We start from the raw sequence: 72,089 nt of genomic DNA, 5'->3' as shown, positions 1-72,089 counted from the left end.
CTTCCTCCAGCCATAGGAGTTCGATACGTGCGTGATCACTTGTGTGCCTTTTTTTTTTGAAATCCAAACAAGTACTAGCAGCAAGCAGTACTAGCACTTCCATCCATGCGCATGAAGAAACAGTGGATGGTGCTTTGCCTTTTCCGGATTCTTATGATTCCGCCGGTTGTTGTGTGTTGGCTTCTTCACGTGTAGACTAGTACTTGACTTTGCAAACGATCTGGTCTGGCTTTGCTCCGTACTCCCTTCTTTCCGATTTATAGGACTTATCTCAAAATTTTAATTTTTTTATTTTATAACGCTTAATTTGGTTATTCCCAATCACAAATTCAGATTTCAAGGTGCATTAAATCATTGCATGCAGGTATTAAGAGAAAATTAACCAATGCATGTACTTTATGCTTGCATGCATTGCAATTAATGCATTGGTAAACATATTTTTTGAGATAAATAAGAACATTAATTGGATGCTTTTACAAACTACAAAAAGTATTCCATCACTCACCATAAAGGAGGGAGTATGATTTCGAGAGATTAAGTGCAGCAACTAACCTGAAGAGAGAGAGAGAGGAGGCTGAAACAGTCGTAGGCGTAGGCGTGGTCGCGTGGACGGTACACGGCCTAGTTAATCACACGGAGACCAATTGATTTTATAGTCTGCAGCGGAATCTTCTTCTGGGTCGACAGGGGCGAGTCTTCCGAGATCTGTGACCGGCGGCAAGGGACTTGGAATTATTAATATTCTTGGAGGACACATAATTCTAACATTCTTTTTTCGATGGCAGCGCAGTCGTATTACCGTGGCCTTGGTGTCAGTTAGGAGTCGGATTTGGACGACGATGATATTGGTTGCAGAATGTGAATGACAAAATCGTTCAGCCTAAAAACTGAATTTATAAGTTTGAAAAAACTACTCCAGATTTTACAGAACATACTCAAGGCGTCGGTGATTTCACGAAGTTTTTTTTTCGAGAGTACGCCAATGGCGTACCATATTTTTATAGAAGGTAGAAAGATTAAATACAAGACGCTAGCGTAGAATGCGAACATTCGACCCAGCCAACTCCAACCGAACAGACTAAGGCTACTCTCTCACAAAATGTTGAAGACCTCCTACTCCTATCCCTGCAGTCCAAAGATCCTGCACCTCGTTCCCTATTTGGCCCAACAGTTGCGTAGGGTTCATGAATTGCCACGGCCTGTTAAACACCCGGGCATTTCTCTGCTTCCACAATGCCCAGGTCGTGATAATAACCAGTGTATCAAAACCACGCCGCTCAGCACGCCTGAAGTGGCCCCTCGCCCGAAGCCACCAAACCATCAATGTATCTTGAGGCTCCGGTGCCCTGATTTGGATGTTGAGCTCTTGGAGTCCTAAGTACCAAACCCTCTTGCATATACACATTGGATCAGAATGTGCTCGATATTGTCTTGGTCCTGGAGGCAAATGAAGCAAGGAGAGGGGTGATCTTGTAATGCATGTCTGGCGCGGCGATCCGAGGTCCATAAACGCAGTTGCACGGCCAACCAAGCCAAGATTTTGCACCTAAGGGGTGCCCAGCTCCTCCAAACACACTTCGCAAAGGGGACCTCTCCAAGCCAGCGCACAACCTTTGGTAGGTAGATCTCGCCGTGTACACTCCTGATTTGTCACAGGGCCACGAGAAGGCGTCCAACATCTGTGTGTCTCTCTGCACAGATCCAATCGCGTGCCCAAGATGCATAAGTTGGAGTTGGGCCGTGAAGGAGCCGTTGCCATGGATGTCCTGGAGCCATCTATTGTTAGTCAGAGCCTCCTGAACCGTCCTCCGTGTAAGATTAGGGAAACCACACGTTGTGGTGCCTTGTATTGATCAATATATATAGGATACAAGGCGGAGTTCGTATCGTACAATATACGGACACCTATACAAGGACTACACATATACAACCGTATAACTATACAAAACTAATACGGTTATATATTCTAACACCCTCCCTCAGTCGTAAACGGGCGTCGGCGAATGTTAAGACTGTCCCCAAAATCCAAAAAGAGAGGAGATGGCAATCCTTTGGTGAAAATGTCTGCAAATTGAGAAGAACTCGGAACGTGAAGAACCCGGACCTTGCCTGTGGTGACACGATCTCGCACAAAGTGTAAATCGATCTCCACATTCTTGGTGCGCTGATGATGAACGGGATTCTGTGTCATGTAAACAGAGCTCACATTGTCACAAAACACCACAGTGGCACCAGTCACCGGTCGATGAAGCTCCTGAAGAAGCTGCCGTAACCAACATGTTTCAGCCACGACATTTGCAACTGCCCTGTATTCGGCCTCGACACTGGAGCGAGAGACCGTGTGCTGCCGCTTAGCAGACCATGACACCAAGTTAGTGCCAAGAAATACACAATAGCCTGAGGTAGACCGGCGAGTGTCAGGGCAATCTGCCCAATCAGCGTCAGAATAGGCCAGCAATTTGTTGGAGCTGCGTCAAAACAAAGTGAGGCCATGGCCGGTAGTACCGCGGATATAGCGAAGCACACGCTTCACAAGGAGCAAATGATTAGCCCGAGGATCATGCATATGAAGACAAATCTGTTGCACATCATAAGAGATGTCCGACCGAGTGAACGTGAGGTACTGAAGACCGCCTGTAATACTACGATACTCGGTGGGATCTGCAACTGGATCACTGGACTTGGCTGAAAGTTTGGAGGTAGTATCAAATGGAGTAGAGATGGGTTTGCACTGCAACATGCCAGCTCTGTCAAGAAGATCCAATGCATACTTCTCCTGGGAGAGGAACAAACTGTCCTTGCTGCGTGTGACAGAGATGCCCAGAAAATAATGAAGATCACCCATATCTGTCATACTGAATTCGGTACGAAGAGAGGCAATCAAGCTGTGCAACAATGTCGAGGAAGATGCAGTCAGGATAATGTCATCCACATAGATCAGGAGATAGGCCATGTCAGCACCACGCCGATAGACGAACAATGAGCTGTCGGACTTGGAGCCAATGAAACCAACTGATGCAATGAACGAAGCAAACCGCTGAAACCATGCTCGAGGCGCCTGTTTCAAACCATAGAGTGATTTGTTGAGACGACAAACCTTATCAGGGAAACGAGGATCAGTGAACCCAGAAGGCTGACGAGCATAAACAGTCTCGATGAGAGTGCCATTGAGGAATGCATTCTTGACGTCAAGCTGATGAATGGACCAGTCACTAGAGAGAGCAAGAGAGAGCACTGTTCGAATAGTGGCTGGCTTAACGACCGGGCTGAAAGTTTCATCAAAGTCGATACCTTCCCGCTGAGTAAATCCACAAAGCACCCAACGAGCTTTGTAGCGATCCAAAGAACCATCAGACTTCATCTTGTGACGGTAGATCCACTTACCAGTAACAATGTTAGCATTGCGAGGTGGATCAACGAGGTCCCAAGTGTTGTTGGAGAGAAGAGCACCATACTCCTCAACCATAGCGGAATGCCAATTTGGATCCTTGAGAGCACCACGATAAGTCTTCGGTATTGGAGACAAACCCTCAACATGAAGATCAAATATCTTTTTCGGCTGCACAATGCCCTGTTTAGCACGAGTGGCCATGGCGTGGGATGGTGGCGGTGGAGGGGCCCGCGGTCGGCGGGTCCGGGGTGGATCCACAGCAGCAGGAGCCGGCGACTGCGTTGCCGGCGGTGACGCGGCTGCAGTAGGAGAAGGACTCCCAGCAGGGCCGCCATCGGGACTCCCAGCAGGGCCCTCGGCAGAAGCTCGTGCCCGAGGCGACCGGGGCGAGGTGGGTGGCGGCGACCGAGGCGAGGTCGGTGGCGGCGACCGTGGAGGGGGCCGTGGCGGTGGCGACGGCGACCGTGGCGGCGATCATGGGGCCGCGTCCGGGGTCACCGTGCCTGGCACGGTGAACGGCATCAACGAGACCGGCTGCTCAGTACCCTGCAAAAAATCATAAGTGTGCAGGGAAGGAGTAGGAGTTGACGAAGATGGAGTGGAGGCAAAGGGAAAGGTTGACTCATCAAACACTACATGACGAGAGATGATGATCTTTTGGGTGGAACGATCAAGGCAACGATAGCCATGATGCCGTGATGGGTACCCTAGAAACACGCATGGCACGGAGCGAGGCGCAAGTTTGTGCGGAGCAACGGCTGTGGTGTTGGGGTAACATAGACATCCGAAAACCCGAAGACCAGCATAGGCAGGATCTATGCCAAGTAAGGCACGAAAAGGAATACGATCCGAGATTGCCTTGGAAGGCAGCCGATTATGCAACATAACAGCGGTGTGAAGGGCTTCGACCTAAAAACGAGGTGGCATACTAGCTTGGATAAGGAGTGTACGAGTAATGTCATTAAGAGTACAAATAATGCGTTCGGCTTTGCCATTCTGTTGCGAAGTGTATGGACATGAAAAGCGGAGTGCAATTCCATGGTGCTGGGCAAACGAATGGAGGAGGGAATTATCGAACTCACGACCATTATCACACTGAATAGCCTGCAAGTGTGCACTAAACTGGGTGAGCGCTAAAGCATGAAGGGACGACAAGTGCGAGAAGGCTTCAGACTTAATCCTTAGAGGGTAAACCCATGCATACTGAGTGAAATCATCGAGACAAACGAGATAATACTTAAAGCCAGAAATACTCTCAACAGGAGATGTCCACAAATCACAGTGAATTATTTGAAACGGAGTAGTGGTTACACGATTGGTGGAGGAAAAAGGAAGATGAACATGACGACCTAACTGACAAGCATGACACAAACTACTTTTATTCTTTTCCCTAGGGATGATCGAGGAACGAGCTAATGACTCCATAACGGGCCGCCCAGGGTGCCCAAGCCGATGGTGCCAGAGTGCTGCATCGGCGACGAGGAAGGCGTGTGGCTGACTGGTAGAGGAAGGATGGATGGAGTAAAGAGCTCCGAGGCTATTGCATCTGAGAATCTCGGTCCTGGTTAGAAGATCCTTCATAGGAAAACCGAGAGGGTCAAATTCGACAGATACACGATTATCAATGGTGAATTGACGAACAGACAAAAGGCTTTTGACTATGTTAGGAACTACTAAGACATTACGAAGGTAAAGAGGACGAGAGGTGGTGGAAATAGGAAGACGTGCATGCCCGGTACCGGTTATCGGAAGGGTGGAACCGTTACCGACAACGACAGCACGCCGAGAGGAGGAGGGGGGAGACACGGAGTTGAGCATACCGGGATCGGAGGCGAAGTGGGAGGAGGCGCCGGTGTACATCACCCACTCCCTGGTGGGTGCTTGCAGCCCCATGGTCTGGAACTGATGCATGAGCGCGGCCTGGTCCCACGAAGCAGTTGTTGATGCCGGTGATGACGGAGCCGGACCGGGGAGTCCATAGGAGGACTATCCAGGGGTGTAGTCGTAACCGTAGGGGGCAATGCCGTACGGGCTCTGGGCGTAGAACGCATGCGGCGACGGGGTGTGCTGGGGCGCGTAGCCTGGAGCGGGGCGTAGGCGGGCGGCGCACGGCCGAGCAGGCCCCCCTGGCCATAGGTCCACATCTGGATGGCACCGTTCCAGGGGTGCTGTGGCGAGGGCCAGGAAGGAGTGGCAGCCGGCGGGGTCGCGGGCGCCGGGATGATCTCCTTGGCGACGCCAGCGGCGGCCTTCTTCTTCTTCTTTCCTTTTCCAGAGGCCTTGCCAGGGTTGCCAGTGTTGCCAGGGTTGCCGGCGGTGTTGGTGAAGAGGGCCGTGTCAGAGTTGCGGGCGCGGCGATTTTTGCGCTTCATGTCCTGGAGCGCGAGCAACGAGCGGCACTACGCGAAGGTCATGCCCGGCATGAGGGAAATTAGATCAGCAGCGGCCTCGTACTGCTCGGAGAGGCCGTTGAGGCAGTGGACCACCATCTCAGCATCATCAACGGGGGCGCCAAGATCCGCAAGCCCATCGGAGAGGGATTTGACCTTCTGAAGATAGTCGGCCATGCTCATCTCTCCCATCTTGACATCGCCGAGCTCGGCCGTGAGGTGGAGCTGACGATTGATCTTGTGGTCGTTGAAGAGACCGTTGATGCTGTTCCAGAGATCGACGGCGAGGGGATCGTCACCGGGCGTCATGACGGCGTCGAGGATGCTGAGCGAGACAGACCCATAGAGCCAAGAGACGATGGTGGCGTCGAGGAGAGACCACTCCGGGTTTGGCGCGTCGGGGGCGTCAAAGTCGAGGTGATCCAGGAGGGCGTACTTGCGGCAAGCGGCGCGGAAGAAGGTGCGCCACTGACGGTGAACGCCGGTGTCAAGCGCGAGCTCGACGGGAACGTGTCCCTTGATGGAGTGCAGGCCGACGGCCTGGGCGTGCAGCGAGGTCAGGGAGAAAGACCCCGCGCTCGTCCCAGATCCATCGGGGGCGGTCGTGAGAGGCAGCTTGGCCTTGGCGGCCTCGGCGTCCTGGCGCTCCTTGGCCGCGGCCAGCGCCTGGTTCGTGGCGTCCGCGTCGGGCTGCGACATGGAGGCGGCGATCGGGGTGGTGGCTTCGGTGGCAGCGGAAAGAGGAGGAGGGCGGCACAGGCTAGGGTTAGGGTTTTAGGCTCTATACCATGTAAGATTAGGAAAACCACACGTTGTGGTGCCTTGTATTGATCAATATATATAGGATACAAGGCGGAGTTCGTATCGTACAATATATGGACACCTATACAAGGACTACACATATACAACCATATAACCATACAAAACTAATACGGTTATATATTCTAACACTCCGGTTGCGCGTACGAGTATCCATGCTGCTACGAATCAGCGGCGCGATGTCAATGATCGCAAACCCATGAATCCATCTATCCCTCCAACAGCACACGACTTCCATCGCCCACCTTGATCAACACAAGGCTGTCGAACACCTGCCTTGCCAACTGATCATCGGACATGGGAATACCTTGCCACGGTCTGCCTGGGTCCATTCTACGGAGCCATTCCCAGCGAACACGCAGCGCCAAAGCTTGCAATTGCAGGTTCTTCACGCCGAGGCCACCGAACTGGGTCAGCGGAGGACACTGTCAGGTCGATTTCACGGAGTCAGGAGGCAAATTGCGTGACCTCCACAGAGTTTGCGTGCGGCATGGACCGCAGAAGCGCCAACAAAAAGGGCGCCAGCGCAGAAAAACCTGACGGCCCGATCTCGCGCCTGGGCCCACCCGCGCACGTCCAACCTGGCCAGGCCGCCACACCATATATATATCCCTCCCGCCCGTGGAGGGCAACCCCGGGCGTGACGAAACGAAACCACCTTCCACCCTCCGCCCAAACGTAACGTTGCACCGAGAAAGAGAGCAGAATGGCCGCCGCCGCCGCCGCCACCTTCTCCCCATCCACGCCCGCCTTCCTCTCCGCGCCTCGCAGCGGCCGCCATGGCGCGCGGCGCGTCGCCGTCGCCTGCTCGGTGCCGCTGAAGCGGGTGGCGCCCGAGTCGCTGCAGGCCGCAAGCGGGTCCCTTGTGGGCGTGCCGAGCCGCGGGACTGGGGACCTGGGCGGGCCCGGCGCCATGGAGTACCTGACGGCCGTGCTGGCCTCCAAGGTGTACGACGTGGCCGTCGAGACGCCGCTGGAGCGCGCCGGCAAGCTCTCGGAGCGCCTCGGGGTCGACCTCCGCATCAAGCGCGAGGACCTGCAACCGGTACTAATATATACTCCCTCCGTTCCAAATAGATGACTCAACCAACCTCGCACGCTATAGGTATACTACATGCTATGCGGGTTCAGTCAGGCCTTCGTTTCTGCGCTGGAGCCTTGTTTAGATTCCTCTCTCAGTCGGTCTCACCTTGGCGTTGACATAAGGCCCTCGCAGGAGCGGCTCGGGCTAGCCGTCACCCCCCTCCCTCCCCTGCCGCCGCCGGCACACGTCACCGGGGCCTCGTTCCTCGCGCGGTTTTTTGGCTCTCTCGTGCGAGATCTGCTGCGTTTTGGGCGCTCCGGTGGTGGCGCGTGCTCCCGGCGGCGCTCCGGCCCGTGCGGGCGTTGGCGCGTCCTCTAGCTAGGCTGCGGGATGGGCCAGCCTTTGCGCGGTGCGGGGGGTGGTCACCAGGCGGCGGCGCTCCACCGGGCTCGCCCCCGATCTGTCGCTACCTGGATCCTGCAGTTCGGGCTTCCCCCTTTGACTTGCGCGCGTAGGCGTGGGGTGGTGCTTGGTGGGTGCCCATGGGCATGGGCTTCCCGGTGTGGTGTTGGCCGGCCGACTCTGCTCTTCTTTCGTCTATCGGCTTGCTGCTGCGTTTGCACAGGTCGGCAGTTCCTTGGCAGGCAGATGGCGGCCATGGATGCGGCCTGCTCTCCACGTGGGGTGCAGCCGTGGGCGGGACAGCAGGTCCCCCTTGTCTTGCTGTCAGTCTGGATGGGCGCTTCTCCGTCGGGTTGGCGAGCTCCATGGCTTTGCTGTGGTGGCCATGGATGCGGCTTCCTCCCACCCAAGTTGATAATCTTATATCGTATAGGGAGCTACATGAGTAGGTACCATTTGCTTCATATTTTCATTACAAAGAATCTTCTGCATCAGAACAGCAAGTACTGCTAGCAATACTTCATGCTCAACCTACTGTGGTAGCTGACCTTGGGTACAAGTTCCCCTGAAAGTGCCTTTAACCTGGATACATCCCCTGATCTCAGCTACGACTGAGTTTTGCTTATTTGCAATAATATAGTAGTAGTATTTTGTTGTGGGCTTAATAATATTAAAATTTGTGAACAACGGCAAGTTTAGGACATGTGCAAGTTTGGGCCTAATTGATATATCAGATCATGTAGTGTTATTATGATTGACATAATGGTATCAGAGAGGGGCGCGGGTGACCTAGGTGCAAACTTAAGAACTTTATCTCTCATGCATATGTTTGGTAGTATATTGTATAGATATATGGTCCTCTTGCCCTTAGCTTTCATTGTTTACCATTTTTCTTAGTTTTAAGTTGAATGACCAGCTGAACTATCCACTATCTTCTGTTTTTTAATGCACATGGAGCTCTTACTGTCTGTGTCATTGGCGATTTACATACCTAGATAATTTTTGTTTGTTATATGCATAGGTATTTTCATTCAAGTTGAGAGGTGCATATAATATGATGTCAAAGCTCTCCCAAGAGCAGTTAAACAATGGCGTTATCTGCTCCTCTGCTGGAAACCATGCTCAAGGAGTTGCTCTTTCTGCTCGAAAACTGGGCTGTGATGCCATTATTGTCATGCCTGTGACAACACCAGAAATCAAGGTTATCGATCTCTCGAGTACATTACCTTAAATATGTTGTTTATATGGTATATTTAAGTTATTATCACCAGCTATTAACATATAACTTAATCCAGTGGCGATCAGTGGAGAGATTGGGTGCGACAGTCATTCTCAAAGGAGACTCGTACGATGAAGTTCAATCATATGCAAAACTACGCTGTCAAGAGGAAGGCTGCACATTCATACCTCCTTTTGACCATCCCGATATTATTGCTGGACAAGGAACTGTTGGCATGGAAATTGTTCACCAATTGCAAGGTCCATTACATGCAATATTTGTACCTGTGGGAGGTGGTGGGTTAATTGCTGGAATTGCTGCCTATGTAAAACGGGTCCGCCCTGAGGTTAGCTTTCAAACCCAGGAGTATTTTCTTTTGCTATGAAAAACATCACAAGCCACCTAAGTTATTTTTAAATGCCATTAAAGTATTTTTTTTGCGAATAAAATGCCATTAAAGTAAATGGCCCTATTTTAAGTGCATTCTGGAATCAATTGTTTTTCATCCAATCACCTAACTGTAATCCTTCTCCAGATTGAACACAGCACATCATTTGGTTACATTGGGGTAAAATATTTGTATTCAGGCTGTCACTTTCTTGTATGCTTACAACAATTCTGGTGCAGGTCAAAATAATTGGAGTGGAGCCCTCAGATGCAAATGCCATGGCATTGTCCTTGTGTCATGGCCAGAGGGTCATGTTAAAACATGCTGGAGGGTTTGCTAATGGTGTAGCTGTCAAAGTTGTAGGCAAGGAGACATTTCGCCTGTGTCAAAATTTCGTAGATGGCATTGTCCTGGTCAGCCAAGATGCTATTTGTGCTTCAATAAAGGTGAGAGTGATCAACTTATTATATGTTTGCTCCGCCTTGTTATGTCAAATGGGTGCATTACTGAATAGTGACCTATTTTATCACTGTAACTACTCAATTCACTTGAATAGAAGCTTTCAGTTTCACTAGAATAGAAGTGTTATAATGGTGTGGATTATGTGATAATGTGGCCTAGTTTATTTAGTTTCAGTTCTTGCTGTGGATATTGGTATTTTTAATGTCTTCTTTAAAATTAACTACGTATGAGCATCCTGTTAACATTGCTCAAAAATAGGATGGTGGAAATTTTAGCTCTGCAGTTTGTTCTATGCCAATCTTACCGCTGTCATGCTTGTGGAATGTTTATGATAGATTGTTGTGGATGTTCTGCATTAACAATGTTATTCATACTGAAAATGTTGTTTTTCATGGGCATAGGATATGTTTGAGGAGAACAGGAATATCCCTGAACCTTCTGGGGCCCTTGCCTTGGCTGGGGCTGAAGCTTACTGCAAATACTATGGTTTGAAAGGGGAAACTGTGGTTGCAATAAGTAGCGGTGCAAATATGAACTTTGATACACTTAGATTAGTAGCTGAGCTTCCTGATGTTGGTCGAAAACCAGAAGCGGTATTAGCTACATTTTTGCCGGAGGAGCAGGGAAGCTTCAAAAAGTTTGCAGAACTGGTACGCATCATGATTTTTCAACCAACACATAATAGTATATATTATATTTCTTTTGTTGTGACTTCTTGTTCTGCAGTTTGGCCGGATGAATATTACCGGATTCAAACACATATGTGATTCTCATGGAAAAGAAGCCCTTGTTCTACACAGGTACTCAAAGTCTCATACAACACTTTCAGTAAATACGTCGTTCCTGTACCGGGTTATTGTTTCATGATTACTTTTCTAGAACCTTTGATGGGACAGGAATACTCATACATAGAAAATGCGACTTTGTACATTCTGTGTTTTATTCATCATCTGTACTCTTGTAAAAACAGTTGAGGCAGATTTGTTTGTCATGTGTAACCCTTGTATTTTTATTTTAATTGGAGAAAGTAACTCTTCTAATATATTAGCTTAACTTGACATAGAAATCCTGCTCGAGTACATTCAGGTAGATATATACAATTTTTAATTTAAGGTAATTTGAGATCCCTAACCATTGGTCGGTCTTTTTGTTCCAGCGGAAGTGATAACGTCGGAGATGAACGGGCAAAGGTATTACTTGGATAAATTTGATATTGTTTTCTTGTGACTGCAACTGGTTTTCTTTTCTCTTCTGGTTGTTAATTTATTGCTACCAAACGACATCGTGGCCCGCAAACTTGTAGGCTAAACTTGTAGCAGTTGGAGCCGATGGCCTGGAATGTGAGGATAGCTATAGACCCTACAGAGAGGGGGGAAAGGTGATCATTTCTGCTTCCAAGATACAGTTTTGACAATTTATTGTTCCTTTTCGAAAAATTAAGACGGGTATCCACGGCATATGTGGCTGGACCATGCAAATCCAATTGGTCTCTGAGTAGTAATTCGTTGTATTTCTTTTTTATGTTGTGCAGCTGCTGGCGTGGCTGGGCATCTGCATGGGCACCACCACCGGGATCTTCAACCTCATGACGGCGGGGCTCGGCCTGTACGTGAAAGCGCAGCACCCAAGTGCGCACCCGCTGGTGGTCACATGCTGGGAGGCCTTGCCGCTCACCATGGTTCGTGTCGTCCTCGTGTCCAGCCTCGGCGCCACGCTCGCTCTCGTCATCCTGCTCATGTATGCAAGCATGAAGATGACCTTGCAGGGGGGTTCCCCGTCTGGCTCGGCCTAGTTAGTATACATCCATTTTGCCTTTACTTACTGCTGTTGTTGTGTTGTAGTAGTACGTGTGGAGTAGGAGCAGTATAGATTGTTGTTTAGAAAGAAAGAAATAAACATGTGATGAGTTTTTTTTTTTTTTTTTTGTGATGAGTTGACGGAGCAGCACCCCTCAACTCGTCGTGTATGTAATAACTGGGGCATGACCCACAATGCAAAACATTTAAGAGAACTTGTACCGTGGATACCTCAGCTTTAGCCGCAGGCTCGACCATATGCTCTAGAGTGTGACGACGTGACCTCCCGAGGGATCGATATCGCACCAGGGGAGAGGGTAGGCAGAGGAAAAGGGACGAGACTTGGAGAGAAAGAAAATGAGAGACAGAGAACAACAAGTGAGATTGACATACATGCTCATTCATGCCAACTCCTCTGTTCGGTTCAGGTTAAGGGCTCCTTTGATTCAAAGGAATTGCATGGAAATTTTGGAGGATTTGAACCCTTAGGAATTTTTTCTGTGATGCTCGTTTGATTTGTAGGATTGACATTCTAAGAAATTTTTTCATAGAATCCATTTGTACTATATTTTGGAGGAAAATTTTCATCCACTCAAACCTTTTTGTAGAATTCCTTTGTTTTTCCTGCGCTATCAAACATTCTTTCAAATCCTGTAGCATACTATGGGACATGACATCCTATTCCTGCATTTTTCCTATTCCTTCATTTTAACAATCCTGCGAATCAAAGAGGCCCTAAATACCCACACGCAGCCAGCCTGGCCATAGGCCACACACATTCACACATGTTAAAAATTATACAAGTTTTAGAGTGGTTGGGCTTTTTTAGAACCGTTCGTTGATGTCGATCTAACGGCAGACAAATACGAAGTACTGGGTAGTACTCCGATGAAAGTACGCGAAAGTACTAAAACGAGTGAGGCCGATACTCGTGACAAGGTGGGGACGCGTTTTAATCTAGGGCCAGTTTAGTCCTAGGAAAATTTGCACGCGCCGCCCTTCTCGTCGAATGCATAACCGCCGCCATGGTGCTACACATTCCACAATTACTCATCGGCGGCCATCTCCTCCCTCTCCTCCAAGTCCACCGCAGTCATCTCCTCCTTCTTGCCGCTGCAACTTCGCTCCACTCAGGCAACCCCCCCACCCACCCTCACCCCCTCTTCCACGGCAGATCGAGCTGATGGCCGGCGGCGAGAACACCGACTTCGTGCAGATCGCCGGCGGCGACCAGGTCAAGTTGGCCAGGTTGAGGGAGATCCGTTGTTGGTTTGACAACACAAGGCAGATGAACTGGACGGCAATGGCCACTCTCAAGAATTTGACGAAGAAGGAGAGGGCAAAGCTTTGCCCCCCGCACGCACAACCGATTCACAAGATCAAGATCCTCCTCTGGGCGATGGAGCAGGCCAATTCGTCCAGCGAGTGGACCAGGCGCAGGTGGTGGGCGTTCAGATCCAGGGTAGAGCATCCACTGGATCAGGAACCCACCGTGCACGAGGTGCCGTTGCAGATTGTGCAGCCTCCAACCGAGTCACCGGAGACTCCGAAGCGCAAGATGAGGAGGACAGTGGTCGCGACCTCGCTTCCCCACCGTTCTCCACGCTTCCCTCGCCGCTCTCCTCGTCTGAACGGCGGCGGTAGCTATGTTTAGAGTAAGCTTCCCCACTCCTCATCTTCCTACTGCTCGTGCTTACATCGTGGTGATACTGACCGTAATAGCTCAGAGAGGGAATGCTAGATGGCATTTTAATCTCAATGAATTGCATGAATATTTGAGTACATGGATTTGGAGGATGGATTATGATGTATGTGAACCCTAGGCATCATATGAACCTTAGGAAAGATTAGTAATGTTCTAGTGGTAGACACTGAAATATTTCGGTACACACCGGTAGGCACTGAAATATTTCGGAACTGCCCTAGGCAAAATTTGTAATGTTGTAGTGGTGGACACTGAAATATTTCGGTACACACCGGTAGGCACTCAAATATTTCGGTACTGCCCTAGGCAAAATTTGTAATGTTGTAGTGGTAGACACTGAAATATTTCGGTACACACCGGTAGGCACTGAAATATTTCGTTACTACAATTTCAGTATACACCGATGCACACTGAATTATTTCACTACTGCAGTTTCAGTACACACTGAAATATTTCAGTACTGCAAATTCTATACAAAGTTGGCATTTTGTCATTTATGTGTGAATTAATCCATGCATCATATGGCATAACTTTGTACATGAGTTTGGGTCAATTTCATGTCTATTTATTGTTAAAATTATTGTCATGCCATGAAACACAAGACAAGTCACTGACCCAAGCTTGCAAAGATGCCATATCAATGTTGCTGATATGAATATGCATGTTTTCACCAAGTCTTGTGTCTGAATTAAAACTGAGCATTTTTTCTTGATGGTATCCATGGATCTAGAACTCCTATGAATTTGCTCATGTTGGATGTTTTGTTCTCCATCATTTGTACTAGCATTCCGTGCGATTAGATGCCATGACAAGACCCCTGTCATATTTATTTTCTTGCCTCCTACATCACATGTGTGTTTTGCAGGAAAAAACCTGGAGTTCACCAGGCTGGCTGAAGTTGTGAGGCTGTGAGGCTGATGGTGCTTCTACTGGCTGATCCTTCTTCTTTCAGTTTTTGTTCATCATTTCTCAAGCCGTTGGACCAGGGCTACTTCCCTATGTGCTGTTAATGTATTAAGTAGTTCCTTCGAATTTGTAGTATTAGTTAGTTTGAATGTAGAAGTACCTTAATTTTTGGAACGAAATGTTGCTATGTAGGACCAATGGTTTCATACCTTAATCTTTGGATTTAATTATGTGAACTGTTGGATGTGGCGCACAACGAAACGCCTCTACCATTGATACTATAGTTCAACATGTCGGTCCAATTAGAGACCAGCCACTACCATATAGAACAGTGAGCATTTCATACTACAACCTGGCACGTACAAAACATCACACAGTGGAAGCACATCCCTAAGCACCTTGCTTTGTACAAGGTCTTAGAGACCAGCCTCTACCATATATAACAGTTACCATGTCACACTACAACATATAAAACATCACACAGTGGAATAATCATAGCTAATAGAGCATTAGTTACCCGTTAAAAAAAGTTGCAATCCATCACAAGCAATAGTACCAAGATATGAGTAGATATAGGTACGGTAATACACGACAAGTACTCGCAAACAAGAGCTAACATAACAAGTTCATTTCACATTGATACATGTCCCACCCCAGTTCTAAATGAGGTGGATGGTGATCATCATCCTCAAGTCATGGCGATGGGTGTTCGCAACAGTGAGTAGGATGGCCTGTCCTACCCGAAGATTCTTGGCACGAAGGAACCTCTTCCACCCTGCCCTGCTCAAGACAGTGCGACCGTCCGTGTCCACTGCATAGGCACAGATGGTGATGGAGCCTGTTCTGGTAAGGCATAGTCCAGCAGCCATGCCTTCTTCGCCCGGGTCGATGCCACATCTATCAAGTAACCTCTTAGGTAATTTCTGAAAATAGTTGACATGATATATGATCATGTCACGTGCAATTATCAACAAAGCATACACTTCAAGACACATATATCATTGGATTCAACACTGAGCATATATATCATCACATCACTACACTATACGCCAAGCATCAAATTACTACAGTAATTAGGCATATCATTAGATTACTGCGTACACTAAGCATATCATCGCATATTACTACACTACATGCATGTCATAAAATTCTTCACTAAATGAATTCTAAACTAGGCCTCTCATCACAGTACTACAACATGCATATCATATGAACTACTACACTAACTAAGCATGCATATCATGTAATTACCACACTAAGTAACATACCATGATATGCCGTTTAACATTCGTCCTTGTGAGGCGGGTCACGAATGGCTTCCCTAGGCAGTCTTCACGTAGCGGAAGCATGTCCCAGAGGTTGCCGATTTCCTCGTCGCCCAGTCTGAGTCCTTGGGCATACAGGTATTCAACAAGTGGGTTCTCATCATCATCTGAATCAGCACCATCTTCCTCCTCATGAACTTCATCCTCACTATCCGGAATCAAATTTAGATAGATAACAGAAATCCTGGGCCTATCTCTTCTGAAGGAGAAGCTGATCAATTCACCCCCACTAAGACGCATGCGAGCGATGAAACGATCCCAATCATCTCCTCCTATCTGGGTTATCTTTCGCCCCTTCTCGATCTGCATAGTGTATGGGCCCCCAAGAGCGTCGAAGGTCATGGTGTCTGCGACGAGCTCATTGAATGCCAATCTCACATTGCATGGTACGATCTGTGTAAGATAAAAACAAATAGCAGACACAATACATTAGTGGAAATAGCAAAAAAAAAAAGAATATACTGTCAGAAGGTTCATATAAATTATTACCGCTGCAACAACAAAAGAAGGCTGGAAGTAGATGCCGAACAACGTGGCAGTAGAAAGGCTGGTCCGGCACTGTGAGTTGCAGCGTCCACATTGTGCTTCCTCCATTCTACACAAAACATGTTGAACTCTAAGTTGAATTGTACATAGTACAATACAAAGATCATACATATAATAAATCATAGTGATAACCTATACTGGCAATGGCCAATCAATCTATTTTCTATCATCTACGTAATAAAGCAATGCCAATGACAATGGCAATGCCCGTCTCATCTAAACCTGGGAATAGTTCGGCACCGAAACTAAAACCAGTCCAATCCACGGCACACATCAAAACCAAACCAATCAAGATATTTTCATTTAGAATCTAGACCAAACCGAACTATACATGCGCGTCATCCAACCCAGTCCAAACCGTTTTCAACTTTTGAATTGAATCCAAAGGTTCAAACCATGGACAAAGCCATATGCGAGGGCACGTCATGAATCTAGATCAGACATGGCGTCAAAGCTCGAGAGAGCCGACGAGCTCCGGCCGGCAACAACGGCTCTTGGATTTGAAGCAGTAGTAGGTGGTAGTGGCGGCTCAAACTAATTGATTGATTTGGTCTCAAACCATATAAACCAAAACAAGATCCAATCAAAAAACTAAGTTTCAGTCCAAACCAATCGGCTCAGATCCGCCTCCGTAGGGAGACGCGTTTGGGGAAGGGAAGAAGAGGGGAGATCTCACGTACTTGCCGTAGTTGGCGGCGGCCGCACACCGGCAGCGAAGAGAGGGGTCGTCGGGAGATAGCGGCGGAGGCGGCGGTGCTGGTCGAGAAGGGGAGAAAGAAAGATGTGGAGTGGTCGAGACGGGGAGAAAGAAAAATGTGGTACATGTGGTGGCTCGGTTGTGTGGATGACAAGGGGACCCACTTGTGTGACCGATAGCAATTGATGGCAAACCGCAGGAGGTGCACGACCGCGTGCACGACCGCCACGTCCCCACGTGGAATCAGGACGGCCGGGTGGGTGTGTCAAGTCAAATCGGCACCCGCGGCTTCTCGGTAACTCCAAGAGGCAGGAGCAGTGCCTTTCTTCCCCAAATCGGGTAGAAAACCCTCGTCCTCTCCCGAACCTAACCACCCTCTCTTCCTTCCTCACCACCTTACCACCCTCTCCTCCTTCGTCACCACCCTCCTCCCTTCCTACGGCTCCCTCCTCCTGTCTTCGACCGATGATGAAGCGCGGGCGTGAAGATGCGGCGGACGAGCCGGAGGCAACCATCGGAGCAGAGTAGTCTGCTGCTGTGGCTGCAGCCGTGGGTGGAGCGGCTGAGTCTGCCGTAGCGGCGGAAGCTGGCGGTGCAGCGACCGTTGTGCCTGCTCCCACTGCCATCGCAGCCGTCGAGGCACCCGTCGGCGAGCACAAGGTCGGGGAAGATCTGGAGGAGGAGGAGATGAGAAGGCGTAAGCGCAAGGTGCATGACGAAATCGAAGAGCTCATGGAGGAGAACGCCATAAAGGAGTTTGACTTAGATAGCAGGAAGGGCAGCGACTTCGACGAGGATGCCATCGACGAGCTATCTGAGGTAGTACTCTGTTTTTTGCTCTGTTTTTTTCATGACATTGGGGTTTTTCTTGTTAACTAGATGAGCATCAATTTCACTTGGGCGTGCTAGTTGTACGTATGTAGGATTGTAGGGATCTAGCATAGATCTTCATGTTGGATGTGGATTTTTAAATCTGATTCACATTCTGATTCCAGCAGATACTCTGGGTTTTTTTCATGGCATTGGGGTTAGTCTTGTTAACTAGATGAGCATAAGTTTCACAAGGGATACATTAATGAAAGAAGTGGGGTAATGAACCCAAATACAAGAAAATGTTCATGGAAGGGATACATTAATGAAAAAAGTGGGTTAAACAATGGATATATGGCAGGATTCTTCATTGGCTTCCCCAGGACAGTGACAAAATGTTGCAGTTCCTGATTCATTTTAGTTTATGTAGATGAATTAATTTGCGCACATGTTTATAGATGATTAGTTTGCACACATGTTCATAGATGATCCATTTGCAAATTCTATACAGATTTCCATTTTGCAAAGGAAGTGATCGCTCCCTTAATAATTATGGGCTGACATTACATATCCACTGGATACCAAAAAATCAAAACATTTCATCTAGCCAATTTTCCACAGTATGTTATCTAGATGATCACATCCACATCTCTCATCAATATGAGCAGTGAGACACCCCATAGCTCCTTTATCAATTTCCTTCTGAAAGTTATCACTGTCTAACAATGTTGGAGAAGCAGTATTGCCGCTGTCAGAAAGAATAATGGTTTCTTCATTCCAGTAGATAGAACAAACCCCCTTGTGTGAAACATGGAGGAGTACAATGAAGCCATTTTTCCGATTCCAATAAGAATTACACCTGTAACAAGTATCAAATATCATTAAACCAAGCCACTTCATGTAGTCTTTCATGTGTTAATTATGTACAACTTGTGCACTAATCTATAAATGAAACTATTCCACCGTCCATATTGATGCATGTCAATTTATTTGGCTCAATTATGTATGTGCACATACGCCTTATTTCTAGCAAATAGATAGTTGCCATGTTACACATGTGTACTTTTAAAACATTGTAATTAAAGTCAATGTACCATAATAGATTAGCTGAGTGTTCTATGTGTACTAATTCACTAATCCACAGGAGGATGACGACGACGTGGACTACAACATGGACAGCAGGCACAGCAAGAGCTGGTACACCCTGAGGCATCTGATTGCTGGGAAGATCAAGTACCGTTTCTTTGGCAAGATTGGGTGCCCTTTCTGTTGCAAGGTGATCGGTGGCGGCATAGATGGCATGATCCAGCATGCCTTCAGCACTGGCAATGGACATGGCAAGAATCGTAGTGCCAGTACTCTGGCTAAACATGCTGCCGACGCACGCTTCCTTGAGATTGTCAAAGTTAATGAGCCCTACAACATGCATTGAAGAAGGGAGAGAAGTGATGTGCTGCCAGAGTGCTGCTGCTGCCCCAGGACCGCCGTGTCCTCTTATGTTATCTATGTTTCTTTGTTGTTCGAGTCTAAATCTGATGTCCTATGGTGTGTCTGGACCTATGCTGAGCGGTGGTTGATCTGCTGTTTATGTTAAGAGTTTGCTGCTACTCTGGTTTACTGTTCCTAGTTGTTAATACTATTTTGGTGATGCATGTTTAAGCCTTGTACAATGCTAGATGCTTAGGGTGGTGCTTAGAAAAATAAACAGGGTTTTTCTGAAGCACCGGTGCCTATTTCTACAGGAGAGACGCCTAGTTATGCGTCTACCCTGTACAAATAAGCACCTGTGCTTAAGAAAAACCTGGTTTATTTCTATAAGCAACTCCCCTAACCACCTTGCATTGTACAAGGCCTTAGCAACTCAAGTATCGTACGGTGGTCTATGTTATGGTTGTTGTGTTATTCTGCCGTACGGTGATGCATGCTAGGAACTCTAATAATATGACTATGGTAGTTATAGCTTGGCATGACTATGTTTAGTGTATAACTCAGCATGTTCCTGCCATATCTATGAGCAGTTACAACTGAACTATGCATTGATTTTTGACAAAATTAAAGCATGCAAATGATTGCCGATTCCACCTATTGCCAAATCAAGCTTTGTACTGTTGATGCATTAGATATTGCAATAAGTAGAGGATGCTCATGATTGCCGAAAGTACCTATTTCCACTTTCTGATAAGAACTCAACGTGTATCAAATGATGCTAAAAGTAGAGCATGAGCATGAGAATGTATCAATGCATTAGATATTGCAATAAATAGAGGATGCTCATGATTGCCAAAAGTACCTATTTTCACTTTCTGATAAGAAAAACAAAACGTGTATCAAATGATGCTAAAAGTAGAGCATGAGCATGAGCATGTATCAATTAATGATCAATTGATGCTACCTATTTGTGTTTGAATGGGCTCAATAAAGCTGGTGTTGGTTTATGCTCTCTTCGTGACCGTGATGGTAACGAAGACATTTGGTTGGCTATGGTCTTACTGTCAAATTTAAGTTTCAGTTCTTTAAGACTCTTTGTTTTTACTGCTTCCTCGGGATCGACTAGCTTTCTCGGGCGTCCACGTGCTCTCTTCCTTTTGGGGGAGTTGGGTGCACCATTTTTGGGGGAGTTGGGTGCACCGGTATCCTTCTGGGAGTTGGATGTGTCAGGTTCGTTGGAACCATCAGGATTGTTGACTAATTGTACGTCCTCTTCTGAAGCATCAGGTAGAACTGCTTGCTGGGCATCGTACACCTCCTTCTATATAAGAGAGAGTGCTGCATTAGTTCTAATCATGAGACTTGTGAAATAAATGATATATTCTTGATGTAGCGCTAACCGTTATGGGGAACTTATATGATTCGAGACGAAGCGCATTGCAATTTGAATGTAGTAAGGCTGTACATATTTTTCACCTGAATATATCTATCCTTGCCTATATTGGATAACCGACACTGACGCCAGCATAGCTTTCAAGCTAAACAAAGTATAAATTTAAATTAGGCATTCAATTACCTGTTTCAAAGTATCGGTCATTTCATCCCCGTTCCATGACAACATGTACTGCAGTGTCCAAACCGCACAGGAAGTCCTGCGATGTTTAGTTAAAGATCAGTAATCTTATTCGTGTACGCAAATAATAATTTATGAGGCCATGCGTACCCATCGGTCTATTGTGGTATGTTCTCATAGCGTTTTTTGGTCCATTCGGCAAAATTGATGTTCTTAGCTGGTGATATCAACCCTTTCTTGACAGCTTCATCAATGCAGAACTGAATCGAGTCCACCTAGGGTATGACGAGTTATACATAGGGTTACAGTACTTTGGGAACTCATGTTCCATGCAGATCAAAAGAGGCAGCAAGAGAACACTTACAAAAGAATCTTCCTTGGTCTTGTCGCAATGATAATTCATGGAGTTCAGAGTCTGAATTTCTTTTTTGTCAAAATTAAACATCATTAGCATCCAATGGTTTTGGTGTACATTCAGTGGGACATGCACCTGCAGTAGAATTTGGGTTGGGTTGAGAACCGAAATTTGTCGTGTACAGTGTGTACGTAAACTATGAAAGTGTGGAAAACGTGTACCTTTCGGCGCCCTACAAATTTTCCTGCTACACGAGCTAACCATGAGGCTGCACGTCCAACAGGAACCACCCCCTTCATTTGTAACAGCTTTTCGGTTTCTTGACGGGATATGATTGAGGTAGTATCATTCTTAATTTGGCTAATGCTAGCATATGCCATAATAACCTGCCAAATTTTCAATCATACAATAATAAGACAGTTGTTGCAATAATGATGTAGAATAGAGTATAATGGGCTTATATCACCATAAATGTATTTGTCGTCCAAATTTCGCTTCAGATTTTCTGCTGTGAGGGTAATGTCTCCGATTCTAGCTATTTCAACAGGGTCGTATGTTCCATGGATGTAAACGGCTGTCTCTATGTCCTCATCCGTGAACTTGTAATCATTACCAAAGACAGGCTTCATCGGAGTTAATTGTGGTTCCTCATTGTTTTCCGTCACATGTCTTGCACTTGGTGTACTCGAAGTCCCTGTCGTGAATTGGCTAGCCCTAGGAGTTCCTGTCAGGGATGAATTGCACACATTGACTTGATCCTACAATGAACAAAGGTAGTTCATCATTAGTTTGTTACTTTTAGATATTAACGTGTTGGGCCATATTGATCACCAGCACGCCTACTTTCTGTGACACTGATTGTCGGTTGCTTGTAAATTCGTATTTTAATTCCTGTAACAATGCAAACAATAATGAACATGAAGGAGCATATTCATAAAAAATACAAAATGCACAGTATGACATACATGGAGTTCCCTCCTTAAGTCCTTAATTTCGTCCTCGGCCTTCGACAACCTAGGATTAGTGCCAGTTTTAGTCTTCATGTCGATCAAGTCTTCACCTAGAGTCTGGTATTTGACATCAAATCTGTGCTCAATTTCCATTAACTTCCTGCCTACCTTCTTTTCATGATCAGCAATGCGTGCATTCATGACTTCAACTACCATTTCAATCTGTGTAAACAAAATAAAACCCCGTTGATAACAATAGCTAAATGAATGAGGTTCCATGACACCTATTTGTGATATTGCAAAAACAAATAGTCTTTGGAGTACATACTTGCTAGCTACTAAATTGCTGTCCTTGTGATGGTGCTCGATACGAATCATGTTGATGCACATGTTCATCTTTTTTTCTTGGAAAATTATTAGAATTCTCGGACGGTCGTTGAGGAGCACAAATTTCCATGACAGCCTATTTTTATAAAATATAATGAACCATTAGTACCAAATAAAAAATCGGATATAGAAAGTTCAATTGTAGATAGGTACCAGCCCGTTATGAAGACCTCCTTTCTCGTAAGCATCGCTTCTTAAAGTAGCCATCATTTCGTCCCATCGTGCGATCAATGGAGGGGGTCTAGAAGCATACATTAAACGGCCACTACGCACGTGCTCCCAATACCAATACTACACATTAAATTATTTCATCACCATACAGATATGCAACAGAACAATAATTAAAGGACATTAAGTAGTGATCTAGCACTAACCTGGAGCAGAGTTAGATTTCCTTGTAGATTTACATGATCTCGATTTCTAAACTTGTGAACGGACTTGAAGAAGTGATTAAGTGTGAAACATCCCCAGTTAAATTTCCGAAGGTTTTGAAGATCTGTAACGAGGTTGAGAAATTTCGAGTCCACATAATGTTGTGCTGTTGGTGCTAGAAAAGTACCAATTGCGTACAGAATGAACCGCCTCAGGAAATCGCCGTCTGGGGCTTTGGAAGCTCGGATCGCCGTTTCAAGGTCAGAAATCAAAATTTGCCCATTGTTTGCATAGGCGGTAAACAATTATGTGTCGGTTTGCATTTCCAGATGTGGCTCTATATCCCCCCCTTCTATCGGAATGCCAAATATACCTTGCACGTCCTCTTTCTTCCGATGGTAATGGATTTCGTGTCCATATCTATGCTCTTGGCTAGTCTAACCAACATTATGCGCCGTAGAGTCACTTCATGCATCTGGGTTAGACCGCCAAGACTGGTTTCTGATATGATGTACTTTTTGTGGTCTTGTGACAACAGTTTCATGGTTTTTCCGAACCTTGTCTGTGAGCATACTAACTTCATATGACCATGCTTTTCGGCGAGTTCCTGTTACATTCCATTAAATTATACTTAGTACACATGAATTATGTGTACGAAACGATTGTACACAAACAGTCAATTACTTACCGCATCGGTAGTTTCGGAGATGGGCTTTTCTCCATTATGAAGGTTTGTATCTGAAACTGACATTGCTGCCTCGTATGCAATGATAAAATCCGGCTCAATTAATCTAAACAAAATTGGAAAATGTATAACAAAATTAGCATACAATTAATTTTAAAAAAATTAACTGGCTCATTTAACATATGATCCACTTATGGGTTTAAGCACAGAACCTATTTGGGTGCAAAACCTATGAGGGTTAAACAACTAAAGCAGTGGCGGACAACGATTATAAAGAGTTACGATCAGCTAATACCTTAACTCGGAGACGGTGCCACCGAGTAGATGGCGGCGGTTAGTGCTTTGGAAACTATAAGTGCCGGTATAGCGCGGTCGACGGCGCAAAGGAAAAACGGCACGTTCACGCGAGGAGGAGGCGGCGAGAAGAACACTGACGTCCGAGCCCTCAGATCACCTTGGCGGTGGGCGGCGAGTGGTGGCCGCCGACTCCTGTATTCCGTGGGCAACCGGCGTCTCCGATCTGATCTTGCAGTGGTCGTGGGAGGTGCGGACGGCCTGGGTGGTTAGAATGCGGAGCTGTAATCGTGGGATTTAGGGAGGGGTGGGCCGCGTGAGTTATGTGAGATTTGGATAAATGATATAAAGAAATAAGAAAATCTTGTCAACTCGTTTAGGGGTTTAGGGGTTTAGGGTTTAGGGGTTTAGGGTTTAGGGGTTTAGGGTTATTAGGGTTTAGGGGTATAGTGTTATTAGGGTTTAGGGATTTAGGGGTTCAGTGTTTACGGTTATCAGGGGTTAGGGTTATCAGGGTTTAGGGTTGAGTGTTTACATGCAAGCCCGGAAATGCGCGTGTCAGAGATCGTACTTGCATGTATATGTACTAATGATCCCCGACTTTCTTAATGGCATCCCATGACCACATAGAGAATGCATGCATAATGATTTCCATGTGGGGCAAAATTTTGAATGTTTTTACGGTTTAGTGGGGGGGGTTAGGGTTATCAGGGTTTAGGGTTTAAGGGTTTTAGGCTTGACGGAACTATGTTTGTCTTACGGTGGACGTAGCACACACACCGGACATTGGTGGAGCGTTGGTCTACAATGGATTCCCTCCGGTAGCATCGGTCCGGTCCGTTGAATGGCTCGGCCGACAAACTTCGTGCCACATAGAGCATGCATCCATCCACTAGACCGGATCAATGTTGGGTTGGTTTCATACAGGTGAGGAAACCAACTAGTGCTTTCGGGATGTTGACATGCTAGGCCGGAAATGCGCGTGTCAGAGATCGTACTTGCGTGTATAATCCCAAACTTTTTTCATGGCATCCCATGACCCCATAGAGAATGCATGCATAATGGTTTCCATGTGGGGCAAAAATTTGAATGTTTTTACGGTTTGGTGGGGGGGGGGGTTAGGGTTATCAGGGTTTAGGGTTTAAGGGTTTTAGGGTTGACGGAACTATGTATGTCTTACGGTGGACGTAGCACACACACCAGACATTGGTGGAGCGTTGGTCTACAATGGATTCCCTCCGGTAGCATCGATCCGGTCCGTTGAATGGCTCGGCCGACAAACTTCGTGCCACATAGAGCATGCATCCATCCACTAGACCGGATCAATGTTGGGTTGGTTTCATACAGGTGAGGAAACCAGCTAGTGCTTTCGGGGTGTTGACATGCTAGGCCGGAAATGCGCGTGTCAGAGATTGTACTTGCGTGTAATCCCAAACTTTTTTCATGGCATCCCATGACCCCATAGAGAATGCATGCATAATGGTTTCCATGTGGGGCAAAAATTTGAATGCTTTTACGGTTTAGTGGGGGGGGGTTTAGGGTTATCAGGGTTTAGGGTTTAAGGGTTTTAGGGTTGACGGAACTATGTTTGTCTTACGGTGGACGTAGCACACACACCGGACATTGATAGAGCGTTGGTCTACAATGGATTCCCTCCTGTAGCATCGATCTGGTCCGTCGACTGGCTCGGCCGACATACTTCGTGCCACATAGAGCATGCATGCATCCACTGAACCGGATCGATGTCGGGTTGGTTTACATGTACATGTACAGGGACCCGAAATGCGCGTGTCAGAGATCGTACTTGCGTGTACATGTACCATCCGTTCCATCCACTGGCTGGGCCGACAACCTTCGTGCCACATTGTTCACATTGTCCAATTAACACTTTGTATAGATTTTTTTGGTAAAAAATGAACGAAATAATGCAACTAATCTGAACGTAACATTTGGCATGTATCAAACCAAGTTGCCACTATTCCTCAAAAACAAAACCCAGTTAGCCACTAATTGCGCCAAACATATCTCGTAATTACCAACGAAAATGGGTTGACAATTATTTCTGGAAATTCTTGGAATGAATTTATTGCTCTTCCTTTTTTAGAGAACAATAAGTTAGAATGGTGGGCCGCGGGTTGGCACGGGCACGGCGATGGCTCGGGCTTGTGTGATATGTGGTTCGACCCGCGGTCAGTGCACATGTTTTGGAAGCCCCGAAAAGACCGCGCTCGTTAAAAAAAACTTGCATCGAAGCGCATTACTTCAAAATAACTAATTAACCCTACAATCATGGATATATACCTTCCCATTCTACCGCATATCTACCCTATCCTAACCACCCCCATCTACCTTGTTTCTCCTCACATAGCCATCACCGGGATCGCGCCATCGCTTCTCAAGCGACCACGCCGACGCCGGATTAAAAAGGTCTCCTCCACGGCTCCTCTCATCTTCGATTGCAGTGCTGATTATTTTTTCCATTGATTCGACCAAGAAGTAATTTCCGAAGAGATTAGAAAATCCAGCTTTTGCCATAATTGAGTAGTTCTGGTGTAATTCGAGTACATGATGTCATGCAAGATCTTTTTGATTGATAGTTTGTAGTAGTTGATCGTACGAACTGATTATGAATATTTTTTCACGGTCGTATTGTTTCGAATTAGTTGGATGAGGTTGTAGATACAGTTTTCATACTATGGGTATATGTGAAGGAAATATGCCCTAGAGGCAATAATAAAGTTATTATTTATTTCCTTATATCATGATAAATGTTTATTATTCCTGCTAGAATTGTATTAACCAGAAACATAATACATGTGTGAATACATAGACAAACAGAGTGTCACTAGTATGCCTCTACTTGACTAGCTCGTTAATCAAAGATGGTTATGTTTCCTAACCATGAACAAAAGAGTTGTTATTTGATTAACGAGATCACATCATTAGTTGAATGATCTGATTGACATGACCCATTCCATTAGCTTAGCACCCGATCGTTTAGTATGTTGCTATTGCTTTCTTCATGACTTATACATGTTCCTATGACTATGAGATTATGCATCTCCCGTTTGCCAGAGGAACACTTTGTGTGCAACCAAACGTCACAACGTAAATGGGTGATTATAAAGGTGCTCTACAGGTGTCTCCAAAGGTAGATGTTGGGTTGGCGTATTTCGAGATTAGGATTTGTCACTCCGATTGTCGGAGAGGTATCTCTGGGCCCACTCGGTAATGCACATCACATAAGCCTTGCAAGCATTGCAACCAATGAGTTAGTTGTGAGATGATGTATTACGGAACGAGTAAAGAGACTTGCCGGTAACGAGATTGAACTAGGTATTTTGGATACCGACGATCGTATCTCGGGCAAGTAACATACCGATGACAAAGGGAACAACGTATGTTGTTATGCGGTCTGACCGATAAAGATCTTCGTAGAATATGTAGGAGCCAATATGGGCATCCAGGTCCCGCTATTGGTTATTGACCGGAGATTTGTCTCAGTCATGTCTGCATTGTTCTCGAACAGTAGGGTCCGCACGCTTAACGTTACGATGACAGTTATTATGAGTTTATGCATTTTGATGTACCGAAGTTAGTTCGGAGTCCCGGATGTGATCACGAACATGACGAGGAGTCTCGAAATGGTCGAGACATAAATATTGATATATTGGACGGCTATATTCGGACACCGGAAGTGTTCCGGGTGATTTCGGAGAAAACCGGAGAGCCGGAGGGTTACCGGAACCCCCCCGGGAGAAGTAATGGGCCATATGGGCCTTAGTGGAGAGAGAGAGGGGCTGCTAGAGGTGGGTCGTGTGCCTCCTCCTCCCTAGTCCGAATTGGACTAGGGGAGGGGGGCGGCGCCCCCCCTTTCCTTCTCCCTCTCCACCTCTTTCCCCCTCCTAGTAGGAGTCCTACTCCTACTAGGAGGAGGACTCCTCCTGGCGCGCCAAACAAGGACCGGCCGGCCTCCCCCTTGCTCCTTTATATACGGGGGCAGGGGGCACCCTAGGACACACAAGTTGATCCACGTGATCGTTCCTTAGCCGTGTGCGGTGCCCCCTGCCACCATATTCCACCTCGGTCATACCGTTGTAGTGCTTAGGCGAAGCCCTGCGTCGGTAGAACATCATCATCGTCACCACGCCGTCGTGTTGACGGAACTCATCCCCGAAGCTTTGCTGGATCGGAGCCCGGCGAGCGTCATCGAGCTGTACGTGTGCTAAGAACTCGGAGGTGCCGGAGTAACGGTGCTTGGATCGGTCGGATCGGGAAGACGTACGACTACTTCCTCTATGTTGCGTCAACGCTTCCGTTGCGGTCTACGAGGGTACGTAGACAACACTCTCCCCTCTCGTTGCTATGCATCACCATGATCTTGCGTGTGCGTAGGAAAATTTTGAAATTACTACGTTCCCCAACAGTGGCATCCGAGCCTAGGTTTTATATGTTGATGTTATATGCACGAGTAGAACACAAGTGAGTTGTGGGCGATATAAGTCATACTGCCTACCAGCATGTCATACTTTGGTTCGGCGGTATTGTTGGACGAGGCGACCCGGACCGACATTACGCGTACGCTTACGCGAGACCGGTTCTCCCGACGTGCTTTGCACATAGGTGGCTTGCGGGCGACAGTCTCTCCAACTTTAGTTTAACCGAGTGTGGCTACGCCCGGTCCTTGCGAAGTTTAAAACGGCATCAACTTGACAAACTATCGTTGTGGTTTTGATGCGTAGGTGAGATTGGTTCTTGCTTAAGCCCGTAGCAGCCACGTAAAACTTGCAACAACAAAGTAGAGGACGTCTAACTTGTTTTTGCAGGGCATGTTGTGATGTGATATGGTCAAGACATGATGCTAAATTTTATTGTATGAGATGATCATGTTTTGTAACCGAGTTATCGGCAACTGGCAGGAGCCATATGGTTGTCGCTTTATTGTATGCAATGCAATCGTGATGTAATGCTTTACTTTATCACTAAGCGGTAGCGATAGTCGTGGAAGCATAAGATTGGCGAGACGACAACGATGCTACGATGGAGATCAAGGTGTCGCGTCGGTGACGATGGTGATCATGACGGTGCTTCGGAGATGGAGATCACAGGCACAAGATGATGATGGCCATATCATATCACTTATATTGATTGCATGTGATGTTTATCTTTTATGCATCTTATCTTGCTTTGATTGACGGTAGCATTATAAGATGATCTCTCACTAAATTATCAAGAAGTGTTCTCCCTGAGTATGCACCGTTGCCAAAGTTCGTCGTGCCCAGACACCACGTGATGATCGGGTGTGATAAGCTCTACGTCCATCTACAACGGGTGCAAGCCAGTTTTGCACACGCAGAATACTTAGGTTAAACTTGACGAGCCTAGCATATGCAGATATGGCCTCGGAACACGGAGACCGAAAGGTCGAGCGTGAATCATATAGTAGATATGATTAACATAATGATGTTCACCACTGAAAACTACTCCATCTCACGTGATGATCGGTTATGGTTTAGTTGATTTGGATCACGTGATCACTTAGAGGATTAGAGGGATGTCTATCTAAGTGGGAGTTCTTTAAGTAATTTGATTAATTGAACTTAAATTTATCATGAACGTAGTACCTGATAGTATCTTGCTTATGTATGTTTGATTGTAGATAGATGGCCCGTGCGGTTGTTCCGTTGAATTTTAATGCGTTCCTTGAGAAAGCAAAGTTGAAAGATGATGGTAGCAATTACACGGACTGGGTCCGTAACTTGAGGATTATCCTGATTGCTGCACAGAAGAATTACGTCCTGGAAGCACCGCTGGGTGCCAGGCCTGCTGCTGGAGCAACACCAGATGTTATGAACGTCTGGCAGAGCTAAGCTGATGACTACTCGACAGTTCAGTGTGCCATGCTTTACGGCTTAGAATCGGGACTTCAACGATGTTTTGAACGTCATGGAGCATATGAGATGTTCCAGGAGTTGAAGTTAATATTTCAAGCAAATGCCCGGATTGAGAGATATGAAGTCTCCAATAAGTTCTATAGCTGCAAGATGGAGGAGAACAGTTCTGTCAGTGAGCATATACTCAAGATGTCTGGGTATAATAATCACTTGATTCAATTGGGAGTTAATCTTCCAGATGATTGCGTCATTGACAGAATTCTCCAATCACTGCCACCAAGCTACAAGAGCTTCGTGATGAACTATAATATGCAAGGGATGAATAAGTCTATTCCCGAGCTCTTCGCAATGCTGAAAGCGGCGGAGGTAGAAATCAAGAAGGAGCATCAAGTGTTGATGGTCAACAAGACCACTAGTTTCAAGAAAAAGGGCAAAGGGAAGAAGAAGGGGAACTTCAAGAAGAACGGCAAGCAAGTTGCTGCTCAGGAGAAGAAACCCAAGTCTGGACCTAAGCCTGAAACTGAGTGCTTCTACTGCAAGCAGACTGGTCACTGAAAGCGGAACTGCCCCAAGTATTTGGCGGATAAGAAGGATGGCAAGGTGAACAAAGGTATATGTGATATACATGTTATTGATGTGTACCTTACTAGAGCTCGCGGTAGCACCTGGGTATTTGATACTGGTCCTGTTACTAACATTTGCAACTCGAAACAGGGACTACGGATTAAGCGAACACTGGCAATGGACGAGGTGACGATGCGCGTGGGAAACGGTTCCAAAGTTGATGTGATCGCGGTCGGCACGCTACCTCTACATCTACCTTCGGGATTAATATTAGACCTAAATAATTGTTATTTGGTGCCAGCGTTGAGCATGAACATTATATCTGGATCGTGTTTAATGCGAGACGGTTATTCATTTAAATCAGAGAATAATGGTTGTTCTATTTATATGAGTAATATCTTTTATGGTCATGCACCTTTGAAGAGTGGTCTATTTTTGATGAATCTCGATAGTAGTAACACACATATTCATAATGTTGAAGCCAAAAGATGCAGAGTTGATAATGACAGTGCAACTTATTTGTGGCACTGCCGTTTAGGTCATATCGGTATAAAGCGCATGAAGAAACTCCATACTGATGGACTTTTGGAACCACTTGATTATGAATCACTTGGTACTTGCGAACCGTGCCTCATGGGCAAGATGACTAAAACACCGTTCTCCGGCACTATGGAGAGAGCAACAGATTTGTTGGAAATCATACATACCGATGTATGTGGTCCGATGAATATTGAGGCTCGTGGCGGATATCGTTATTTTCTCACCATCACAGATGACTTAAGCAGATATGGGTATATCTACTTAATGAAACACAAGTCTGAAACATTTGAAAAGTTCAAAGAATTTCAGAGTGAAGTTGAAAATCATCGTAACAAGAAAATAAAGTTTCTACGATCTGATCATGGAGGAGAATATTTGAGTTAGAGTTTGGTGTACATTTGAAACAATGCGGAATAGTTTCGCAACTCACGCCACCCGGAACACCACAGCGTAATGGTGTGTCCGAACGTCGTAATCGTACTTTACTAGATATGGTGCGATCTATGATGTCTCTTACTGATTTACCGCTACCATTTTGGGGTTATGCTTTAGAGACGGCCGCATTCACGTTAAATAGGGCACCATCGAAATCCGTTGAGACGACGCCTTATGAACTATGGTTTGGCAAGAAACCAAAGTTGTCATTTCTTAAAGTTTGGGGCTGCGATGCTTATGTGAAAAAATTTCAACCTGATAAGCTCGAACCCAAATCGGAGAAATATGTCTTCATAGGATACCCAAAGGAGACTGTTGGGTACACCTTCTATCACAGATCCGAAGGCAAGACATTCGTTGCTAAGAATGGATCCTTTCTAGAGAAGGAGTTTCTCTCGAAAGAAGTGAGTGGGAGGAAAGTAGAACTTGACGAGGTAACTGTACCTGCTCCCTTATTGGAAAGTAGTACATCACAGAAACCTGTTTCTGCAACACCTACACCAATTAGTGAGGAAGCTAATGATAATGATCATGAAACTTCAGGACAAGATACTACTGAACCTCATAGATCAACCAGAGCGTGATCCGCGCCAGAGTGGTACGGTAATCCTGTTCTGGAGATCATGCTACTAGATCATGATGAACCTACGAACTATGAAAAAGCGATGGTGAGCCCAGATTCCGCAAAATGGCTTGAAGCCATGAAATCTGAGATGGGATCCATGTATGAGAACAAAGTATGTACTTTGGTTGACTTGCCCGATGATCGGCAAGCAATTGAGAATAAATGGATCTTCAAGAAGAAGACTGACGCTGATGGTAATGTTAGTGTCTACAAAGCTCGACTTGTCACAAAAGGTTTTCGACAAGTTCAAGGGGTTGACTACGATGAGACCTTCTCACCCTTAGCGATGCTTAAGTCTGTCCGAATCATGTTAGCAATTGCCGCATTTTATGATTATGAAATTTGGCAGATGGATGTCAAAACTGCATTCCTGAATGGATTTCTGGAAGAAGAGTTGTATATGATGCAACTGAAAGGTTTTGTCGATCCAAAGGGAGCTAACAAAGTGTGCAAGCTCCAGCGATCCATTTATGGACTGGTGCAAGCCTCTCGGAGTTGGAATAAACGCTTTGATAGTGTGATCAAAGCATTTGGTTTTATACAGACTTTCGGAGAAGCCTGTATTTACAAGAAAGTGAGTGGGAGCTCTGTAGCATTTCTGATATTATATGTGGATGACATATTACTGATTGGAAATGATATAGAATTTCTGTATAGCATAAAGGGATACTTGAATAAGAGTTTTTCAATGAAAGACCTCGGTGAAGCTGCTTACATATTAGGCATAAAGATCTATAGAGATAGATCAAGACGCTTAATTGGACTTTCACAAAGCACATACCTTGACAAGATTTTGAAGAAGTTCAAAATGGATCAAGCAAAGAAAGGGTTCTTACCTGTGTTACAAGGTGTGAAGTTGAGTCAGACTCAATGCCCGACCACTGCAGAAGATAGAGAGAAAATGAAAGATGTTCCCTATGCTTCAGCCATAGGCTCTATCATGTATGCAATGCTGTGTACCAGACCTGATGTGTGCCTTGCTATAAGTCTAGGAGGGAGGTACCAAAGTAATCCAGGAGTGGATCACTGGACAGCGGTCAAGAACATCCTGAAATACCTGAAAAGGACTAAGGATATGTTTCTCGTATATGGAGGTGACAAAGAGCTCATCGTAAACGGTTACGTTGATGCAAGCTTTGACACTGATCCGGACGATTCTAAATCGCAAACCGGATACGTGTTTACATTAAACGGTGGAGCTGTCAGTTGGTGCAGTTCTAAACAAAGCGTTGTGGCGGGATCTACATGTGAAGCGGAGTACATAGCTGCTTCGGAAGCAGCAAACGAAGGAGTCTGGATGAAGGAGTTCATATCCGATCTAGGTGTCATACCTAGTGCATCGGGTCCAATGAAAATCTTTTGTGACAATACTGGTGCAATTGCCTTGGCAAAGGAATCCAGATTTCACAAGAGAACCAAGCACATCAAGAGACGCTTCAATTCTATCCGGAATTTAGTCCAGGTGGGAGACATAGAGATTTGCAAGATACATACGGATCTGAATGTTGCAGACCCGTTGACTAAGCCTCTTCAACGAGCAAAACATGATCAGCACCAAGGCTCCATGGGTGTTAGAATCATTACTGTGTAATCTAGATTATTGACTCTAGTGCAAGTGGGAGACTGAAGGAAATATGCCCTAGAGGCAATAATAAAGTTATTATTTATTTCCTTATATCATGATAAATGTTTATTATTCATGCTAGAATTGTATTAACCGGAAACATAATACATGTGTGAATACATAGACAAACAGAGTGTCACTAGTATGCCTCTACTTGACTAGCTCGTTAATCAAAGATGGTTATGTTTCCTAACCATGAACAAAAGAGTTGTTATTTGATTAACGAGATCACATCATTAGTTGAATGATCTGATTGACATGACCCATTCCATTAGCTTAGCACCCGATCGTTTAGTATGTTGCTATTGCTTTCTTCATGACTTATACATGTTCCTATGACTATGAGATTATGCAACTCCCGTTTACCAGAGGAACACTTTGTGTGCAACCAAACGTCACAACGTAAATGGGTGATTATAAAGGTGCTCTACATGTGTCTCCAAAGGTAGATGTTGGGTTGGCGTATTTCGAGATTAGGATTTGTCACTCCGATTGTCGGAGAGGTATCTCTGGGCCCACTCGGTAATGCACATCACATAAGCCTTGCAAGCATTGCAACCAATGAGTTAGTTGCGAGATGATGTATTAGGGAACGAGTAAAGAGACTTGCCGGTAACCAGATTGAACTAGGTATTGGATATCGACGATCGAATCTCGGGCAAGTAACATACCGATGACAAAGGGAACAACGTATGTTGTTATGCGGTCTGACCGATAAAGATCTTCGTAGAATATGTAGGAGCCAATATGGGCATCCAGGTCCCGCTATTGGTTATTGACCGGAGATTTGTCTCAGTCATGTCTGCATTGTTCTCGAACCGTAGGGTCCGCACGCTTAACGTTACGATGACAGTTATTATGACTTTATGCATTTTGATGTACCAAAGTTAGTTCGGAGTCCCGGATGTGATCACGGACATGACGAGGAGTCTCGAAATGGTCGAGACATAAAGATTGATATATTGGACGGCTATATTCGGACACCGGAAGTGTTCCGGGTGATTTCGGAGAAAACCGGAGAGCCGGAGGGTTACCGGAACCCCCCCGGGAGAAGTAATGGGCCATATGGGCCTTAGTGGAGAGAGAGGGGCTGCCAGAGGTGGGCCGCGCGCCTCCTCCTCCCTGGTCCGAATTGGACTAGGGGAGGGGGGGCGGCGCCCCCCCCCTTTCCTTCTCCCTCTCCACCTCTTTCCCCCTCCTAGTAGGAGGAGGACTCCTCCTGGTGCGCCAAACAAGGGCCGGCCGGCCTCCCCCTTGCTCCTTTATATACGGGGGCAGGGGGCACCCTAGGACACACAAGTTGATCCACGTGATCGTTCCTTAGCCGTGTGCGGTGCCCCCTGCCACCATATTCCACCTCGGTCATACCGTTGTAGTGCTTAGGCGAAGCCCTGCGTCGGTAGAACATCATCATCGTCACTACGCCGTCGTGCTGACGGAACTCATCCCCGAAGCTTTGCTGGATCGGAGCCCGGGGAGCGTCATCGAGCTGTACATGTGCTATGAACTCGGAGGTGCCGGAGTAACGGTGCTTGGATCGGTCGGATCGGGAAGACGTACGACTACTTCCTCTACGTTGCGTCAACGCTTCCGTTGCGGTCTATGAGGGTACGTAGACAACACTCTCCCCTCTCGTTGCTCTGCATCACCATGGTCTTGCGTGTGCGTAGGAAAATTTTGAAATTACTACGTTCCCCAACAATATGTGTTGCTGTAGGGACCATGGTCTCAGAGACGCATAACAACCGTGCGGAGTACGACAAGTCTTTGCATGAAGCACGTCGGGAGATCGACTTGAAGGTGCAAAAGGATCGCGCTGAGGTAGATAAGAAACTGAAAAAAGAACGTTCATACGTGGACAGGATGATAAAGGAGGAGCGTGAGGAGTTTTCCCGTAAGATGACGAAGATGCGTCTTGAGATTGAAGAAAAGTATAAGCGGGACTGTGAGTACATGGAAAAAAAGTTTGTCTTTGGCTATAAGGAAATGCATCAAACGTTGCAGAAGGACCGGAAGCTTGTGGACAGTATTATACAGACAGAGCGAGTCAGGATGGATGCCTATGTGTTGCAGGCACGTGCGGATATGGACAGTAAGCTGCTACAGGAGCGGTCGGACATGGATTATAAGGCCATGCTGGAGAAGGTCCGCTTGGAAGGACATATGTTAGAAGACCGTGCGATCTCACGGCCACCCCGACAACATGTCTTCAATTATTCTCCCCCTGTAAGTATCCCGCACCGATTCTATATATTAAGGACCTACGTATTCTATGATACAAACATCTTCAATTTGTGGCAACCTTATGTCGGCGATTGTATGTAGGCTAAGCATCATGAGACGGCACAGTCGCCATTCACTCGAGACAGTGCGATAGAGTCACCCGTTCAATGCCACATCAGTCCACCCCAACAACATATCGTCAATTCTCCCCTTGTAAGTACCTCGCAACGATGCATACCCAAGATATGGTATGACCTTTCAAAACTTGTGTGTAAACCCACTGTCGACGTTTCATACGCAGGATAAGAAACCTGTGATGGCAGAGTCCCCAGTCACACCACATGAAGGATACATTCCACATAACAAGGTGAAAAGGTTTGAGATGACACAATCCCCAGTCACTCCACATGATGGATACATTCCACAAAAGCAGGTAACAACGCCGCAATATTGCTATGCACATACAAAATTATGTTTGCCCATTTACTCATTGAATGTATTTACTCTGATGTGAGATACTAGGTGCTGGTCATGGAATTTTTTGTTAGTAGGGATGATGAGATGTCACATGTCCCGAGAGCATACTTTGATGAACACCCGGCAGAAGTCAGAATTTTTGAACCCGCCAAAGTGACCTATGATCTCATTATGAGTGAAATGAGAGATTCTTGGTTGCAAAATGGGAGCAGAACTATACTACTTCTTAGCCGGGTTCGCGTGGAAGCTGCCAAAAGGAATGTTCTTGATTGCAGGACCAGATGATGTAGAAAAAATGCTTTCTGATCTGAATGGCAGCAAGACATGTCACCTGTACATTGTGTACAATAGAACTACGGGTTGTTTTCCCGAGGATGACATTGATCCAGAGGTTTAAATTTTAAATGTTACATGCATCTAGTTTATGGCTACGTCTTTTTTGAGTTCTTCCTAATACAATTCCTATTGTTTTCTACAGGAAGTGAGAATCCAAGAAATGGAGGGTCTTGCTAGAGAGTTGGCGAAGAAAGACCAAGAACAACTTCAGTTGTATGGTTACATTGATGTTAAAGAGAAAAAGATTGAAGCATATGGGTCATCGCCAAGCCCGACGCAATCTCCAACGACGCAACGCAAGAGGTCACTGGATTTTGGCAGTGCAGAAGACCATATAGAGTAGGCTCAATTGTTTTCGGAGTCGAAAACAATTCTAAGAAAGCCCAACCACTCTAAAACTTGTAATATAGCACTAGCACCTAGGACTACAAGACCAGTTTAAGCTTCAAACCAGGATTATTTTGTTGCAAACAAACACTTTTTTTCTGTTTCACACTATGTTCGCAATTATGGTACAATTTATTCATGAGACAGTTCTTTGAACAACAATGCATGTGTTTTATGATCAATCATACAGTTGTTTGTGAGATGGCGTTGCATCTAAAGAAGTTTCCATCTATAAAACTTGTAAAAATTCATTTATGTTGTCTTTGTTCAAACTATTTTTTCGTGCCTTTCATCTACATGTGTGCGTAATCATTATAGCCTACAAAACCATACAACGTTGAAAAAAAAATTCCAGTTAACCAATGACATATCAAATAGACGGGTAGAAATCATAACAAAGTACTAGACATTACAGAACGGAACAGAACCCACAACCAACATGAAAAACAACCCACAGGCGCACGGGAGCGCGTTGCACGGGAGCTTGTTTTCGGGTAGAAATCATAACATAGTTCGGATATATAAAGTTCACGTCCGCCACCCTCGCATGCAAACCCACGTCGCCGCCATTCCCATGCATGCATGCCTCAGGCGCAGACAACGAGATGGCCCAACGGTCCATCCAGCGACCCAGCGGGTGAGGCTGGCGTGGGACGGCCCATCCGAATTAGGGCCAATCCGAATTAGGCCATTAGAACCCTCCCCCCACTCCACCTATTCCCCTCGCACTGTGGCCTCCCTCCCTCCATCGCCAGATCCCCCACTCGACCCCCTCTGTCCGCCGTGCCTGCACGCCGTCCCGCGACTCCACCCCCGCCGCCCCCGCGCCCCCCGAACGGGATCGGCCGAGCGCGTTGCCGGATCCATCTCCTCAACCACCGCAGGACAACGCAGGTACCCCAGTTTCTGTTCACGTCTCAATGGTATCCATGCTGATAATGCTAGGTAGATCGACTGCGTGTAGCAATTTTGTGCCACCAATCCACTTTTCTGGAAAATACTTGCTAGAAAACCATCTGAAACTTGTGATGCTTGCTAAGGACTTTTCAAAGTTCTGTTATGATGGCACTATTGGACACATACAGTAGAGCAGCGTTTTTAGTTGTCATACTTTCAGTTACCATCACTGCTTGGGAAAGGTCGAATTGGATGCATTCAGGTCTGCAGTTGATAGTGTATCATCATAATGTAGGTGTTGTGTTGTGTGATTCTTCATGCTGAGAACTTCAGCTTTTTCAGTTATTGCACTTCTGCAGGTTTTGTGGGAGTAGTTATGTGTTATGCATGTCTTTGCTAGGATCAGACAGTTATAGTGAAAGGCTTCTGTATAAAAAAACTACTAAATGATCACAAAAACTTCTAGACAACATTCTGTATGATCTGACCAAAACTTGAACTAAATGATCACCAAAACTTGAAGGATTTTGCATCACATCACAACCATAAGTGTTCTGCACCAGCATCATAACAATCACATAACTACATAACAAAAGCAAACTTGTTCATCATTACAAAAGCAAACTTGTTCAACATAACAAAAGCAAACTTGTTCATCATTACAAAAGCAAACTTGTTCAACCACATAACTACAAACTGAGACACATAATACCACAAACAACTCAATATCCCCAGTAGTAGGGGTCATCCCAATGATCCTCTGCCTCTTTCCATTGCTTCAAACCTTCTTTGATGGTTTCGATTTTCTTCCTTGCCTCGTAGGTGATGTACGCATCTTTCGCTGCGTACTCGATGAGGTTGTTTGGTAGTGGGCTGTCCCCCCATAGTTTGTGGTCCAATTTCTTGTTGATCTTCTGCTTCATTTCCTTGTACGATGGGTGGACGAGGCTGGCTACAAACTCATCCAAAGACTGCCACTTCTTTCCATTGTTTGGAACTCTCCATTTGCGCCGTATGTCGACGTACTTGTCGGGGTTAATCTCCAAACCAGACAACTTCAGCTTCTCCTTGTCACCTCCAATGGAGAAGCCAACAAAGGTGTACAACTTCTTCTCCTGCAAGAGCGGGCGGAGTTCCTTGGGCCTGCATCAAATTAATTTGGTGCATCAAATTCATCTACTTCAAAAACTTCAGAAACTACTAATTACACAGAAACTTCAGAACTAGTATTGCATCTACTTCAGAACTTCAGAACTAGTATTGCATCTACTTCAGAACTTCAGAAACTACTAATTAGACAGAAACTTCAGAACTTCAGAACTAGTATTGCATCTACTTCAGAACTTCAGAACTATTGCGTCTACTTCAGAAACTTCAGAAACTCCAGAAACTACTAATTAGACAAAAACTTCAGAAGTTCAGAAACTTCAGAACTTCAGAACTAGTATTGCATCTACTTCATAACTTCAGAACTATTGCATCTACTTCACAAACTTCAGAAACTACTAATTAGACAGAAACGTCAGAACTTCAAAAACTTCAGAACTGGATGTTTTTACCATTTGGTTGCCGCGGTGATGTGGTATACCAGGATGAGATCCTCCACGCATAATTGCAGAACTACAGCCATTTGCGGAGGTTCGTCTTCCCTCGTATACTCGACATCAACGCCGATCGACCAAGAAAGCATGCCACCGAGCCTCCTCCTGATCTCGCGGATCCTCTTGTCAGCTTCGTCTGGATTGCTGGTGCATACGACATCCAGCTTCTCCTTCTTCAGGTGGATATCAACCATGAGCGGCACGGTGTAGTCCTGCTTCTACCCGGGGACCGGAACGTCGTCGTCGACCACCAGCGGCTCCTTGCCAGACGCCTCACCTACGTGATGATTGGCAGACGGAGGGGAGTTGCTCCACGATGCCTCCGCCATTCTCTTGGCAGACGGAGGGGAGTTGCTCCACGATTCCTCCGCCATTGCCCTCCTGGCCAGCGATGGTGGAGGCAGAGGGGAGTTGCTTGATGGTGGAGGCAGAGGGAGGCAGAGGGAGGAAGATGGAGCGCCAATGGAATGAGGAGGGAGGCAGAGGGAGGCAGATGGAGCGGCAATGGAATAGGAGGGGAGTTCCCTGCGTCGTGGGGAGTTGCCAGTGGAGGGGAGTCGTGGGGAGTTGCCAGTGGAGGGGAGACGTGGGGAGTTGCCTCGAAAACTCAAACGTCCTGCCCTTTGGCCCTCGAAAAATCTGGAGGGGAGACATGGGCCCTTTGGTTTGTCTTGTTTCTGAAACAAAACAAAAAAATAACAGCCATATTTTTCTCTAAACTTAATGATCACTGCAACCATATTAAGAGATCAAAAATGGCACCAAAAAGTCACTGCATCCATCCAAAATGGCACCAAAACAACATCAGCCAAAACAGCAAAAAATGCCACCAAAATTGCACCAAAGTATCAGCCAAAATGGCACCAGAGTTTTAATGCATTGTATCTTCACCATCAGCCAAAATGGCACCAGATTTTGCATTGTATCTTCACCATCTGCCTCTTCATAACCAAAGTCTCATGCATTTTGCTACCTGGAGAGAATTGTAGTAGAGAAACTACATCAGGATCACATCAGGATCATCCGCCCCGTAATATATGATTTCTTAGATTTCGATCGTTCTTTTTTTTCTAACATTCCGTGTTCTGTGCAGTGAGATAGACACAACACTACAAATGCAGGCTGACAACGCCCGCGATTTCATCACCATCAGGACAGACGGCGGCTTCATCCACGCTCCGGTCCCATGAGTCGAGTCGAAAGTAGTGATGCTATGTGTAGTTTTGAAACATTGATTGGATAGTCGTTCAACTTAGATATAATCGATGCTATTTATTAGTAGGACCATGAATTATGCTACTAATGTCTTGCTTTTCTCTTCCGATCCTTTTGTTGCATACTTATGTATTGCTTATGTATTGTCTGTTGTTTGGCTTGTGCATAGAGATGCCGTCGTATGTCGTGTACAAGGGTAAGGTTCCCGGAGTCTACGACGACTGGGAGGAGTGTCGAAGACAGGTTCACCGTTTCAGCGGTAATAGATACAAAGGGTACACCACTAGGGCGGAGGCGGAATCTAGATACGCCCGCTATCTAGCGGGAGAGAGGAGGGAGCGTTGGAGGAACCGGATGAAGACCAGTTTCATCGCGATGATGCTCATCGTGATGACCGCAACTCTCTTCTATGTGATGGTAGTTTAGATGATCGATATCGACTTGTAATGTGAATACAAACTCGCTACTCGCGGTCTCAAGACTTGTAATGTTCTATCTTTGTTCGGTCTTTTGAATTCGGAGACTAATATGATGAATTGTATTCGGAGACTAATCTTCTATTGTATTCGATGAATGTGTTGTTGCTGTGTGCTGCTGTCTATATTCTGTCCAATAATATATTTTGTAACCTGTGAAAATATCAGAAATGTGCAAGAGTCGGGGACCTGCATGCAAGAGTCGGGGACCTGCATGTGAATAGTGATTCATCAAGGCCTTGACAGCTACTGGCACAGCGGCTGCTGCCCGATTTGCATGCAGCGAAGATGAACGTGCATGGAAGTTTTTCAAAGATTTCCAAGCACACCCCAGTGGGCCCCGCTTATTTAAAAAATACGTCAGTCATTATTGCTCTGTAAATGAAGAATATGCATGATGATTATGAATATGCATGACAACCATAGTAAGGGTGAAGAATCATAGTGCCCAATTTGTCGAAATACATCATCATTCTTAAAGTTGGACATCAAATGATACGCACAGAAAATGGAAACGAAAGATGTCGAACTAATATAGTAACATGGCAGTACAACCGCACTTCACTAAATTACTGTCACGATGAAATAGAATGTAAAGACCACGTCACACAAAGCTGAATGGCACACGACTTTCTCTGGCTCATCGTCGGTTCATGCTGTATGTAGATGTCACAGTTCAGCCTCGAGATCCTACACAGAAGAATACAATAAATCACATGGACATCAATTATGAGTAAAACTCATGCAAAAAAATATGAACATATTTCGTACCTCTAGCAATTTAGCGCATTTACATCGATTGTGACCTGGTTTCTTGCAATAGCCACAGATATTCTGTGATCTTGACTTCTTTGTCTTTGCCTGCAGTCTTTTCTTTGGTGCACCTCATCCTGGCACATGCACGGGATCCAGAACCTTATCAACTTTCTGCGAGTGCGGCATCAACGGGCCAAACCTAATGCTGTTATGCTGAGCATTAGTTGACTCCTTGCTGTCAGCTTGTTCAAAACTTGATTGATTGCCATGATGTTGTGCTTGCAAAAGCATCTTTAGACGGTGATAGTCCTCATCAGAGTGGCATGCCTTGAAACTAGCAGCGTGACTACAATTCCGCAACTCGCGGTACCTCTGCAGGCTTACCGAATAGTCATACATCTGGTTTTTTCTGGTAGGTGCATATGCACATTTTGCATTCATAGTCCACCTAGTGGGAACGCAACAACCGGGCAGAATTGTTTGTTTTAAAATCCCCAATATGTAAAAAATGTGGGAACATGGTGTGCCTGCGCATTCCAGCTTACGGTAAGAACAACTCACCCTGTGCAAAAGACCTCCTTGCTCTTCAATGCGCACTCCAAACTTTTTATCCATTCTTTCCTGCTTGGACACAACATAAGTGGAATCTTCTGATCCATCTAGTATCTCTCTGATCTGACATTTGCTGACAACATCTATGCTCCATAAGACCATCTTAAAGACACTAGGTGTGAAAACTGTTGCGGCGTGTTTCTCAAGCGGCGAAGCATTTTCCTCTGTAAATGGAATGGACTGCAAGGATTCGACGGCATGGAGAGCTTCGTTAATCCGTCGCGACGCAAGGCAACGCTCATAGTGCTCTAGCATTTCAAACAACGACATCTTACCCTCAAGATGCGTATGTAGCACAGAGTTCAAGCTCTCTCACTCCTCTGATTGCTTCTCAATCCTAGGAAACAACGCCCCTCAAGATATGGAGCACACCACAACTTTCTCATCTGATACATCTGATGCAACCAAGACTCCTCACTGGTTACTTTATTCCGTTGTAAGAATTGTATCCATTTTATCTCATGCTCTTCAATGGAAGAAGTATCATAAATGAAAGATCTGAATTCCTCCTTTACGTCGTCATCATGCAGATGGCGTACAATGTTCTGCTGAATGTGCCATATACATAGTCTATGGTTTGAGTCTGGCCAGACCATCCTTATTGCTCTCTGCATTGCAAGGTCCCCATCTGTGATCACAGATATCGGATGCTTCTGTGCCATGCAATCAGAAAAGGTCCGCAACATCCACTCGTATGCCTGGCTTGTTTCATGAGAAATTATACCACAGCCAAATATAACAGTGCTGCGGTGGTGATTCAACCCGACAAACGGCACAAATGGCAGATTGTATTTGTTGGTTTTGTATGTGCTATCGAAAACAATGACGTCTCCAAAAGCCTCGTAGTCAAGTCGCGATTGACTATCAGCCCAGAACAGTCCCTTCAGATGGCCATGCTCGTCTACCAAGTACTTGAAGAAAAAATCCACATCTCGCTCTCGCCTCGCCATCATGTGCATGATCACCGTATTAGCATCACCGGCACTGATTGTCTCCTGCTTATTAGCATGGCAGAAATTATAAATGTCCCTCTTTATGCATCCAACCTTATCAAATCCACCGTATTGAAAGCACAAAATATCCATAATACGGTATTTGCGGATCCCACATTTTTCCATGTCCGCAATGTCCGCTTTCTGCTCATCGCTAATTCGTCTGTGCGAACGCAGCAAACAAGAAAGATCCCGTGGGGCTAGAGGATGGTTGTGCTCATCGATGAAATCCTTGACAAACCACCGACCGGTTTCCTCCTGTCTCGTAATGCCAATTTAGCATTACACCCAAGATGAGTTAAACTTCGTGGCCTCCTCTTTCTATCTTCCATCTTTCTTTTCATGTGCTTCTCTTCGCGAAACCCTTGACGACTACACACAATTTTCCTTCAAATTATGTATTTGTTGGATCCATCCCACTCAACGTAGCTTCTCCTCACACTAAAACCTTTTTCAAGAGCATATTTGTTGTAGAATTCATAGCCTTCAGCCTCACTATCAAACATCTTGCTGACAACATTTAGATACTCGAACATACTCTCATCACTTGCATACGCCATGTCTTCCTGCATATGACATGTGAGGGAAACCAATCATCAACATCTTTCTGTTTATCAATGTTGCAGGTGTAAAATAGCTCATAGGCAAAGACAAGTGCATGGAAAAGACTTTGCTGGTTTGACATGTGAGGGAAACCAATCATCAACGTCCAACAAGTAGTATCTCATCTTCCTTTGAACTATATTTCATGCGCTATGCAAACCTAAAGTGATGATGACTTTAATAAACTAAATTAAGTGAACTATGGAACCAGTATCTCATCTTCCTTTAGTATATCTCATCTCAAACGTCAAGTAAGTCACTTTTTTTTCTGCGGTACCAAAGGAAGTAAGCAATGCCCTCAACATCTAACTTAAACAAACATGATGCGATTAGCTCAAGAGAAACTATGCCACGATGAAGCTTTCCATTCATTGTTCTAGTCCGTACCCGGATCTTGTGGGGTTGAGATTGTACTGCATGCACGGTGGAGGGGCGCAACGGCCAAGAGAACGAGCAGAACGCCAAGCCGAATTCATACCTTAAGGATGGTACGCGCAAAGAGATGGGATCGCCCGCCGCGGTCGCCGCCGATTCAGCCGCCGCAGATCCGGCCTTCTTCTTCTTCGGTGACGGCGTGGGGGGCTGGGGTTGGTTGGGTGGAGGACGAGGACGATGAATTTATTCCTCTCGCCGGGCAGGTCGAGGACGGAGAAGGTCAGGAACGGCGAGCGGCGACGAATATATCGGAGGAGGATTCTGAACTGAATCGAGTAGACATGGATCTGGTCCTCAGGTGATCGGTTCAAAAAAAAAATATTTCCCCCTTGACCATTATGCCCTTATCGCAATTAATATATTAAATTTAATCAATTAAAATTCCCCGCAAGATCTGACGGCTAATAAAAATCAGACATGATCAGACATGTAAGTACTGCTAAGTACTCCGAGTACTAACCCAATCACCGTAAAACAGCTCTAAAAATTATGTGTCGAATACATGTGTACGAGTTTTGCTACAGTTGAAATTGTAATTAGCAAAGGGTTAGGGTGTTTGTGTCGTACACGTGTAACCTCAAATTATTATTATATATATGGTCCCTGCTGGTAGCCAAATAGACTAAAAATAAGTTGTAAGCTAATTAAGTTACAGATCACTAGAGGGAAAGTCCGAGCCGGCCGTGACACAGTGGTCGAAGCGTTGTTTGATGGCTTTAAAGCATTTACAGTCGGACTTGGCAAATCCGACCTCAAATGCCCGAGCGCGTGCGCGGATAGTGACCGGTCACATCTTAAATAATTGATTTCACATGCGGATACCTCAAATTAGAAATCTCAAAATCATATTATTACATGCAACGTAAACCTAATCTTCAGCAGAGCTCGTCCGACTCCGCCGTGTCCATGCCCGGCGGTTGGTTGCGCCCCTCAGAGTGTTGTTCTGGTCGCCAGTGAGATAGAGTAGGACATTGGACACGGCCCGGCTCACGGGACTCAAGGAGCCGCCGTCTCCCATGCCATACTCTTCCTCGTCGGAGCCCGGAACCCTGATGGTGCTGGTGGACGTCAGATTGATGATGGGTTCGTCCTGGGAGGAGCCGCCAACACCCACCACGACATGGGTGTGGCGCGTGGGGTTGTAGTCCATCTGTCGGGGCACCGGAGAATGCAACTCCGCCTCTCCAACGTCCACTGCCGCGAGGGTTGTCGCCGCCTCCCGCGCCCGCTGCCTCACGCGGCATCCATGTTTACGTCGGACGACGCCCCTGCTGCGTTTGTGGCCGCGACGCGCCAACAGAGGGGTTGCGCGTCCGCCACTGCATTCGGACAGGACGGACCGCGGCGCCTCCGGTGAGCCAATGACGACACACCTAGTGCCGGATCCATGCGCCATTTGGGTGGTCACAATGGATTCCCGATGGAAGGAGTCCGAGCGCTGCCTCGCACGGGCCTCCTTCCGGGAGCGGCGGAGCGCAAGCCGGACGATCATCTCCTCCTCGGGGCCGTGTGGGATGAGCTCAGGGTCAACGGATCTTGTCCTATGGACTTTGACGTGCAAGGTGTTTATGCTGATTTGGATAGAGTTATTTAGTTTCTTCGATTAGTAGAGGGAATTTGGCTCAAGGTGAACATTGTTAAATTGTGATATGAATTCTAGTACCGTGTTGAACTAGACGCAGTATAACCGATGTGGGCGTTGCGTTGATGTCGACGCTTACGGATACAACTCTTTTACTTGTTCTTCAAGGACGCTTATGTATTGCCTTCATATATACCCCCATGTAGCGCACCTAAAGACGGTTTGTCGTCACGTTCTTCTAATACTCCTTCATCAGAGGGATTACGCCTTCGTGCATCCGTAGTTTTTTCCGGCAAGGATTTTCACGTAAAAACTTGTGTCTCGTTTATTCTTGTTTTGTCTAACACTCTTCCCAATACAAAAAGGTGAAAAGTCATGGTTATGGCAGAAAAGAGCAGCGACGAGTCTCTAGGATGATTTTGTACCTATTTGAATCAGCAAAATAAGTTCATGGGCCCCTTTTGCACCATTATAATGTTTATTTGTGAAACTAAACCCACTATGTAAGTTTGTATATTACGAATGCAATTAACTCATGCTCTTTAATGCAATTTTGGTCTCCATAAATGCATTCCGGCAAAGGGAAGGAAGGTTGCCTTGATAGCAGCAGACACGTTACATGTCAGTGCCACAAGGCAACGCCGCAAGTGCTATTCGGCCGTAGCGGCACACCGGGCATCACCGCAACGCGACAATTATACGAAGCACCATTTCCCATAGGTGGCAAATACCGCAGGATTGTATCACGACAGTCATCCAGCTGCACACGTACGCATCAAGCCACCGTGCTAATCAGGGAGCAGGATCCCTGACGTACGGCCCCCTGACGTGGGGCCACTGACAGGTGGGTCCAGACCCACACGGCAGTGTGTGGGCCGTACGTTAGAGGAGCCGCGTCCGCTAATCAGGGGCAGCATGCCGTCCTCTTACTAAAATATATCCAGCAAAAGGACAAATTTTGTCGATAAACGAAGACTTGTCCAATCTCCCTGCTCATGCGACGTGGCATGCTCATATCACTTGGGGTCATGAAGATTTTCCGGTCCATCTGGAAAATATATACTGACAGACACATGTATGTGGGGCAGATGGAAGTGAAAATGTGTGAAAGAAATGTATCTGCTTTATGTATCTCTTTTTTCTTCAACTAGAATAATGTCCGTGCTTGCAACGGAATATAAATATTCTAGTGTGTTAGCTTGTGATTTACCTGCCCATAATATATGATTGTGTAAATAAATATTCATCAAATTATGTCCGTGATTTATCTTATATTTTAGTCAGAAATGATTTAGGGGCTGTTTGGTTTGTGACTAACTTTGCCAAAGGTTGTAGGCAAGTTTGACTAACTTAGGTGAGTGTTTGGTTCAAGCCACACCTTAGGCAGGCCACACTTGAGCCCCACATGGCATACACACAAAAAGTATGGTAAGATTCCCTTAGGCTTGCCAACTTGTGACTTTCATTTTGATGAACTAAGGTTAGGCAAGGTTGGCAAAAATGTATGGCGAAGTGTGACAATGCTAGGCCTAGAACCAAACAGCCCCTTACCTGCCCATAGTATGCGATTGTGTAACTAAATGCTTATCAAATTCTGCCGATGATTTGCCTTATATTTTGATCAGAAGTTGGGTAACTAAATTAAATCAAAACTGATTCAGAAAGTAAGTAAATTAAGATGATTGATTACTATACGGGAAAGGTTGGACAAAAGAGAGATGGAAAGAAAGATAAAACAGAACCTTACGGTTTTTTTAAGTACTAGAGATTTAAAGTATTTTGAGAACACAATAGTTTTATACCAACACTCATCCATACAAAAATAAGAGAGCATTATTTTCTTGACAAGCCGCGCTTATTGCAGGACAAACAGACGACTGTGCGCAGAGCTCATCTTTCCGCTTTCAGCTGGTGGTGCGGGACACGGCGGTGCGAGGCTGCTGCATCGCCTCGGCATACTCAACGAGCCTCTCCACGCGCGGCATGACCGGCGCCACCGCGTCCAGCGTGCAGAAGAGCTCCGCCCAAGCGGCCAGGAGCGGGGTGGTGGTCGAGTCGAAGGTCTGGAGCCTACCCATCTCCTCAGATGCGCGCATCGAGCCAAGGAGGCCGCCGAGCATGACGTCCACGAGACCAGGGCAGTCCCTCCCGCTGAAGAACTTGGCCTCGGAATCCCTCCGCACCCCCTACAAGGTTTCCATGGCCGCGGCCGCCTTCTTCCTCCCCTCCTCCTTCGCCTCGCCCGTCGCGACTCTCAACGCCTGGCTCGGCGCCTTCAACAGCTGCATATTGAAAACGGTATACATGAACGCGGCCATGTGAGAGTGAGGTAGTACTCAAGCAATATGTACCTACCGTGTCGTCGATGAAAACGGCCCAGAAGAGAGCGACGGCTCGGCCGTAGCCCGTAGGGGTCGTCGGCGGGGAGGAGGGACGGTCCGGCACCGGAGAAGGGCTCGTCGATGTACCGCAGGATGACCGACGACTCGCAGACGGGCTTGCCATTGTGGATGAGCACCGGCACCTGGCCGGCGTGGGCAGGGTTGGACCTCAGGAGCAGCTCGCTCTTGCTCTGCAGGTCCTCCTCCACGTACTGGTAGCTGAGGCCCTTGAGGCGGAGCGCGATCTGCACGCGCACCACGAACGGGCTCGCCCACATGCCCAGCAGCTTCACCTCCTCTCCGTGGCCGGCCATTCCATTCCAACTGCTTTGCTTTGCTACTCGCTCAACATCGGTCTCTCATTTGCTCCTTTCTTAATTGCCGGCCTTGTTGATTGACTTTTTTATCATATACTACCACTCATATATGATAATATCGTATGACGTCTCGTGCTTAGCTCCGTTAAGTCATGCGTAAGGTATGGATAAAATCTTGTATCCACAGCTATACCTATATCCTTCCCGCTAGTGAACTAATGTTAAGTTGCCATCAATTAATCATTAATTTGACATGTGCTTCATCTACTCTTGTTGACTTATGAGTATGTTATGATTTTTAAATTTTAATAATGGTTATGTACTCATCTACCCGTTACTGAGCTGAGATAATTGATTTTTTGTCAAATATGCTATCAATGAGTGTAAAATTGTGAACAACTTGTGTACTATTTGTTCTACCCGCTGGGTACCCAATGAGTATGGGTACCCGTCAAGTATGGATACGGGTAAAGTTTCATATCGTGGGTACGGGTATGGATAGAAGTTTTGTACCCACTGGCTATACGAGTATGAGTATGGTATTACTCTATCCTTCCCATTGCCATCTTTAAAGAACGGGTATAATCAAACGGAATGAAACCTTCGCGAGGATCTTTTTTGGAACAAACGCAGTCCAGGAGACTTGGAGTGGACGTCAAGGAAGCAATGTGGCGGCCACGAGGTAGGGCGGCGCGCCCCTCAACCTCGTGGGCCCCTCGTAGCTCCACCGACCTACTTCATTCACCTATATATACTCTTATACCCTGAAAACTGTTGGGGAACGCAGTAATTTCAAAAAATTTCCTACGCACACGCAAGATCATGGTAATGCATAGCAACGAGAGGGGAGAGTGTTGTCTACGTACCCACGCAGACCGACTGCGGAAGCGTTGACGCAACGTAGAGGAAGTAGTCGTACGTCTTCTCGATCCGACCGATCCAAGCACCGTTACTCCGGCACCTCCGAGTTCTTAGCACACGTACAGCTCGATGACGCTCCCCGGGCTCCGATCCAGCAAAGTTTCGGGGATGAGTTCCGTCAGCACAACAGCGTGGTGACGATGATGATGTACTACCGACGCAGGGCTTCGCCTAAGCACTATAACGATATGATCGAGGTGGAATATGATGGCAGGGGGCACCGCACACGGCTAAGGAACGATCTCAAGGATCAACTTGTGTGTTTAGAGGTGCCCCCCTGCCCCCGTATATAAAGGATCCAAGGGGGAGGGGGCGGCCGGCCAGGAGGAGGGCGCAGGAGGAGTCCTACTCCTACCGGGAAGAGAGAACTCCCCCCCCAATCCTATTTGGAATAGGATTCCCCGAGGGGGAAGAGAGAGAGAGGGAGGCCGGCCACCTCTCCTTGTCCTAATAGGACTAGGGGAGGGGGGAGGCGCGTGGCCCACCTTGGGCTGCCTCTTTCTCCTTTCCACTAAAGCCCACTAAGGCCCATATAGCTCCCGGGGGGTTCCGGTTACCTCCCGGTACTCCGGTAAAATCCTGATTTCACCCGGAACACTTCCGATATCCAAACATAGGCTTCCAATATATCAATCTTTATGTCTCGACCATTTCGAGACTCCTCGTCATGTCCGTGATCACATCCGGGACTCCGAACTAACTTCGGTACATCAAAATGCATAAACTCATAATAACTGTCATCGTAACGTTAAGCGTGCGGACCCTACGGTTCGACAACAATGTAGACATGACTGAGACACATCTCCGGTCAATAACCAATAGCGGGACCTGAATGCCCATATTGGCTCCTACATATTCTACGAAGATCTTTATCGGTCAGACCGCATAACAACATACGTTGTTCCCTTTGTCATGGGTATGTTACTTGCCCGAGATTCGATCGTCGGTATCCAATACCTAGTTCAATCTCGTTACCGGCAAGTCTCTTTACTCGTTCCGTAATACATCATCTTGCAACTAACTCATTAGTTGTAATGCTTGCAAGGCTTATGTGATGTGCATTACCGAGAGGGCCCAGAGATACCTCTCCGACAATCGGAGTGAAAAATCCTAATCTCGAAATACGCCAACCCAACATCTACCTTTGGAGACACCTGTAGAGCTCCTTTATAATCACCCAGTTACGTTGTGATGTTTGGTAGCACACAAAGTGTTCCTCCGGTAAACGGGAGTTGCATAATCTCATAGTCATAGGAACATGTATAAGTCATGAAGAAAGCAATAGCAACATACTAAACGATCGGGTGCTAAGCTAATGAAATGGGTCATGTCAATCAGATCATTCAACTAATGATGTGACCTTGTTAATCAAATAACAACACTTTGTTCATGGTTAGGAAACATAACCATCTTTGATTAACGAGCTAGTCAAGTAGAGGCATACTAGTGACACTAAGTTTGTCTATGTATTCACACATGTATTATGTTTCCGGTTAATACAATTCTAGCATGAATAATAAACATTTATCATGATATAAGGAAATAAATAATAACTTTATTATTGCCTCTAGGGCATATTTCCTTCAGTCTCCCACTTGCACTAGAGTCAATAATCTAGATTACACAGTAATGATTCTAACACCCATGGAGCCTTGGTGCTGATCATGTTTTGCTCGTGGAAGAGGCTTAGTCAACGGGTCTGCAACATTCAGATCCGTATGTATCTTGCAAATCTCTATGTCTCCCACCTGGACTAGATCCCGGATGGAATTGAAGCGTCTCTTGATGTACTTGGTCCTCTTGTGAAATCTGGATTCCTTTGCCAAGGCAATTGCACCAGTATTGTCACAAAAGATTTTCATTGGACCCGATGCACTAGGTATGACACCTAGATCGGATATGAACTCCTTCATCCAGACTCCTTCGTTCGCTGCTTCCGAAGCAGCTATGTAATCCGCTTCACATGTAGATCCCGCTACGATGCTTTGTTTAGAACTGCACCAACTGACAGCTCCACCGTTTAATGTAAACACGTATCCGGTTTGCGATTTAGAATCGTCCGGATCAGTGTCAAAGCTTGCATCAACGTAACCTCTTACGGTGAGCTCTTTGTCACCTCCATATACGAGAAACATATCCTTAGTCCTTTTCAGGTATTTCAGGATGTTCTTGACCGCTGTCCAGTGATCCACTCCTGGATTACTTTGGTACCTCCCTGCTAAGCTTATAGCAAGGCACACATCAGGTCTGGTCACATCATTGCATACATGATAGAGCCTATGGCTGAAGCATAGGGAACATCTTTCATTTTCTCTCTATCTTCTGCAGTGGTCGGGCATTGAGTCTGACTCAACTTCACACCTTGTAACACAGGCAAGAACCCTTTCTTTGCTTGGTCCATTTTGAACTTTTTCAAAATCTTGTCAAGGTATGTGCTTTGTGAAAGTCCAATTAAGCGTCTTGATCTATCTCTATAGATCTTTATGCCTAATATGTAAGCAGCTTCACCGAGGTCTTTCATTGAAAAACTCTTATTCAAGTATCCCTTTATGCTATCCAGAAATTCTATATCATTTCCGATCAGTAATATGTCATCCACATATAATATCAGAAATGCTACAGAGCTCCCACTCACTTTCTTGTAAATACAGGCTTCTCCGAAAGTCTGTATAAAACCAAATGCTTTGATCACACTATCAAAGCGTTTATTCCAACTCCGAGAGGCTTGCACCAGTCCATAAATGGATCGCTGGAGCTTGCACACTTTGTTAGCTCCCTTTGGATCGACAAAACCTTCCGGTTGCATCATATACGACTCTTCTTCTAGAAATCCATTCAGGAATGCAGTTTTGACATCCATCTGCCAAATTTCATAATCATAAAATGCGGCAATTGCTAACATGATTCGGACAGATTGAAGCATCGCTACGGGTGAGAAGGTCTCATCGTAGTCAACCCCTTGAACTTGTCGAAAACCTTTTGCGACAAGTCGAGCTTTGTAGACAGTAACATTACCGTCAGCGTCAGTCTTCTTCTTGAAGATCCATTTATTCTCAATTGCTTGCCGATCATCGGGCAAGTCAACCAAAGTCCATACTTTGTTCTCATACATGGATCCCATCTCAGATTTCATGGCTTCAAGCCACTTTGCGGAATCTGGGCTCACCATCGCTTTTTCATAGTTCGTAGGTTCATCATGATCTACTAGCATGACTTCCAGAACTGGATTACCGTACCACTCTGGCGCGGATCTCACTCTGGTTGATCTACGAGGTTCAGTAGTATCTTGTTCTGAAGTTTCATAATCATTATCATTAACTTCCTCACTTATTGGTGTAGGTGTCGCAGAAACAGTTTTCTGTGATGTACTACTTTCCAACAAGGGAGCAGGTACAGTTACCTCATCAAGTTCTACTTTCCTCTCACTCACTTCTTTCGAGAGAAACTCCTTCTCCAGAAAGTTGCCGAATTTAGCAACAAAAGTCTTGCCTTCGGATCTGTGATAGAAAGTGTATCCAATAGTTTTCTTTGGATATCCTATGAAGACACATTTCTCCGATTTGGTTTCGAGCTTATCAGATTGAAGCTTTTTCACATAAGCATCGCAGCCCCAAACTTTTAGAAACGACAAATTTGGTTTCTTGCCAAACCACAGTTCATAAGGCGTCGTCTCAACGGATTTTGATGGTACCCTATTTAACGTGAATGCGGCCGTCTCTAGAGCGTATCCCCAAAACAATAGCGGTAAATCAGTAAGAGACATCATAGATCGCCACCATATTTAGTAAAGTACGATTACGACGTTCGGACACACCATTACGCTGTGGTGTTCCGGGTGGCGTGAGTTGCGAAACTATTCCATAATTTTTCAAATGTACACCAAACTCGTAACTCAAATATTCTCCTCCACGATCAGATCGTAGAAACTTTATTTTCTTGTTACGATGATTTTCAACTTCACTCTGAAATTCTTTGAACTTTTCAAATGTTTCAGACTTATGTTTCATTAAGTAGATATACCCATATCTGCTTAAGTCATCTGTGAAGGTGAGAAAATAACGATATCTGCCACGAGCCTCAATATTCATCAGACCACATACATCTGTATGTATGATTTCCAACAAATCTGTTGCTCTCTCCATAGTACCGGAGAACGGTGTTTTAGTCATCTTGCCCATGAGGCACGGTTCGCAAGTACCAAGTGATTCATAATCAAGTGGTTCCAAAAGTCCATCAGTATGGAGTTTCTTCATGCGCTTTACACCGATATGACCTAAACGGCAGTGCCACAAATAAGTTGCACTATCATTATCAACTCTGCATCTTTTGGCTTCAACATTATGAATATGTGTATCACTACTATCGAGATTCAATAAGAATAGACCACTCTTCAAGGGTGCATGACCATAAAAGATATTACTCATATAAATAGAACAACCATTATTCTCTGATTTAAATGAATAACCGTCTCGCATTAAACAAGATCCAGATATAATGTTCATGCTCAACGCTGGCACCAAATAACAATTATTTAGGTCTAATACTAATCCCGAAGGTAGATGTAGAGGTAGCGTGCCGACCGCGATCACATCGACTTTGGAACCGTTTCCCACGCGCATCGTCACCTCATCCTTAGCCAATCTTCGCTTAATCCGTAGTCCCTATTTCGAGTTGTAAATATTAGCAACAGAACCAGTATCAAATACCCAGGTGCTACTGCGAGCATTAGTAAGGTACACATCAATAACATGTATATCACATATACCTTTGTTCACCTTGCCATCCTTCTTATCCGCCAAATACTTGGGGCAGTTCCGCTTTCAGTGACCAGTCTGCTTGCAGTAGAAGCACTCAGTTTCAGGCTTAGGTTCAGACTTGGGTTTCTTCTCTTGAGCAGCAACTTGCTTGCCGTTCTTCTTGAAGTTCCCCTTCTTCTTCCCTTTGCCCTTTTTCTTGAAACTAGTGGTCTTGCTGACCATCAACACTTGATGCTCCTTTTTGATTTCTACCTCCGCAGCTTTCAGCATTGCCAAGAGCTCGGGAATAGTCTTGTTCATCCCTTGCATATTATAGTTCATCACGAAGCTCTTGTAGCTTGGTGGCAGTGATTGGAGAATTCTGTCAATGACGCAATCATCTGGAAGATTAACTCCCATCTGAATCAAGTGATTATTATACCCAGACATTTTGAGTATATGCTCACTGGCAGAACTGTTCTCCTCCATCTTGCAGCTATAGAACTTATTGGAGACTTCATATCTCTCAATCCGGGCATTAGCTTGAAATATTAACTTCAACTCCTGGAACATCTCATATGCTCCATGACGTTCAAAACGTCGTTGAAGTCCCGATTCTAAGCCGTAAAGCATGGCACACTGAACTATCGAGTAGTCATCAGCTTTGCTCTGCCAGACGTTCATAACATCTGGTGTTGCTCCAGCAGCAGGCCTGGCACCTAGCGGTGCTTCCAGGACGTAATTCTTCTGAGCAGCAATGAGGATAATCCTCAAGTTCCGGACCCAGTCCGTGTAATTGCTACCGTCATCTTTCAACTTTGCTTTCTCAAGGAACGCATTAAAATTCAACGGAACAACAGCACGAGCCATCTATCTACAATCAAACATAAACAAGCAAGATACTATCAGGTACTAAGTTCATGAAAAGTTTAAGTTCATGGCAAAGCTTCGGGGATGAGTTTCGTCAGCACAACGGCATGGTGACGATGATGATGTACTACCGACGCAGGGCTTCGCCTAAGCACTACAACGATATGATCGAGGTGGAATATGGTGGCAGGGGGCACCGCACACGGCTAAGGAACGATCTCAAGGATCAACTTGTGTGTTTAGAGGTGCCCCCCTGCCCCCGTATATAAAGGATCCAAGGGGGAGGGGGCGGCCGGCCAGGAGGAGGGCGCAGGAGGAGTCCTACTCCTACCGGGAGTAGGACTCCCCCCCAATCCTATTTGGAATAGGATTCCCCGAGGGGGAAGAGAGAGAGAGAGGGAGGCCGGCCACCTCTCCTTGTCCTAATAGGACTAGGGGAGGGGGGAGGCGCGTGGCCCACCTTGGGCTGCCCCTTTCTCCTTTCCACTAAAGCCCACTAAGGCCCATATAGCTCCCGGGGGGTTCCGGTTACCTCCCGGTACTCCGGTAAAATCCTGATTTCACCCGGAACACTTCCGGTATCCAAACATAGGCTTCCAATATATCAATCTTTATGTCTCGACCATTTCGAGACTCCTCGTCATGTCCGTGATCACATCCGGGACTCCGAACTAACTTCGGTACATCAAAATGCATAAACTCATAATAACTGTCATCGTAACGTTAAGCGTGCGGACCCTACGGTTCGAGAACAATGTAGACATGACTGAGACACATCTCCGGTCAATAACCAATAGCGGGACCTGGATGCCCATATTGGCTCATACATATTCTACGAAGATCTTTATCGGTCAGACCGCATAACAACATACGTTGTTCCCTTTGTCATCGGTATGTTACTTGCCCGAGATTCGATCGTCGGTATCCAATACCTAGTTCAATCTCGTTACCGGCAAGTCTCTTTACTCGTTCCGTAATACATCATCTTGCAACTAACTCATTAGTTGTAATGCTTGCAAGGCTTATGTGATGTGCATTACCGAGAGGGCCCAGAGATACCTCTCCGACAATCAGAGTGACAAATCCTAATCTCGAAATACGCCAACCCAACATCTACCTTTGGAGACACCTGTAGAGCTCCTTTATAATCACCCAGTTACGTTGTGACGTTTGGTAGCACACAAAGTGTTCCTCCGGTAAACGGGAGTTGCATAATCTCATAGTCATAGGAACATGTATAAGTCATGAAGAAAGCAATAGCAACATACTAAATGATCGGGTGCTAAGCTAATGGAATGGGTCATGTCAATCAGATCATTCAACTAATGATGTGACCTTGTTAATCAAATAACAACACTTTGTTCATGGTTAGGAAACATAACCATCTTTGATTAACGAGCTAGTCAAGTAGAGACATACTAGTGACACTAAGTTTGTCTATGTATTCACACATGTATTATGTTTCCGGTTGTTACAATTCTAGCATGAATAATAAACATTTATCATGATATAAGAAAATAAATAATAACTTTATTGTTGCCTCTAGGGCATATTTCCTTCAAAAACATCTAGGGGAGCCACAAAACAACTTTTCCACCGCCGCAACCTTATGTACCCGTGAGATCCCATCTGCAGACCTTTTCCGGCGATCTGCCGGAGGGGGATTCGATCACGGAGGGCTTCTACATCAACACCATAGCCTCTACGATGATGTGTGAGTAGTTTACCACAGACCTTCGGGTCCATAGTTATCAGCTAGATGACTTCTTCTCTCTCTTTGGATCTCAATACAAAGTTCTCCTCGATGTTCTTGTAGATCTATTCGATGTAATTCTTTTTGCGGTGTGTTTGCCGAGATCCGATGAATTGTGGGTTTATGATTAAGATTATCTATGAACAATGTTTGATTCTTCACTGAATTCTTATATGCATGATTTGATATCTTTGCAAGTCTCTTCGAATTATCAGTTTGGTTTGGCCTACTAGATTGATCTTTCTTGCAATGGGAGAAGTGCTTAACTTTGGATTCAATTTTGCGGTGTCCTTTCCCAGTGACAGTAGGGGTAGCAAGGCACGTATTGTATTGTTGCCATCGAGGATAAAAAGATGGGGTTTATATCATATTGCTTGAGTTTATTCCTCTACATCATGTCATCTTGCCTAATGCGTTACTCTGTTCTTATGAACTTAATACTCTAGATGCATGCTGGATAGCGGTTGATGTGTGCAGTAATAGTAGTAGATGTAGAATCGTTTCGGTCTACTTGACACGGACGTGATGCCTATGTTCATGATCATGCCTAGATATCATCATAACTATGCGCTTTTCTATCAATTGCTCAGCAGTAATTTGTTCACCCACCATAACATATGCCATCTTGAGAGAAGCCACTAGTGAAACCTATGTCCCCCGGGTCTACTTTACATCATATAAGTTTCCGATTTACAATTCTAGTTTACTATTTATTTTGCAATCTTTATTTTTCTATCTATACAACAAAAATACCAAAAATATTTATCTTATTATCTTTATCAGATCTCACTTTTGCAAGTGGCCGTGAAGGGATTGACAACCCCTTTATCGCGTTGGTTGCAAGGTTCTTATTTGTTTGTGAAGGTACTAGGCGACTTGCGTGTAGTCTCCTACTGGATTGATACCTTGGTTCTCAAAAACTGAGGGAAATACTTACGCTACTTTGCTGCATCACCCTTTCCTCTTCAAGGGAAAACCAACGCATGCTCAAGAGGTAGCAGTGGGTCTATAGAATCAATCAAGGAGAGCACACATCACATCCAAGGTACAAGGCCAGGCTAGTTGTAAAAGGATTCGGCCAGAGAAAAGGCATTGACTATGATGAGATCTTTTCTCCGGTTGTGAAGATGACATCCATAAAAGTAATCCTTGGCATGGAAGCAAGTCTCAACTTGGAGGTTGAGCAAATGGATGTGAAGGCTGCATTCCTTCATGGTGAGTTAGAGGTAGAAATATACATGGAGCAACCCGAAGGGTTTCTTGTAAAAGGCAAAGAAGACTATGTGTGCAAGCTGAAGAAAACTCTCTATGGTCCCAAACAATCACCAAGACAATGGTACATGAAGTTTGAAACTGTCATGGGGGAGCAAGGCTACAAGAAGTGTAGCTCAGACCATTGCGTGTTTATTCAGAGGTTCTCGGGTGATGATTTCATCATATTATTTCTCTATGGTGATGATATCCTGATTGTTGGCAAGAATGTTTCTAGGATTGCTAAGCTGAAGAAGGAGCTGCGCAAATGTTTTTCTATGAAAGACTTAGGTACAGCAAAGAACATTCTCAGAATGAGAATTGATCGAGACAGAAATTGCAACAAGTTGTACATGTCTCAAGAGAAGTATATTGAGAAGGTACTTCAGAAGTTCAGGATGAAAAATGCTAAAGTTGTGAGTTTTCCACTAGCAGCCCATTTCAAGTTGAGCAGAAAGCAATGTCCTACCATTGATGAACAGAAAAAGGAAATGCATCATGTTCCTTATGCTCCAGCAATTGGGAGTTTGATGTATGTTATGGTGTGTACAAGGCCTGACATTGCTCATGCGGTTAGTACCGTGAGCAAATTTATGTCCAATCCAGAAAGACCTCATTGGGAAGCCGTGAAGTGGATTTGAGATATCTCCGGGGCAGCACAAATCTGAAACTTTGCTTTGGTGGTGGTGAAGCCAAGCTGATTGCCTTTTCAGTTTCTGACATGGCTGGAGATGTTGACAGAAGGAAGTCTACTTCAGAATACTTGATTACCTATGCAGGGGGAGCGGTGTCATGGCAAAGTAGGCTACAAAAGTGTGTGGCACTGAATACAATTGAAGCTGAATTCATTGCAGTAACAGAGACGAGCAAAGAACTATTGTGGCTGAAACGGTTGGCTTGTGAGCTTGGTTTTAAGCAAGACAAGTATGTGTTGTTTTGTGACAACCAAAGTGCTATCCACTTGAGTAAGAATGCAAGTTTTCATTCAAGGTCTAAGCATATAGAAGTCCGCTATCATTGGATTCGAGATGTGTTGTATTCCAAGAAAATGCAACTTGAGAAGGTTCACACCGATAACAATGAGGCTGATATGTTGACTAAAGTGGCGACAAGAAAGAAGCTCGAAGTATGCTGCCGGCTCCCTGGCATGGCTGCCGGAAGGTAGTGAGACCCTCCATGATGTCGGGAGGGGTAATGAGACCCCCCATGATGTCGGGAGGGGGAGTTTGTTGGGTTAAATCTCTCCAGGTAGCCGGGGCCGTCCCTCCTGCTGAAGAACCTCGCCTTGGACTCCCTCAACACCCCCTCCAAGGTTTCCATGGCCACGGCCGCCTTCTTCCTCTCCTCGTCCTTCTTCTCGCCCGTCCTACCGTGTCGTCCATGAAAGCGGCCCACAAGAGAGCGACGGCTTGGCCGTAAGGGTCGTCGGCGGGGAGGAGGGAGGGCCCGGCGCCGGAGAAGGCCTCGTCGATGTACCGCAGGATGACGGACGACTCGCAGACGGGCTTGCCGTTGTGGATGAGCACCGGCACCTTGCCGCCGTGGACAGGGTTGGACCTGAGGAGCAGCTCGCTCTTGTTCTGCAGGTCCTCCTCCACGTACTGGTAGGTGAGGCCCTTGAGACGGAGCGCGATCTGCACCTGCACCACGAACGGGCTCGCCCACATGCCCACCAGCTTCAGCTCCCCTCCGCAGCCGGCCATTCCCTTCCTGCTGCTTTGCTTTGCTACTCTCTCAGCATCGGGCTCATTTGCTCCTTTCTTAATTGCCGGCCTTGTTGATTGATCTTTTGTCTTTGAAGGACTCAATGACCAAGCACGTACCTGCTACCACTCGTATATGATAATATCTTTTTTTTTAAACGGAATCGTATATGATAATATTGTATGACGTCTCGTGCTTAGCTTCTGGGCAAGATACAAGGATGACAATTTTACCCACGATACGGGTACCTGTAGGTACTATACCCGTATGGGCATGGTATAAGCACATTTTTATACCCATAGATAGTACTTATACCCTATCCGTTAAGTTATGTAAGGTACGGATAAAGTCTTGTATCCACGGATATACTTATACCCTATCCGCTTGTGAACTAATGTTAAGTTGTTATCAATTAATTATTAATTTGTCATGTACTTCATCTACTCTTGTTGACTTATGAGTATGTTATGATTTCTAAATTTTAATAGTGACCATGTACTTATCTACCTGTTATTGAGCTGAGATAATTGATTTTTTTATCAAATATGCTATCAATGAGTGTAAAACTATGAACAACTTGTGTACTATTTGTTCTACCCGCTGGGTACCTAATGAGTATGGTACCCGTCGAGTATGGATACGGGTAAAGTGTCATACCATGGGTACGGGTATGAATAGAATTTTTGTACCCACTGACTATACGAGTATGAGTATGATATTACTCTATCCTGCCCATTGCCATCCTTAAAGAACAGGTATAATTTGTGTTACCATCAGAAATGTCTTTTGGTGCTCGAGCTTTATGGGGCTCGGTTTGAAAAGAACAAATTCAAAATAAATAGTATTTTGAAGTTCCAAATATTATGTTAACAAATCTACATTGTAATACAGATGTATATACCATGTGTGCAAATTTTTATGAGAAAATGCACTTTTTTTGCGGGTATATGAGAAAATACACTGACACACGAGGTACACAAAAATGAAAAAAATTGTGATTTTGAAGACAAGGAACAGTATTTGTACAGTTCACTATTAAAAACCACTATTTTCACTTTTTTTGTAGAGCTAGCGTGTCAATAGTTTTTTCTCATGAAAAGTTATACACATGTATTGCGAGACGAAGCAGCAACTCGCCTCTCACGCCTGGTAAATTGGCCGCCATACATACTGTTCTGCCTGTTTTTCCTTTTTCGGTTTTACAATTTACTGTTATTTCTTCAATGAAAAATATATAATAATTGAATTCTTGAAAACGTTCATGAAATTAAAAAAAATGCTAGTATATCCCAGAACTTCCAAAAACATGAACAACTTTTGGATACATATTACAAAACTTAAATTTTATTAAATTCCTTTAAAAATTATGATTTTGAACAATGTTAAAGCAGTGTATAATTTTTTAACATAGTTTAAAAATATTGATAGCAATAAAAAAGTTTTTGTAACAAAAAAATGACCATGTGTTTCAAAAAATGTAGGTGACATTATAAAAATGCTAATCATGTATTTACGAATTTTTTTTCGAAACGTATTTAAGAATTTTTAAATGTGTATAGAAAAATGTTCCTGACGTATACAACAGAATGTAAAACGGGTACAAAAACAAAGACATTAACACGCATTTTGAAAGAAATGTTAAATCAAGTATTTAAAAAAATTAAATGAGCATAAAAATTTATTCTGCTCTATACAAAAAATGTAAAACATCCATAAAAAGAGTAGACATCAACACATATATGTTAAAATTTGTCAATTATGTATTTAAAAAATGTTAGATGTACATAGAAAATGTTCCTGATGTAGATCAAAAGGTAAATATGTTAAATAGAAAATAATTTTTTTGAAAAATTGAAAAATATATCTTAAAAGTGATAAAAATATATAAAAACAATGTTCCGTATGTGTAAAAAAAGTATGATTATGACGTCTATGAAAAAAGTAGACATCAGGACATATAATTTTAGAGAAATTTTAATCATAGACTTAAAATGTTAAAACATGCACATATTTTTTTATGTATTAAAAAAATGGGTGTGGAAAAAGTAGACTGGTGACGAGGATAACAATAAAAATGGGAAAAACTACAAAAACTGTGCAACACATTGAAAACCGATGAAATCATCGGCGCACAATTGCCTCGTGATCCGTGGAATCATCAACGTCTTGAGTATGTTTTGTAAAATCTGGAGTAGTTTTCAAACTTATAAATTCAAGTGTTGAGACTTAACGATTTTGTCATTCACAATCTGCAACCAATATCATTGTCATCCAAATCCGACTCCTAACTGACACCTTCAATAAAGGAAACGGTACCACTGCGCTGTGCTGCCATCGAAAAAAGAATGTTGGGATTATATGTCCTGCAAAAATATTAACAATTCCAAGTCCCTTGCCGCGGCTCACAGATCTTCGAAGACTCGCCGCTGGTCTACCAACAAGAAGATTCTGCTATAAACTCGCTAAAATCAATTGGCGCCGTACGATTAACTAGGCCGCTTACCGTCCACGCGACCACGCATGCGCCTATGACTTTTTCTGCCTCCTCTGTCTCCTGTTTAGTTGCCACACTAATCTCTCAAAATCATACGGAGCAATCACGTGGCTGCCGCTGCCTCACACGGCCGGCACGCCGCGCCATGTTTGCATCGGACGACGCCAATGGTGCCTCCTTCGCCTCGGCGGGCTGGCGGAGGGATTGCGCGTCCGGTACCGCTTTCGGATGCTAGACGGACTGCACCGCCTCCGGTAAGGTAGCGATGCCACACCTTGCGGCGGATCCATACGCCATTTAGGCGGACACAATGTATTCCCGACGGAAGGAGTCCGAGCGCTGCCGTTGGGCGGCCTCCTCCGGGGAGCGGCGAGCGCAAGCCAGACGTCATCTCCTCGTCGGGGCTGGGTGGGATGAGCTCGAAGTCGGTGGATCTAGAGGTGTTGGACTCAGATCCGCTGGCCGTCAAGCCGGAGAAGGCCGGACGGGAGCTTGGATGGCGGAGTGGAGTGGAGTGAAATGGCTAGGGTTCGGTCCGGGGAGCGGATGGAGAGGAATATATATGGAGTCGGTGGGCTAGCGTGGGTCGTGTCCGATGGGACAGACGCGCCCGGGCGCCCCATATCTGCCCTACATTTGGGCAATATGAGGGGTGTCGGTTAGCCCAAACGTTTGAGGCGCCTATCTGGGTCGGTTTTTTATGACCGTGCTGTCCGCCCGAGCGTTTGAGGCGGGTTTAAGATGCCCCTCGTAGATACTCTAAGCATGTCGCCACAGGACGTTGATCGGATATCTACTAGAAGTTCCCAAGTGTCATTCAACTCAAAGAAAAAATAAAATTCGCCAACTGTCTAAATCTTCAGTTAAAGGTGCTTGTTTCTTCAGAGTTTCAGGTTTTTTACTGCACGGACGTGGTTGCATGGCTTAGTTTTGGCTAGAGCCGCCGGTCGCAATGCTTGGAGCCGGTCCTGCCTGTGGTGTACGTCTCATTGGCATGGCTGGTAGGCAGCTCAAAGCATGAGGGTGCAGCGTGCTGAACTGCTGATGCTCGCATGACCACTGTACATGGAGCAGAGAAAAATATAAAAATAAATAACAATAAATAATGCTCCCTCTGGGAACTTTTATAAGACGTTTATTACGACAGTACAATATATAGTGTTTCACAAATACAACAGCACAATGTAGTGATCACACATACAACAGCACGATATACTTAGCACACATACAACATCCTGGCCCTTGCTTCCTAGCAAACCGGAGAGCAAACAGCTAGTGTGTTCCACTTATTTATTTCGCAAAACAGAAACAAAAAAACGAAAGTGTGTTCCACTTATTGTACAGGGTCTATGGTGGATCTATCACACCTGGATGCCCAAAGTGTCCTTGTGGTGATCTCGTAGTACCTACAGGGTGGAGGAGCGGGACGTGGACCCTGCATCAAGGATCACCATCGCCCCAACATACATCGCCATGACGCCAGCACCGAGCGTGGCGCCAAACCCAGACACGACGATGAAACGCAGGCATGGCCATGCCATCTGCCGCAAGAGCGGTAGCACAGTGTTGAGCACCACAGGATGCTGCGCAATGTCCATGACGGACCTGCCTACGACAACCACCTGCCCGGTGTTGTAGAGCAGGGCGGTTATGTCCATGCGCGAGTCCAGCGGCGCGACGGGCTGTACAACAGAGAGATGACGTTATTCAGAGTCTAGTCAGACTGCAGGTTGTTTAGCCAAGCACAAGTATGACATTTGAAAAGAACAATAAAATGCTCAAGAAAATCATCATAGCTACAGAGCAAGCATATACTCAATAAAATGAGTTATTTACCCAAAACCACCACACTTGGGGCTAGGGTAACCACTTGGTACCACATATAATGCAGGGCACAAAAAACCACCAGAATTGCGCCTAATACGTAACGCGGAGCACTGATTGTCCGATTTACTTGTGAAGACAGCGAAACCGACACGTTGGCCCCACCTGTCGGGCTGACATGGCATGCCTATGTGGATAATTTGTTGAGGTGGCAAAAGGGTCCCACCTGTCAATGACTCTTTATCCTTTCACCTTTTCTTTTTTACTTCTCATGGGCATTTCAGCAAACAGGCTATGGGCGTGTCATGAGCGGCGCAACGACCAGGCAAGGCCGCGTGGGCGGCGCGCCGGGGAGCAGGCCGAGGCAGTCGCGGTGAGGAGAAGCTCGGGCGGCGCTGCGGAGAGGACGACAGTGGGTTCCTGCGGAGAGGACGCCGCGGACTCGCCGCTGCGGTCGAACATGCCCTCCACGATGCGCGCCGGCACAGGTCAGGCCGCACGGGGCTGACGTTGCCTGTCCGGACTGCGGCGGCGAGTTCCTCTAGGAGATGAGGTGGACCCTGCCGGCCCCCGCCTACCTCCGCCGCTCACGCGCGCACCCTGCCAACGACCTGCGCCTCCGCTGCAGTTGCCGTGCCGCGGCCGCCTCTGCCGGAAGTGGGGGAGGGGACGACCGCGCGCCTTTCAACTGGGTCATCATGCTCCGGCGCTCGGCGCTCGGCGCAGCGGTAGGGGACGAGAACGACGACGACGACCAGCTGCCCTGCCGAGCTCCTCGGCGTGCACCCGTTGTTTGCGGCGGTCGCCGTCGACTCTGGTCGTGCACGCCCTCGTGCTTGACCAGTCGGAAAAGCCCGTCGTCCTGCGCTGGCGGAAGGGTGCTGAAGCGCTCCCGTCGAGCTGTCGCAGTTGTCCACTTCCGCGAGGAGTCTGCCGTGTTGGGCGGCGGGGCGGATCCTCGCCGGATCCGGGCAGGACGGATGGCAGGTAGCTGGAAGTGCGGCTGGAGTCTAGTGGCTTGTGGCGACGGATGGCAGGTAGCTGGGGCGGCGGGGAGGCTCGCCGGTGGTGGCTCGTTGGGCTAAGGCTCCGGCGGCGACGCGGGTATGGCTGGCTGTGGTCACAGTCGTGGGGAAGAAGATGGCTTGGAAGGAGAGAGAGAGAGGAGGGGGGGGGGGGGGGGGGGGATAAGAGAGAGGCCGACAGGTGGGTCTTCGACCAGCTCAGCAAATTATCCATGTAGGCATGCCACATCAGTCCGACAGGTGGGCTCAACCGGTCAGATCCGCTGTTTCCGTGGCCAAAATCAAGCATCAGTGCTCCGTGTTACGTATTAGGTGCAATTCTGGAGGTTTTTTGTGCCCTGCCTCATATGTGGTACTAAGTGGTTATCCTAGCCCCAAGTGTGATGGTTTTGGATAAATAACTCCAATAAAAGCATCACCTTTTGTTCCTCCGTAACCACTCTGTAGCTTTTACATAAATCCGCCAATTCTTTCTCAGTGATTCCATATCCATGCTACAAGTTTGTGCAGCAAGGACGTCATTTGGTAGCAATGGCAGCTGAAAGAGAAAACCAATTGCACTAACTAGAAACAAGATCAAATTATCAAGTAATACCTCCACTACTTTAGTTCTGACCACATGCCTTCTGCTGGAACAAAAAAGACCACCCATTATGGTTAGGAATCTGAACTTACCTAAATTACAACTGTATGCCTATCTAAATCAGGGTTTTAAGTAGGGGACTGTGTCACTTAGCGACGACTCGCCCAGGAGCTATGAAAAGCTATAGCGAGCTAAGCCCCATTTAGCGTTTTTGCTTAAATCATGAAAAAGATAGAACAATAAACAGTCAATCAGGCATCATGTATGATATATCACATATTAGTTGACATAGAGATATTCGGGCATTAAAAAACAAGGTACTAATCAAGCATCCTAATTCAATAACCGAGCTTTGCATCAATGCATCACGTATATAGATAACAAGAAGTAATAGTAAGGCAGCAAACTATGTAAGAGGCACTGACGTGTGGGACTGACAAGTAAGTTAGCGGTCAAACAAACGGTTTGCTTACGTGTGGGCCCCAACTGTCATAATCGTGATCAACTGATAAGTACTCGGCGATTTAGATTTTTTGAAACAGCCAACCTCGGACTTGGTAGTTATCAGCGAAAAAAAATAAATTCGATAGCTTTTTGAAAGCCTAGCCCGAATTGTAGTAGTTTTAAGATATTTACTCGATTTTATCTTTACACAACTATATGCTAATCTTTGTTCTTGTTTTTTTTAGTGTGTAACTATGTTTCTCCTTTCTTTCATTTCAAACTGAGATAACTATTTCACAAATAACGAATTGATTTTTGGCTAGCACTTTAAATTCTTTTGTGCTATATTTCATTTCATTTCATTCTTCTATCATCTTTGTAGTGTTCATGACAATTTTTATGTTGGCTAGATAACTGCCTGTGTCCTGCAACAGGGGATTAAAATACTAGTAGGCTGACCCATGATTTACCTGCCTATATTAGTGTGTTCGCGCCAAAAAAGTAGGATTTTTTTGGGTACACCCTTATTTGGTAATAATTTACTGGTTTGCCAAAGAAAATATACATAATTGGTAAGTCAATAAAAGGTGGAGCAGTTTGTGCGGTTTTCAAAAGAAAAAAAAGCCAGTGAAAAAAATCAGAGATGGGATTGGGGAAAAATAAAGAGGAAATACCAACAGTGGTACTTAAACTTGCCACCGACGTTCATTTTAGTGCCTGGACTTAAAATACACCAAATTGGTTCTAGAACTTGGCATGAGCGTGCAAATACAAGCATAATCTTATTCGTAGACATATAATGCGTTGATGTGGCACTGCATTTTCATTAGCATACACATGTGGCGTGGGAAATACTTCCAACAGACGGCTTGAGCCCCGCGCTAACCAGCATATCACTCATGTTTGATTGTCCATCGACGATAATTGCTCCACATACTCTAAGAGACACACCCGTGCTCCTCCTCCGAGAAAGAAAGCTAGGGTTTCTGCCTCCCACCGGCACCTGCAGGTTCGCCTCGTCTCCCGTGGCCCTAGGGCCATGAAGGCACGGTTGATCCTGCCAGGGGCCGACGGGAGGGCTCCGTTTTCATTAGTTTTTTCCTGTCTTGTTAGGGTTTGTTTCCTGCTTAGGAAGGCGAGACGGCGGCGGCTCCCTGAAGATGGAATAAAGGTTTCCCCGCCTAGCCCCCGTTCCGGCGGTGCATCGAGCATCGTTGGTGGGCGTGTGGAGGTGTGTCTCCAGCGGATCTATCTTTGGTGGATTTGCTTGGATCTCGTTGTTGTTTGTCTATGTTCGTGTGTCTTCGGGTTGAATCCTTCCAACCTACGTTATTCTTCATCGCCGGCGGTTGCTGTTCTGGTGCGCTGGTCCTATGGGGCTTTAGCACGACGACTTTCCGACTGTCTACTACAACAAGTTGTGCCCGACTCCGGCTATGGAGGGGCGATGACGGCGGCGCGCCTTCGGCTTGCTTCAGTTCTTGTAGTCATCGCTAGGTGGTCTACGGATCTGGATGTATTTTTTATTTCTGGTGTTCATTGTACTGCCACGATTAAAGATTAATAGATTGGAAGTTTTTCCGCAAAAAAAAAAAACAGACACGCCTATGTGATTTTTTTGGGACGGAAAACCGTGTGGTTTAAACGGGCGCACAGTCTATCGGCCCATGTTGCACATGCTAGCTGTCTTTCATTTTACAGAATTTGTAAAAAGTACAAAAATTATAATGATAGTAAGGAAAATGAAGTTCAAACATTATTCTGTTGTAAATATTTTTGAAATGTTCAAAAGTATTGGTCGGCATATTATTTTCGGAAAAAATCATATTAAAAAAATAGTATTTCTGATTATAAAAATATTTGTATAATTTAGAATGATACGAATATTTTCTAAATTATAATTATAAATGTTATTCAAATGTTTGTACTATTCTAAATTATAATGATAGTCTAAAAACCTATACACACATTTTCTAAATTATTATAAGAATGTTGTATTATTCTAAATTATAATCATTGTATAATTTAGAATAATAGTTATTCAAATGTTTGTATAATAATTATTTGCACATTTTTATAATTCATAAGTTTGCTGTTTATTTTTTTATAATTTAAAAATATTCATAATTATGCAAAAATTCAATATTTTTTTATAAATATGTACATCTGATTATATTTCTGTTAAATAGAAATTAAGAATATATGCCACAAGTGAAAGTTATCACAAGTGAATATTAATAAAAATATTTCGGCTCATAATTTTTTATAATTTAAATATAACCCATGAGGTATACTCTTTTACATTTACTAAACAATACATTGTTTAGTAATCTACCTCGATCGCGTGCAGTGCAGTGCTGGTCCCGATCGAGCTCGGATTGTTTGGTGCCGTACATGGTGCGTGCGAGCTTCCTCGATCGCCATTGCAGATCTCGGATTCCGAATTCGGTTCAAATTCCCTTTGATCTATATAATAATGACAGCACGTACCGGCTGGCTCCAGATAATTTCGTAGATCCACGATTGAGAAGAGGAGGCGTCAGCGTCGTCTCAACGATGGCCAAGCGTCGGCGTCATGAGGGGTCAAGCGAGAAACGCTGCGACTGCGGTAAGCGGCGGCGCAAGCACCTCTACCTCGTCTTGGACGACTGGGACAAAGGCTTCAGCATCCACAAGCTCGACGCCCTCAGCTTCCTCCTGGACGACTCTGACGACTCGGACGACGACGGCGGCGGGACCCTCAGGCGTCTCCCTGACCCTCCGGCGGTCCGTATCACCGAGGCGCGACACTCCCCTATGCTCTTCGCCGGCCTGGGCACCACAATCTTCGTCGCCAACAAGGAACAACGCTCCCCGCAGGTCACCGGTGCCCTCATCTACGACACGGAGACGGCCGCCATGGCCATGGGCCCTGGCCTCCCTGAGAACCCATGCTGCGTCTTCGTGACTGCTGGCCACGGCGAAATCAAGGACGACAAGGGACGAAAGCACAACGACGAGAAGCTGTACACGCTCGCAAAAATAGACCACGGCGGCAGATCAAATCACCCGAGCGGGTACCTGATGGGCGTGTCCGTCCACGCGCTGTCATGGGCGCGCAACCCCGCCGCCGTCGCCGAGCCATGGCTCCCGAGCCACGAGTGGGCATGGGAGAGCGTCGGCGCGCCCATGGCGCCGTTCGACGGCAACGAGGAGACCGTCGTCTCCTACGCGGTGCACCCGGACGGGCGCACCATATTCTTCTCCACGAGAGGCAGGGGGTGGGTACCCGCGGGCACCTACTCCTTCGACACGGAGCGGCGCGAGTGGAGGTCGCACGGGGAGTGGGTGCTGCCTTTCGACGGGCAGGGCTACTACGAGAGGGAGCTCGACGCCTGGGTCGGGCTCCACAAGGACGGCTACATCTGCTGCTGCCAGGCCGCCACGGCCACGGCCACGACGGGAGCGGGAGCGGCGCCGGAGTGGAGGAAGACGGAGCAGAAGCTGTTCCGCGAGGGCGACCGTGAGCGGCACCTGGGAGCCACGCTCACCTACATGGGCAACAGTGTCATCTGCCTCGTGGAGAGCGTGGTGCAGGAGGGCATGGAGCCCGGGCGCGCCTACGGCGCCGGCCGCGGCTGCGCGCTCCATGTCACCGTGTTCGGCCTCAAGTACAGCCGCGAGGGAGAGCTGCAGGCCACCGTCCGCCGCGTCACCAACTCGTACGCGGTCTGCAAGTACATACCGGGCTTCACTCACAAAGCATTCTGGATGTAGAAGAAGAGCTATGTAGATTATGGATATATACCCAGATCTTTTTATTTTGTGAGGAGAAATAAAGCAGGATAATATATTTGTTTTTTTAGATTTTTCATGGTCAAAATATTTGAACAGGGCTCAAACTAAATCTTATGAATCTTGCGAACCACATGCACTTAGAGCATCTCCAATAGCATGTGTATATTTGGATGTCTATATATTCATATAGACAATGGTCTAAAAAGATATCCTCATATACACATCCAGTTTTGCATCAGAATGTCTATATACAGAGAGCATGACAGGTGGGCCATCGCTAGGGAGAGGAAGAAATCATGACTGCAGCTGAGTTTAGACAACGCCTTCACATTGTCCAGGCATGGACATTGTCGAGGCCAATTTAGAGGATGTGTATATTTGAACGATCATATAGACAAGTTGTTGGACGCCTGTTTTAAGCTCACGTCGTGGAAAACGAGTATAGACATCCATATAGACAAGCTATTGGAGATGCTCTTACAATGCCTCCTCAAGCGGAAATATTGTGCGGATCCATGGTTCAGCCAAACCCACACTCGAAGTCGTACTCCCTCCGTTTTGTTTTAGTCTGCATATAAGATTTGATCAAAGTCAAACTTTGTCAACTTTGACTAAGTTTATAAAAACGGAATCAATAAGTCCCGAACGTGCCGTTTTTTAGCATCTCGCCCCGAACGCCCTTCTGACCGTTAGATGACAACACAGATCTTAAAGCATGTCAGGCCAGACACGTCATCTTTTTTTTCGTTCGGAAAAGCAGGCGCCGCCCCTGAACGTTTCCATCCCCCCCACCCACGTGCGCACTACCTTATCCACTCCTCTCGCCTCGCAGCCCACACCCAAGCAAAACTTCTCCGCGGGGCACGGAGAAGGCGGCCATACGCCGGCGACGAGGTGGGCCGACTGAGATATCGATCAGATAGGAAGAGGGGTGCCGCTCGGCGTGAGGCTCCTCGTCGGCGCCGAGGCGCAGCCAGCGCCATCCCTCCAAGTTTGGCCGGGGACGCTGCGACCTTCCTCGCCCTGCCGGTCCGCCTGCTCGGGACTCTGTCCTAGCCGGAGTTGCGGCGGAGACGAGGCCGGCGTCTGCGCGGAGGAGCGCCACCGGACCAGCCACGGGACGACACACGGCGGAGATGGGGCGGGCTGCTCTGTCCTCGCCGGAGATCGTTGCGAGACGGAGACGAGGCAGGCGGCGGCGCCGAGGAGCTCCAGCGGTCCTTACATCGGACCACCCCAGGCATTTGTGCTCCCCGACGTGGTCACGAACGCGAGCTGCCCCGCTCCCGCTGGAGTGCTTGGAGATCAGCGCCGGTGTCCTAGCCAGAGCTTTGCTTGGTAATGCCCAGCCCCAGAATTGTTCCATTTCTATGATTTTTTCTGTTCTAGCGATGCATACATCAAAAGTGAATCGGCTGGGCAAAGGTGAACTAGGCCATTTTGTTTTGAATGTGTCAAATGAAACCAATAGAACAAGTGCTTCTAGGAGTTATTGATTCCGTAGAACAACTTTTTCTGTGTTTTTTCGTTACCACTCTACTGACTGAAAATCATTTGTTTTTTCTGATTTCAACAAAACAGAGATGCATACTAGTCTTCCAGGACGGAATGTCATTTTGTATGTCCATAGATTTTGTTGTAGTGGTGATAGGCTATGAGTTTTTGAGAAGAAAATAAATGATTCGCAGCTAGATTTGATCGGCTATGTGCGCTGAATTTCTGTAGTGGGGAAAGGTATTTTTAGAGTTTGTGGTCATCTTCGTTGAACAACTTCATAGATAATTAAACTGAAAAGGGATATGGAGTAATCA

The 72,089-nt window shown here is 45.9% G+C and overlaps 3 protein-coding genes and 3 pseudogenes across 4 annotated transcripts; 1 reads left to right on the top strand and 5 right to left on the bottom strand.

Annotated features, from left to right (window-relative positions):
* The first annotated feature begins 7,244 nt into the window (after positions 1-7,244).
* Positions 7,245-12,121, top strand: LOC125507217 (threonine dehydratase 1 biosynthetic, chloroplastic). Its single transcript, XM_087525333.1, has 9 exons — positions 7,245-7,645; positions 9,048-9,227; positions 9,322-9,591; positions 9,873-10,079; positions 10,497-10,745; positions 10,822-10,895; positions 11,252-11,285; positions 11,399-11,473; positions 11,627-12,121. Exons 1-9 carry the CDS (start codon positions 7,307-7,309, stop codon positions 11,885-11,887), a joined length of 1,689 nt encoding a protein of 562 aa, XP_087381459.1. The 5' UTR covers positions 7,245-7,306; the 3' UTR covers positions 11,888-12,121.
* Positions 12,122-15,195: 3,074 nt separating this feature from the next.
* LOC147967638 (uncharacterized) lies at positions 15,196-17,922 on the bottom strand. The gene is made up of 5 exons (XM_087522496.1): positions 17,885-17,922; positions 17,054-17,299; positions 16,317-16,422; positions 15,771-16,220; positions 15,196-15,399 (listed from the first exon to the last, which is right to left on the bottom strand). The coding sequence occupies exons 1-5, from the start codon at positions 17,920-17,922 to the stop codon at positions 15,196-15,198; spliced, it is 1,044 nt and encodes a 347-aa protein (XP_087378622.1).
* A 20,726-nt stretch (positions 17,923-38,648) lies between these two features.
* LOC147967637 (uncharacterized) lies at positions 38,649-39,721 on the bottom strand. The gene is made up of 2 exons (XM_087523200.1): positions 39,486-39,721; positions 38,649-39,069 (listed from the first exon to the last, which is right to left on the bottom strand). Exons 1-2 carry the CDS (start codon positions 39,719-39,721, stop codon positions 38,649-38,651), a joined length of 657 nt encoding a protein of 218 aa, XP_087379326.1.
* Positions 39,722-42,103: 2,382 nt separating this feature from the next.
* Positions 42,104-43,730, bottom strand: LOC147967636 (protein FAR1-RELATED SEQUENCE 5-like; annotated as a pseudogene).
* Positions 43,731-47,923: 4,193 nt separating this feature from the next.
* On the bottom strand, positions 47,924-48,959 carry LOC125555476 (glutathione S-transferase U18-like; annotated as a pseudogene). Its single transcript, XR_015603825.1, has 2 exons — positions 48,554-48,959; positions 47,924-48,480 (listed from the first exon to the last, which is right to left on the bottom strand). The product of XR_015603825.1 is annotated as a glutathione S-transferase U18-like (transcript).
* Positions 48,960-59,073: 10,114 nt separating this feature from the next.
* On the bottom strand, positions 59,074-60,225 carry LOC125555477 (putative glutathione S-transferase GSTU6; annotated as a pseudogene).
* Between the last annotated feature and the right edge of the window lie 11,864 nt (positions 60,226-72,089).

The sequence above is a fragment of the Triticum urartu genome, chromosome 5A (assembly GCF_056163025.1).
Source record: "Triticum urartu cultivar PI428250 chromosome 5A, HENAU_Tu73, whole genome shotgun sequence".
In the NCBI taxonomy this organism is placed as follows: Eukaryota; Viridiplantae; Streptophyta; class Magnoliopsida; order Poales; family Poaceae; genus Triticum; species Triticum urartu.
This window is presented reverse-complemented; position numbering and strand designations above follow the sequence as displayed.

Coding starts and splice junctions, on each gene's coding strand:
- LOC125507217 (XM_087525333.1), top strand. CDS start 7,307: ATGGCCGCCGCCGCCGCCGCCACCTTCTCCCCATCCACGCCCGCCTTC. Junction 7,646..9,047: donor AGCGCGAGGACCTGCAACCG/GTACTAATATAT, acceptor TTATATGCATAG/GTATTTTCATTCAAGTTGAG. Junction 11,474..11,626: donor CCTACAGAGAGGGGGGAAAG/GTGATCATTTCT, acceptor TATGTTGTGCAG/CTGCTGGCGTGGCTGGGCAT.
- LOC147967638 (XM_087522496.1), bottom strand. CDS start 17,922: ATGAAAAAAACAGAGCAAAAAACAGAGTACTACCTCAG. Junction 17,300..17,884: donor AAAACAGAGTACTACCTCAG/ATAGCTCGTCGA, acceptor CCACGTGGGGAC/GTGGCGGTCGTGCACGCGGT. Junction 16,423..17,053: donor GCCGCCGCCAACTACGGCAA/GTACGTGAGATC, acceptor TGTTTTGTGTAG/AATGGAGGAAGCACAATGTG.
- LOC147967637 (XM_087523200.1), bottom strand. CDS start 39,721: ATGGTTGATATCCACCTGAAGAAGGAGAAGCTGGATGTCGTATGCACC. Junction 39,070..39,485: donor ATCACCGCGGCAACCAAATG/GTAAAAACATCC, acceptor AATTTGATGCAG/GCCCAAGGAACTCCGCCCGC.